Raw genomic sequence first — 72,089 nt, 5'->3', positions numbered from 1 at the left:
GATTACAGGGATTTGCATAATACAATAGCAATATTTGGCATACTACATCATTAAGAAGTCACTGTAAAATTGTTATGTAAATCAGATATTCACAAGCAGAAGCACGAAAAATAGAATAACCAGAGAATCAAATGGTGGCTGAGCTGTATCTTGATTGCTGCCAATTCCATACCAGTATATTTTTTGAATACGATTATATTTCAGAACAGAATATATTTTCAGCAGCTCCACTGGATATTGTTACGGTGGTTCCAGATTCCACATACAATCCTTTGTTAAAAAAATCCAAACTCCCATTGCACTTTCATGCTTCATGCTTTTGTATGAAATACACATTTGTTAGCCATTTTTTATAGTACTGCAGAGAATATTTACATGTAATAGCAGGAAAATAATGTACTTTAGGATATACATGGAGAGTGTGGAGAGTTTCAGCACAATAATATAGCTTGATATATTTGTTAGCCAGGTAATCAGTTCATTGTCATCACTTGATTTACACATGCTTCCCTTGTTTTCCTCACCCTCTGGTATTGCCGGAATAAAAAGATTTTTCCATGGTAAACCACTTTCGTTATTATACCCTGCCCTTTTCTTCAAGGTCCACACTCACACGGAATGTTTTGTGGACATTTATAATGTTATAGTGTGTGAAATGGGTACACACAGGCATCTCTTTTCCTTGTAAGAATCAAAACTGAAGCATACTGCACAAAGCTTTTGCTTATGTTCTTGCTGTTATAATCTATTTTGGCTTAACCACAAACCAAGAAGCAGGCTAAAAATGTGATTTAATTTTTAAACTAAATATATTCATTGATATTTAATTGCAGGCATCACCTTTTTCATGGCTGAGGCATAATGAGGAGGAAGTAATTTCCAAATGTGCTGAGAGGCCTTTTGCTGCTCCGAAGTGGAGCAGGTTGTCATAGCAACTGCCATACCACCCTCTAGTTGTTCCCAATAAATGGCATATCAGAGTGCAGCTGTAGTAGCAGCACCGTCTATTTCTGCTAACACAAAACACAACTACACACCTCAGCTTCTATTGTTACCATGTGGGCTAAAATTCAATGTAAAAAAAAAAATCCTTCAAGTAGGCCTCGTTAAAATACTCAAACTAGGGTGTATAAAGTTGCAGTTTCATTTTCTGCAAGGCACATGTTGTCTGTCAGGATGACCTTGACATTCAGTTCTATAATTTACCCTTGGGTGAGAGAATTTGCGAGGGCATAGTCTCTTTATGTTCAACTTCTTACATTGTAAATGAGATTTGTCTTTCCAAAGCAGCAGCAAATCAAATTCTGTGTTACATCAGAGCGGCTTGTGTGCATTTACAGGATTATTGATTTAGAAATCTAACATCTGCAAAATGCAAAACTAGCCAATTAAGCTTAGCAAAGGTTTTACACGTCAGCTGATCTCCCCTGCTATATGCAGGCTAATAGTACTTACCCACATGACTGTGAGCTAGTCTGGAAAAAATAAAAAAATGCCTGTGATCGTTAATAATGTCATTATCAGATATTAAAAGAATACAGTCTTGCTAACTTGATCATGAATCTACAGACGTTGGTGGTCATTTTGGAATTTATTTCCATGAAACAAAAGTAGGCACCATCTCTTCTCCTTTTACAGACCGTCTATTGTTAAAATCAACATCTAGAGAGAGAGATGACATTTTTTATTGGACCAAATGGTGCAGTCAGAAAAAAAGAAAAGATCAAGCTTTAGGGCACACAAGCACTTTCTCAAATCTAAAATGAGCTGAGCATGCATTGGAAAAAATAACTCTGGCTGCAATCTAGCTAAGGGAAAGAAACCCCCGAAACCCCATACTAAACTCTCAGGAGATGAGCTTGATTACTAATATGTATAACATTACAGGATAAGAGAAATCATGGGCTCAAACATATTTTTTGAATTTCCTTCATATCTTACATGCTGCATATTCCTCAGTATTTTTGCATAATACTTCTGGCTCAAATGTACAGGTACTAACACCTATCTTTCCCCCTACTAACACATTTTTAGAACGGACACATACATAGGCACTTCTTCCCTCTCTTTCTCCCTAGTTTCTTACTATTATTCTCAAAGTTCCTGATTTATTAACATAATTCAATAACATTCAAGGCAATTACTCTATTTAGTTTGAGGTTTGTTCTGTCTTCATCAGACTTTAAAAGGGGCTTGAGAGCTTCAAGCATCTACTCTTTTCAAACCATGTCAGGTTAGGCAAGGTCTCATACCTTTGGCTATTACAGCTCCACAATACTACTGTTAATTTTAGCATGTTATTTATATTACAAAAATGCATTTAGTGTGCTGTAGAGAATCCATTACTCAATTAAAAAAAGGAGATGATGTCCTCACTATTTACCTTATGCCAATGTTCAAAAAAGGAAAAAGAAAAGAATTATTGAGATAAACACAAATATAGATAATTTTCATTGCTATGCATTTTTTAAGATCCTTCCTTCCTTTCTGATTTTCAATGGTAGAAGGCAATTTTGAAATTCAGACATTTTCTATTCAGTTAGTACTATAAACACATTACAAATCGATATACTGTGCAAAATAATAAACATTAATAAACATATGAAATCTAGTATATTTTGATAAATTAATTTTAATTATCACATTTAATAGGAAAATTCTTATCAATTAGGGCAGATTATTCATTACTAATAGCCTTTGTCAAGGTGGCATTAGCTAGAAAGCTGCTATATTACCTACTCTGTATTACATAAAGATTCAATTACTTATTTCCATCTTTTGTGGTTCTGAGGATATTTGAGAGTAGTAAAATCATCAGTAGGTCCAAATTTATGTGACAGTCTTATCAATGTGATGATCAGTAAGCTGCTAACTAACAAAGTTATAGCAGATTGATTATTCAGAGACCAAGATACCGACATCCAATAAGTAGTACAGCTACCGATATTACATTATTGAAGACACAACACTTCTTGCAGGGCTTTAAACATACATGACTACACCTTTAGAAAGATTATTTTTCTGTTCACTAAAATCATTTTGAAAAGAATGAAGTATGAAATGCCTCCCACTCTGTATAAAGTCAAGAAACTTCTCAAAGATAGACATTGTTATTTCAAAATACTGAAAAATAAAAATAATCAGATCTGTTCTGAAATTCATTTCTGGAACATCCACAGGATGTCAGCAAAATGCATGAAAATTGGCAAAGACCAGCACACCACGTCAGATGTCTCTCTCTAAGACTTCTTTATATACTGTTGTGTATTGACAACTAAAACGCATGTAAACTGAAAGCTTATCATCCAGATGTGCAGCAAGATGTTCCCTTTTCTCTTAAGTGTCCCTGCCTTAAACTGACTCATTCTATAAAAGCTTTGGGGAATTACATTATGAATGTAATCGTAGAAGGAAAGGAGATCAAATTTCAACAATACTTGCAAGAAAGTTCCATTTTGACATTTTCAGAAAAGGCTACTTCAGTCCTTTTGCTTTAATAAGATTAAAAATATATTATACTAAAATAATAAAGCTTTTGTCCAGGAGAGAGAAAAAAAAAATCAAACAAACCCCACATAAAACAGGTACAAAAGCAGAAATATATCCTGGCATACTTGGAAGATTTTCCAGTTCTATTCTGAGCTATGGTCCTGTGTAGAGTCTTCAGCATTTCCTATTTTATGTAATGCCATTTTTCAGAAACAGTTAGAAATTCAGACTTAATTTGGTTGAATTAATTTACTAAGATTTATTAAGGCCTGTGTGAATTCAGGTCTCTAAACATAAAGTATAGGAGCCTTCTCTAAAATACAAACAGCTAGTTCAAACTATTTTTCATGGAATTGGGTGACATGAAAGCTTCATTTGTGGCATGATAATATAAGACAACAGAACTGTGAAAACCTGGATTAGAATCATTATTAATGTTACCCATTAAAAATTTGACACAATTTTTTGTAAATCTTATAGCTAAGAATATATAGTCAGCCTCTTTGTGTGGGTCCCATATGCCTTTCATGCCTTGCTGTCTCTCTGCCATGAGAGTCACAGCTTCCAATTAGATTTTCAACCATGTCTACAACTTTCTACTTCTTTACAGCTTTTCAGACTCATTAGTGTCTAAGGTTTCTTTTGAAAACTACTTGCCCTGCAGATTAATTTCATCTTCCATCTTCCATTAATTTCATCTTGCTCTTCCAAAGTAGTATGGTATAACTTTAGATTTCTTGAAGAGTGAGGAAGATGCCCCAGATGTACAGCTGCTTAAGGCTAGGCTCTGACAGACTCACAATATGCAGCTTATGAAAAAAACAGAGAACTGCAGAACTAAGACTCAGCCTGCCCTATCTTTATCATCAAAGCATGTGTCTTAAGACCAGTCAACACTGTAAGCCCAACTTGCATATCTTCCAGCTGCAGAAATCTGTCTTGGCTTCCCCTTCATTTTTAGTTACATTTTGCCTGAGGTTTATTTTCACTATTTTCTGGTACTTGCTATAGTTTCCTTTCTACCCTATTGTTTCCAAATTCTTCCTGTTCTTAGGAACAGACACCACAGAGTGTGAAAAATTAAGGTTGGGAGCACACATTTAATTTTTTTGCTTAAAGATGATTGTTGTTGCATATGAATACAAAAAAAAAAAAAAAAAAAAAAAAAAGCAGGCTTTGAAGGCTCTCATCCTGCTCATACAGAACATAACACACCTAGTCTCTAAAATATAAAGAATTACTTTGATAAGAGCAGCAAAAAGTCTGAGGAGAAAAAAAAAGAAGAGACAAACTAATGAATTAATATGGAATTCTAATACGTTAAAATATGAAGCATTACCTTGGGAAATCAACAGATGTCCTTAGAAATCAGGTGTCCTTACCAAATCCCAGGTAAGGGAGGGGGGGTGGACTTAATCTGAATCTCTCTCACATTTCTCATAAATGTATTTACAACCAAAATGACTATTTTCAAAGGCATGAATCTGTGAGACTCAGGCTTGAAAAACCTGCTCATCAGGAAGCAGATAACTAAAATCAGATCCCACTAAGGAATAAGATCTCTAGATGGAGAATGAAGACCACTCCAGAAATCTGTTCTTAATAGATATGGAAAACATCCTACGTAAATTTGCAGCTGAAAAATGGGCTCAAAGAGCTAACTAACAAGCCAGATTTCTTTAGTTGCAATAATTAAATAAAAATAACTTGGGTTAGCTTGATTCTGACCCTTCTCCATTTACTTCAGTGGGCAGATTAGCTAGTCTTTCCTGTTCTTAACAAAGATACATCTTAACAGGAAAAACAAGTATACTGTAATCCTGAGAGCCATCTGGCGCACCCTAGCCAAGGGCTGGAGGTTAAATCCAGGCTGGGTGAGGAATCTGGCCGCTCTGCCTGGACAACAAATGTGGTAGGATTCATACTCTGGTAGATTTGATCAGAGAGATTCAGGAAGGACTTGGAACAGTAGCCTTACCAAAAATCTACCTTGTTTTGCCTTTAAAAAACGAGCTTCAACATGAGAGAAAATGTTAGACAAGCATGTATTTTGTTTCCAAAGCAGCAACTTGGGAATGTTGTCTGAGTTGGAAAGTACCACAGGAAAAAACATAGCAGCTTCTCCCCAAGCCGGTGTAGGACAACGTACCCTGAATATATCACTGTGATTGTCTGAAATGAGCAATATCAGTTGTATCCTGAGCCCCAGGATACAGATATATACTCTTTACATGTTCGGAAGTCCAGAGATCTTCATCTGTGTCCTCCTCTGAGTTCACTCTCCAACTGCAAAAAGATGCATTTGATATCAGCCTTTTGGAAGGAGAAGTCTGAAGAATGTGGGAAATGATTGCAAACATGCACCAAATCTGGGACAGAAACCTGCATAAAAATGGAATAAATCTTTGGTCTGTAAATCAAGTGGAATCAAAATCCCTAATTCAAATATTACACCAGACATATTACACTAGAGGGACATATTACACCAGAGATTATAGCAGCAGTAATAATAAGTAAGACTGCAAACCATTTCAGTTATGCACTTGATAATTGTCTTATTAAGCACAAGAAGGAAAGGAAAAAAAAGGAAAGGAAAAGGGAAAGGATAGGAAAGGAAAAAAGAAAAATGACAAAACTATACACACTGTATGTGGGATTAGTAGGCTCTGGTTAATAACTTCACTAGCCTGGCTTCTGTTTGCAAGCCCAAGATATTTCCTCTAACTGGATCTATAGTTCTTCACCTCTCATCTTGCTTGTGCGCTCCCTCTCTTGTTTCTGGGTTTTTGCTTCTAAATTAAAACAGTATTAACATCTAGATGACTTATTTAAATGCCTTTGACGTGAAAGAAGTAAACTGTTTTCTGTCTACTGTTTTAACTTCTTTTCTGAAAAGATTTTAGTCATAATATCATTCACATCTTTGTTTAATAATGTCTCATCCACATTTACAGTATCTCGTCCAGATGGAATTTACATCTCTTCCTATTGGCCTGAGAAGGGAAAGAAAGGGAGAGAATGCAGTATATGACCTACTCATTTATGTAAAATGGTATCTACACACACAAAATGATGTTCTTCCATCACAGGAATGTGGTCCAAAGACACTCTTATGTCCTTACAGCTACTTATGCTTAGCCTGGAAGAAGGTGTGTGAAGGTTAAGCTGCAACATGCCCTACAATAATCTCTGACAATATATAACAGTTGGCTTGTTTGTCAGAGTAAGAAAAGAGAGAAGTCATGAAAGAGAAAAATCATGGGCTGCTACAGAAGACAATTGTATACCTATTAATTCAAATCCATTGCCCATTCACCAGCAATATTGTTAAAAATTCATCATGAGGCCCAAAGTCTACAGGATGTGTAGTCAGCATACAGGATAGAGTCACAGAGCTCTGTATTCTGAGCAACAAACTGTCCTTTAATGAGCCTGTCTATGTGGTAAGGACAATACATCAGTTAGGGCAAACACTCAGTCACAGAAAAATATTAAAATGCAGGACTTTTTGATAATAATAATCATTGGCCCATCTTGTTGGAAAGATACTTCCAATGTGAAAAATCTGCCCAAGGCATTTGCTATTGGAGCAACAGCATTGTCAGGAAAGCACCCTCTGAGCCTGAATTTTCAAAGGGAAATAGCGTCTTGAAGGTCTCCAACATTTATTTTTTTATATATGTGTAAAAAATAGTTGCCATAAAACTTCATTCCTCAAGGACAGGCTTTATGATCCCAGGCCTGCAACCAGCTTCAGACCAAAGCATATGCTTATGAAAGACATCCCAGAGAAAAGAGGAAGGACTAAGAAGTGTTATTCTCAAAAAATGGCCTGTATAGCACTAGGTATTCAAGGCATTGGTTATGACCTGAAACATTCTGCTACATTCAAACCAACTCCATAAAGGTACAATCAAGTTATTTCCTAAATTCTAGAGAAACAAACTCTGAAGATTTCAGGTAGAAAAGCAGTTTATTATATCCCCAAGTAATTTCTGATTCATAATTGTGGGGCAAACAAAAATTACTTACGTTCAACAAAATATCACTGTTCTTACAGTCCTTGATAGATGTGATTGTCTAGGCTATTTGCTGCTTTCTATGGCAGAAGCTGCAGCTGACAAAGAGTAGTTGGATTAATTAAAGATGACATTTGTTTCCCTTTCTGGGAATAAGCATGGTTTTTCTAATCTATTCTTTTAAATATTCAACAAACAGCTCAACAAAGAGCTGAATTTGGGAAGTTATTTAAGCTTTTCTCAGTAATAATGGATTGATCAAAATGGATGCATTCGAGGTAGAGAAATGGAAAAAGACGTCTACCAACATGCATGACTTCTGAAGAACAGGAATCTCCGTTTTGAGGGCTATTTATAATATGAGCTCCAGAAATGACACCAGATCATCTTTTTTTTTTCACACTGGGGAGTCACACAGTTCATGGACACTGAAAGGAAACTCTCTTGAAAGGACAGATCAAACTTCTAATGTCCTCTTTTCCCTTAAAAAGACTCTTTCCTCCAGCTCTATGTTAATAGGTGGTGAAATGGCACCATTTGGAGCTTGAAGGTCTTAGAGACTAACTGAAAGGAGAATGTTTATCTGAGACAAAGGCTTTGATGCTTTTTATTTATTTATTTATTTTTAAGGGAAAAAAAAGCCTTCTCATTTTATTCCAGTTTATGGTAACTAGATCATATATAAAAGTGAAAAAATTATCATAGTAAATAGTAGTTGTTCTTCCTTATTCTGAGTCTTAGATCTAATGTTCTTAATAAATAACAGCTGGAGAAACAAAAGAACTTGATTTATTTCAAGGTTTACTTCTGATTAATTTGTTAATTAGAACCTCTTTTTAGCACAAGCAGTAGTAGCCGTGTTATTAATATTCTGATTATCTGGCCATAGAAAGAGATTAAAAGACAAAGAACCTGGAAAGATCTGCAATTCACTGAGAGTTATTTGAATCCCTTAAAAAGAGCTGTCCATTCTTCTTCAGAATAGAGCTATCAAAGTGCCTCAGTTGAAAACTCACAAATTGTTAACTCTCACTATACAGATTTTCAAGGAAATCAGGATACATTCATACTTACAATAATTTTTTTTTTTTGCACATTATTAATGCTCATTTATGTGGCGGAAACTTGTGAAGTTATCTCAAGTTTTGAAATCAACGGTGTTTAAAAAATTTTGAGAAGAGGTTAGCTCATTGAATGGTTAATATAAATGTGATGGAACCAACTAACAATGCATAATCTGTTGATGATTTCAGTTGTTACAAAGGAAGGAAAATTAGGTTTCAAGAAATTTTCAGAAATATAAACATTGATTAATTAGTGATATTTTATGCAACATAAAAATAAACTAAGAGGCTGTTTTCTTCAAATAGGGATGCATAGTACACAAAAGAAATCAAGACATTTAATATTTTGTGTTATTCTTATGAACAGAATCATATTGTCACTAGGAAAAAAAATGCTTAAAATTATAACGAAGGTTTAAAAACACATTTTGCATAAATCTGGCAATCCTTATCAGAATCATTATTTTAAAACAATAATTAAATACAAAAATAAAATCATGTTATGTTAATGCTCTGCACTAACATTTCTCAGGGTGTTTTTTTCTTCAGAGGGTTCTTAACCATTTGTAGGCCACAGCGAAAAAATGAAGTGTAATTCTGAAATGCTGCTAACAAATAGAATTTGATTACACATTTAACATGCATAAAAATCATGCTTTAAGAGAAAAAAATCCCATACACCTTATCAAATGATCCAGAATAACTGTTTGGATACAAATGGATGAAGAAAATTAGCATTGCATTTGATAGGGCTGTTCATAATTGTTTTCTTTGAATCTTTCCAAACCTTTCTTCATCCCTTTCCTTACTTGCTTTATCAGACAGGCAAAATCAATCAAGAACAAGAAAGCAACATTCTTAGGAAATCAAAATGGAACAGGAGTTAAGCTGAAAGCACTCCACTGGCATAAGGCTGCCAATTTAAATTCAAGTGTTAAAACTAATTTTTGCAATTACTGAGGTGGTAGAAGGCAAGATAGAACAATAGCAGGACAGTCTTTTCCAATATTTCTCAGAAACACACTTACTCCATTAGCAATTTTGAAAGGGTGGTGTGGTTTGAATGATATCTCTGCGTGTAACCTATGTGTTAGCATATGACAGTCTACATTCCCATCTCATTAGAAGACCAAAGCAAAAGGACACTGATGACAGTTAATGGCTTAACAAGTCTAAATCCAGTATTACAAGGAAAAACTTTGGCTATACAATTGGCTATATTCCCAAATACTGTTTTTATTTCCCTGATAAACATGAACACATTTGTCCCAGGGTTAGTGTCCAATAATATGTTCTTTTACCACTGAGCCATATGTTTTCCTTCTATAAATTACTCATTATTGTTAGCAGTACAGACCTACTCTGCATTAGTCTAATCCAGCTTAAAGACATGCAGGACAGCAAGAGAAACAGAGAAATTTTGCAATGTCTGGATCATGTTAACTCACACTAAGAGTTAAAACTGCCCTCAGAGAGGCCAGTTTGTTTCCATCATCAGATTCCCCATATCTCCCATACTACCAAAGCTTACCAGTTATACCAAGATTTAAGAGCTTTTCTAGGATCATGGGAACTCGTTTTTTACTTCCAATGACATAGACATCCCATTTGGAGAATGTTCATGTTGCCAGCATTGCTTTTCTATTTGCAGTGTTTCTCTCATAGACAATAAAACTGGCTATTCTTTAAAGACCAAAGGAAAAAGAGAAAGGAGGTGATTACCACCACTCTGAAATTTGCTTAGGTCACACAGGAGCATAGAACCTCTGATGTAAGGGACACCAACCAGTACTACTACAATCTGCTTGAGGAGACAATAAAATTCCCTAACTGAAGGTCTTTCAGAATAGATTACACAGATATTTTGTCAAGAGTGGCATAGGTATATTTAACTCTTCCCAGAGGCAAAAAGACTGACTAGGTTATTTCTTCAGATTTCTTCCAGTCCTCTGGTTATACCCAATATGCTTCAATAGATAAAGAAGTCACATTCTGTAATTATGGAACTTGAAATAGAACTGCAGAATGCATAATACATAACTGTGTAAAGAGTACTCAATTGTCAGAAAATTCTTGTTACTAATATAAAATATTTCAGTCGAAGAAAAAAATGAATATTTTAAAAGAAAAAAAACGAAGGCAGGCTTTGTAAAATGGAGAGGTATCAATGGTGGACCCTATTTGTGTCTATTGGAACTATTCATATTAAAGATAGTGGTTTGCTTTTCAGGAACCCTACTAATAAGAACAAAAAAGAACAGCTGCTTTGTTAACATTTTTTGGATGTTTCAATATATTAATTTAATATCTCACATGGGTCTTGCATGGCTAAGAATGATCTGAGTGTGTTAACTCTGTCTGGTAAGCACAGAAACAGCAGGAGTCTTGTAGTAAGACGCCTTTCTATCAAATATTGCAGTTCTATTTACATGAACTGTTCAGTAAACAGCATTGAATACAGAAACATAAACCAATACACAGAAGTAGCAAAAATTGACTGTGCAAAGTAATATAAATTAGAAATTAAAATTTTGCATAGCTCAGATAAAAAAAGCAGAAAGTGTTAAAATGTTAGTACCACCTTCATATTAATGAGCATATTTGATTTGTTTGGACTACAAATTCTGATTCAGTTTACTCAGATTGCTACAGTAACATTATGCAGTCATTCTCTGAAATCTTGTTTAGAACATGACATTTGGGGATTGAGTCTTTTTTTTCTCGTTAAAACCACGACACAAAAAAAAAAAAAAAAAAAAAAAAAAGTGTGCATGTGTGTATTTTCTGTTCCTGTGTTTCTTCTGCATGATGTCTATGTGATTTAGCTAATAAATAAACAAATAAATATAAAAATACTGCGATATACACTGCTTTTAGAAATGTCAAACACAACCTCTGACAACTAGTGAAAGTCATTTAAAAAAAAAAAGAAAGATATCTGCAAGTAAGAATCTCGACACTTCTCTGAAATACTTGAAACTGTACCATGCCTTAGCTGTATATAACCCAGTCCACTTCATGGGCTGGTTAGCCTGGTGAGAAAAGCCACTAGTAAAAGAAGGGCTCTGTCCCCTCTGGTACACTCAGGAGCTTCAGCCCCCTGCACCTCCAAACAGCTGGCGGCCGGGCGAGCAGTGGTTTCGGGAGCCCACCAGTGCTCTGATGATCAGAGGAGCAAGGTTCTTCAACAGGCTGCCAGTGCAAACGATGCAGGAAAGAAACCAAATAGTTTCACGATGAGGGGTATCCTTGAAGTTTGGGGTTTTGGGATTTTTTTTTATTTTGTTTTGTTTTTTTAATGAGTTAGCTGCCTGCTGTGGTAGGGAACTAAAATTGATAGCCGAGATCCCTTCTAATCTTAACTTGCTAAAAGAAATACAGCACTCAAATCAGAGAAAAGCATATTCTAATATGAGGTATATTTACTCCAAGTATACTGAAAGCATCTTTAACTCCTTTATTAAGGAAATTCCTTTTTATTAAACTAGTTGAAACAATTAGCCTAATGTTATAGAACATTCCTTTATAATTGAAACAGTGTACTTATCTTCTCTGTTATTTCCATGAATGAAAAGTTTGGCTGAACACATTACTTTAGAAAATGCTCCATCACATAGTTTCATAAGGCTTCATCAAGATTTAAAAATAAACTACTTCTTCATAAAATGACTCAGCACTCGATACCAAAAATCTAACGCAAGTTTTCAACAAGAAACCAGTGAGATTATTTTAGCTTGACCAAGGAAGGACCTATGGATTTATCTATGCCCCAAGTGATTTTAAATTACAATAGCTGCTTGGAAAGCAAGATGCATAGAAAGAATTACAGATATTATGCTGCATTATTAGCATGTATAAAGACAAAATCTTTATTTTAATAGAATAAGGAGGAAAAAATGTTGTTTTAGTAAGGAAATGACAAAACGGGAAATCAGAATTCATAAGGAGATGACAATTTATTAAAAACAAAGAAGAAAGAAAACTAGATGCATGGTAGCGTGAAAGAAAGTAAAGTGAAAAATGAAAGACAATAGGTTTAAATAACTAGAAGAATTCTCATTTTTTATTGACTAGAATTCAGTACAAGATACATTTTTCTAGTATTGTGGAACATTATAGAATTTTGTTAACTATCAAAATACAGTACTTCCATATGTAGACAAGTTTTGGCAACACAGTTCAGTTGCTAAGCACTCTTCAAGAACAACTCTGATTTACTGAAATGCCCAATACCCGTTTTAAATTAGAGATAAAATTTGGAGGCACACACATACACACGATGTTTATTTTAATATGGACCTGGGACATTTCTATAGACTAAAATAAAAACAATCTTCCTGCCTCACTTAAAAAATAAAACAGACTTCTTCAGTAGCAGAATTGAGAGGCTGATGGAGAAGGGGATGTGACTGACTGCTAGATAGTTCTGGTTGCCTCAGAAGAATTGCTTGCCTCACTCCAACTAAGCAGCCTGTTGTACCCTGCACAGTTGTGCACAATGAATGCACATAAAGCACACTCAAAAAACCATCTGATCTGCAAAGCTTTCACTGGCAAAAGTGCCGTACAAGGACTCCTGCTGACTGTCACAATTCAGTCCGTGTTTGTAGTAAGATTAAATGCAAGCAACACTTCTGTTCTGTGCAGTGCATTTTCCTCCCTAGCGAAAAACTGCATTTCTTTACATTAAGCATGGCATACCCAAAATATTTTATTATACAGTACACTATGTTAGCATTTAAAATAATGCATGTTTGAGAATTTCCAAGTATTAAGAACTTCCAGGTTTGGAAGCTTTTGTTCTCATTGAGACTTAGCACTCCAATCTAATTCCAGAGTTTCTATATTTAAGGTAGTGCAATTATGAGAAGCTTAATTAACAAAATGCTAACATTTTATTCATCTTTGATTTTATAGGTACAAAGAGAATAATTTAAAAGAGATTTTTCTGGACTAACCATGAAAATCAGAAAAATTCCTCCTAAGAATTATTACACTTCAGTCCTCTAACCCCTAAGCACCAAAAGAAGAGGGAATGATTATTTCAATTAATAAATTTTAATATATTTTCTGTACCTTGGCAACAGCAATTCACTTTTTTATAGAATAATGGAAAAAAAAAAAAAAAAAAAAAAAACTCTGCTTCAACCTTTCATTGGTCTTTTTGGCAGTATGCATCATGGAGAAAGAGTAAGAGGAATGCAGAGTAGCAATAGCCTGCTCTCACACAAATTTCAGGTTTAGACACCTCCTTTCCACCACTTTTTCCTCTTCAGTCTAGATTGGGCCCCAGTCTGTGCTTTGGTTCTTCCCCTCCCCCCCCCTTTTTTTTCCAGGAGAAGGAGGAGAAGAGAGGAAAAGGCAGGAGGCAGACTTTGTTATCAGCTTAAAACTGAATTCTCAGGACTATCAGCTTTCCTGATAAAAGGGAAATGATCAAGACCCCGTGGGTCTTGACAAATGATCATCTACATAGATATTTTATAGGTAATAAACACCGAGGCTCACAGAAACACATAGACATTGAGATGTAGTGGTATTTTGACAGACAAGTTCAGTAGAAGCTGAGCAGCGATTAGGTGACAATTTTGCACTAGTTTACAGTAAGGACACGAGGGTTCCCATAGGCTAGATAGATATTCTTTTAATAAAGTTTCTGACTTGTGAGCCACTTCCTAAACTATCAGGCACTGCCTGCCCACACAGCAATTACAGCTTGGCCTCATTTACACAGCAGAGTTCCTTGCTAAGGGCATTTCAGCTCTCCACCAGAGGAAAAAGTAGTCTGCTATTTCTCAGAATTTGGACAGTAAAGATTAGGAGGAAAGCATGAAATACAGATCTGGCAAGTTCTGTTATTAATTTAATGCAGGGAGCAACTAGGAGAAAATAAAGCCCAGAGTTATAAAGTAATTGCCTGATTTTTAAATAGTGCCCTCGCTTTGCATTCTTCTCTTTAGTGCAGAGTTAGAATGACAGCTTAGGTTGGAAAAAGTAGTGGTGCAGAAATGAGCCAGGAACACCTTCACTGGGGAGCTTCAACACAAGTGTCTACTTAAGAGCAGGGAAAACTGATTTCTTGAACTTCCACTGAATTAAACAAAAGCATTTGTATAAACTGTTAAATGATTGATATGTAGAATTATTTCCACCACCTGCTTTAATGGCTAGTTTAGAAGCATATCAATTTCATTTCCCTCTTTTTTGTTCCCACAACTAATTAAACCTAATTCCTCCAAAAATTGCTTTCAGACAAAATATTAAATCTGAATCAAACAAATGAAAAAAAATCAAGTAATTTTTTATCCTATGACACTGAATTATTAAAAGAAAATCCAAGCCTTTGGACCACAGGCATGTATTAGGAAGGGACAATCCACAGTACACTTAAGTATCTTTACAGATTCTACATTGGACCCAACCATTTTTCTTCTTAAACTTGATAAAATAGTACTCATTTCTTCTCACTGATCAGAAAAAAAATTCTGCACATGTTTTCAGTAAATTCATTTTACTTCAGTTAAAAACATGGTAAAATAGGCATCATGGACCAGAGCAGCAGAATTTACTAAGGATTTTTTCAGTAACTCACTCGTGCTTTGTGTAGTCCATCCGGTTTCCAGAGCCGCTATTCATTTCAGGAGCCACTGGGAATATATTAACCATAACGGACTGCACAAAGCAAAGAAGTATCACAGAAAGCCCTTTCATCAAATGATGAAACATCAAAAGACCCTTAGCAATCTGGGAGGGTAAACCTAGTTTCTTATACAGGTAGAAATCTGTGCAAAAGGCAAACACTGTTCAAGCAATGGAGGGCTTCCATGGAAACTGCTTTCTTTAAAGTCTGTTTCCTTTCATCTATGCTGATGACGTCCATAAAAAGATTTAGTTTCCTTTTTGCAGTACCAGAACCTGTGAAAGAAGGGGCGTGCAAACTTGTATTGCCCTGCAGTTCATTGGAGCCACCTACATTTCAGTCACTTCTATCCAAAGGAAATTATGGAGATGATAGTCACTGGAGATGATGTTTTTTCCATTGATTTTCTAGAAGTGATCTTGATATTTTAAGATGCTTAAGCACGTGAACAGTTCTATTTATGAGAATAACACAATTGCATAGCTCTAGGATAAGAGTGTATTAGCTTACAGTACCTCAGTAAGCCTTGACATTATTTATTGCCCTTTTGAAAAACATCCTCCTCCCACCTGAAGTCACTAAATAATTGAGGAGGAACAGATATACAGCACCAATTACACAAAATGAGGATATAGTTGTTGGGTCCTCTTTTCAACACTGTATTGTTAGACATTTTTTAATAATGAAGCCAACTTATTCTTAAGGGCACAGACTAGATTCCTTAGCAGCCTCAATTTAGATTTAAGCATAAGCTTCTTGGCTTGAAATGCTGTCCACATGCACAAGCTTGAATTTCAAGCATATGAACAGCAAGGTAGAAGCAGAGAGATGTTATGAGCTCCAGGCCAAGTTCTCTGAAACAGAGGGCCTGCAGCTCTTAAAAAGACTCTTTAAAAAGAGCAACAGCACTACCAGCAAAACCCCTTTTCATAAGTGAGTTACACATCTGTGATACTTAACACTTTCTGTAAAGCCCTGAGGTGAATACCGTAGTATCTCTTCATTTACAGATAAAAAAATCTAAGATTCCCAGCTTCATCCCATGCAGAAAAAGCTGTAAGCAGGGACTAGACAGAGATTAATCATTACAAAATAACAGGGAACTTAGCTAATACTAAGTGCAGTCATCCAAACTGTAGGTATAACAGCCTCTCTGAGGTGTTTAACAGGGATCAGCTCTAACTAATTTCCAGCTGCTAGTTTTCCATTATGCACTACCCCATTAACATCCATGCTGACTATTGTTGTCTCTTGGCTTCTCCTCAAGGTGAGGTATAAGCTGGAATTTCCTCCATCAAATCCTGTCCCAGAGGCACATTCAAGGGACATTTTACTCCATTCAGCTCCTTCTTGATTTCTATATCCCTGATCCCACAACTCATTATGAAAAGTAAGAATAATGCCAGTACAGGACAGATCAGCTTAGGTTATCAACCCAGGAACCTGATTACTTATTGCCTCCATATTATTTAGTCAATAAAGTACTACCTAACCAAAATGCTGGCATTTCTCACCTCTGAAACCAACTTCCTAATATGCAAATTCCATATAAACAGGAAAATAAAACTGCAGTGATGTCAATTTATTGTGCATTTTGGGTGCATGGCAGGCTATGGAAAAGACAAAGGCAAAATTATTCTTGCATCATAGAACTTCAGATACTTGATTAAGGCTCAGCTACTCCTGCCATGAAAAAGTCAGGGAAAGGAACTGGGTCAGCTTAATCCAACTATGGGAAGGGTAGAAGTAGAAACTTAGTTCTCGGGTCATGGTGATTGTATCCTTAGCACCTTTTCCGTGTATATCAAACCACCTAGGAATGCAAATTTGATCAATATTGGGCATGAACAAACCATTGCATTTTTGATGAATGAAAGCACACCATGCAGCATGTGTACTGATTCTGGATGGACAGCAAAAGCCAATATGAGGCATCAAAAATCCAAATTGTCAGTGCAAATCTGAATTAGCAAAATGAATTTATACCAGAGTGGTGATTTGTGATGTGACCATAGCATTTTCGCTACAGGGGGCTGCCGCAGGCAACTGCTGCCTCTGCCTACAGCTAGAGCTAGCGTTAAGCAGGAGTTTTAGAGTCAGTCTGCAACACAGCACTCGCATTCGCAGTCCTCTCATCACAGTTGCAACAGCAGCAAAACCACGTACATTGTTGAAACTGCCTGTGTTCCTTCCTCTGCTGTGCTTTTTAAATCGAAAGTGTTGGAAACCAAGTCCAAGCACCGTAGTCATGTAAACAGTATTTGTTGCAGCCTGCTAAATCTGACATCCATATATTCAATGGAAGCCACAAACCGTATAATGGTAATTTCTTTGCAGCTTTGCCCCTGAAGGCCTAGATGCGTTTATCCTAATATAGGAAGTTTATCACAAAGACATATAGAGGCATATGCATGTTCAACATTTACTGTCATTACCTTTTGGGGTTTTTTTCTTCCAAAGGTGCAAACATTGAAAGATAGTGTGTTTTGTTATGAGAGAATCCATTTATAGTCACAGGGGTACTACAGAGGGTTAGAATTACACTGGATTACACTGATCCAGGCCAGTTTTTGTGAGAAATAGCAGCAGACTTGCAGAGAGTGATTCATCTCTGTCACTCACAGGTTCTCTGCTATGAAGTTGTTTAACCTTCTGAGAGATTCGTGGCAGCTTTAAGCTTAGTCGCGGACACTCTCGTTCCTGATCACCCGAGATCCTGCGTGTACGCTGCACACGTGCGTTTTGGCACGCAGTGCACTCAGCCCCTCTGCCCTCAAGACATTCCTCGCTCAGGTGAGGTTAGCACCTGACTTCTCAGATGGTGTTTCAGCGGGTGATGGCAAAATTCTGTATATTTCCATAATGCCCTGTTCTTATAACCTTGTCCCTTTCCTAATCAATATCAGTTCTTACCAGCCCGTCAGCAGATCTAAGACCTAATCTTTAATCCTTGGTTCGCATTTCTATAATAATTTGCCAAAGTATTAGGCTTCTCATGAAAGAAGAATGCACCCAAGAAAAACAGTGGATTTTCTCCCTTCTCTGAGGAACTTTGCTCAAGACTGTACAAGAAATTTTCTCTTCAGGCAGAAATATTTTCTACCTTTGAGTCTACAGGAGAAAATAGCAACTGAAACTTGGAAAACTTGGAAACTTGGAAAAGAAATGCGAGCCACATTAAGAGTCAACTTCCTCTTGACTGTCATTTAGGCAGTTAGGTAAATGAACTATCGAAATGAAGAAAGGTTTCTGTGTGACTTCAGCAGATCTGAATGATGGGTATGTACTTGCCTTTTGATGACTATAAGCTAGAGAGAGATGAGAACTTGTTTTTGACACAAAATGGCATTTATCCTTGGTGCGTATGGCATTAGACAATGAATCATTATTCAATTTACATTATGATTTTTTTTATATCCTTCAGTGTAACTTTTTCTTAAACAAAGTGTAATGAACAGTAGCTTTGCTTAACAAGTATTCTTTGCTTTTTTAATATTTCAAATGTCAGGGGAGTTTTTACAGGGAGAATTTCTATTTATCAAGTTTTCTTTATTAAAAGGGAGTTTATTTTAAAAAGATTTGCTCTTGATATGTTCTTGAATATATAATATACACTGGAGAATATACGGAAAAATATTTTTCAGTTGCATTGAGAAGGACACGAATAGATACTTGACTAGCCTGGAGCCAATCTTGCGTAATTCCTACTTCATTGCTGTACAAAATGAGCAAAGAGCACAAGGATAGGTGATGGTCTCTTAAATACAATGACTACAAAGCCCCTCAGATTACTCTGACCCCTCCCTTATCTTGATAAGTAACTGGAATTGGGTGTTCCTGTTCAAATACAGAGCCATAAGAACAGGGTCATTGTTGGTATTTGAATCCAAATCTCCATGTTTCAGAGGTCAGAGAGGGCCCAGTTTTGGAATATGCCTAAGTTTTCTGAAGAGCCATAAGTTATTCTCACAAATATTGCAGGCTTTTCATGTAGATATTTTACAGTAAATTCACCTCTATAGTGACACCTGCAAAGGACATCTCTTGGCAACTCGGTGATACTTCCTCCATGTGCCACAAGCCTACCTGTAAAGATTAAAGAGTTAATTAGCTGCTTATTAAAGTCTATTCTCAGTCATTGTAGCAAGCTTTTATTGCACATTTCTTTCCTGTCATCTAAGGGATCATAACACATTGTATAGAGGAATTACACAGCCTTTCAAATTCAATAACTAGTAGGTTAAGTGATATTCTCTCCCTAGTTTTTAATCAAATCCCAAAAGTTCTTTGAATCCTTCAGAGGCTAAATAATTTTTCATAGGAGCTTTAATGATACCTAGCGAGGGAGTCCAGTCAGACCTTGCTCTTTAGCTTAGGCTCACCTGGATTATTTTTTCCCTCCCCCTTACCCAGATCTTTCAGCTAGGAGCTAAAAAGCATCTTCTATTAGTGATCAAACTCAGCAAAGTATGATCAAGCCTTTCTATGCAATCACTCTCTCTCTTGCAAATTTGTTCTCCTTTTGCATATAGACTTGTTTTATAACCTAGTGTTTGGGGGTTATCACATGCTCTGTTTATGTTACTATGCATCCCTCCTCTTCACCTAATGCTACCTCTGATTCCAAGTGCAAATGTATAATCAAAATGTATTGATACCTATGCTAGCCAATAAGCATCAAAAAATCTCCAGAAAATCTGCATTCAGAATGAAACACCTTTCCCAGTGAAACTTGCATTACAGCGAAGTCTTTGTTCTTATTTGATATTAATTCATGCTGAATGTCTTGAACCTATTCCAACTACAGAGCAATACCAAATTTCTTTAATATAATGGTCCTTCGTAAGGCATCTATTACAAATAGCAGATGCAGTATTTAAAACAGCTTCTGTGTAAAAACAGAGAGAATCCAAATAAGTAACAGGTCCGGGTACCAAAACTGATGATCTAACCACCCACAGCACATCACACTGAGCTATACAAAATTACAAGCTCTCAACTTTTCCACTAGAGAGAATCTTTTTAGAAAATGCAAAGCTCTTCGCTTAAAACTAAACATTGCCTGTGGAAGACAGCTGTGCAGAAGTCAAACAGACTGACCTGACCACCCTCTCCTCCCTCAGGAAGAAGTAAAAGGAAAGGAAGGACAGACTCACCGTGCTCTCTGGGGGTTGCTACAGCTGCATGGTCCTGCTCCGTACCAAAGGAAAGAGGAAATAACTACCTGTGTCTCTACATTAGGGGTGGACACATTTCTGAGAAGCAGAAAGGAAAGAATATTTAATTAATTGGCAGCCCTTGAACAGATGAAGATTACTTATGTGAAACAGCAGTGAAAGAAAAGTGCTAACTACCCCTTCTCCCCTCTCTCCCTCCCCAGTAACCTCAGTAAGCTGAGGTTTAGGCACGGGGGTGTGAACTCTGACTTTGTATACCCTCCTCAGTTCTCAGATATTCTCCTCACATCACCTTTTAGGGATCTTCTCTAGTTCAATACTAAAATAAAAAAAAAAAAAAAGAAAAAAAAAAGAAATGTTATACCCAACAACTGCCAGTCTGGATAATTCCCAATCATAAAGAACAGAACAAAACTTCCTCCCCAAAACTTTAAGCAACAGTAACTAAGGCTTGGAAGGGAGGGAGGAGGGGAAACAAGGGAACACATTAATAAAACTGATGGATAAACAGATTAAGTTATTAAAAATTACAGTGAATATTTGCAAATTTTAATACATGTACCCCAGGAGAAACAAATAAAACAGATGCTTAACTGAAAATAAAATTAATGAAAAATAATTCCCTTTCCCCCCAAAGCACAAGACCCTATCATTAGCATTGTTAGCTTGTAATTATGAATCATTATTTTGATTAAAAGAAAAAAGAGCTGAAATGGAAATTTTTGTTTATTGTAAAACATTTGTACCGCATCACATCAGGGTAACACATTAGTTGTGTCATTATTTATCTTGTTCTACAATAAGCAAGCTCCATATATTTTCAGGCTCCAGTGGGTTTGGCTGGTATGCTGTAGTAAGCAGATATTTCAAAAAGTCATTCTGCCTTCCTTCACTTCTAAGTGCCTCCTCACGAGCCATGTTTTATGCTCATGCTTAAGTCAGACCTCATGCATGCTTGAAACATTTTCAGAGCAAATCCTGCAAAGGGGAGAGTAACTACATACCAAGGGTGCAGGAGGACAAATCAGACAGGCACAGGCACACGAAGCTGGCTAGCAAACTGCTGCTTGGCAGGTAGCCACAGTGGCACTCAGCCTGCAAGCTTCGAGCAAGGTAAGTCGTGTCAACGCAGACTCTGTCACCAAAGGCTAACGGGTTTTCCCTCTCAACTGCAGCAGGCGAAGTTCACGCACACAAGCAGAGAGAGTTAGTTCAGCCCCAGGGAGACAACTTTTTAAAACCTCTCTTACTCCATCGTGGTCAGCTGTGTGCCAATAACTGCAGGCAGTGTTTTCCAAACTGTTTTACAGCTCCTTTCCCAAATGCACACTACCACGTAGTCTTCCCATCTCCCTTCTCCCCGCCCCCAACTCACGACACACGTGATTATCATGTTCCAACACTGTCAACACAATTAATACACACAATCCTTTTTGCAGATCTCTTTCAGTGCTTTCTGACCCCAGGAGGCAGAGGCCTCCTGTCATTTCGGGAAATACTTTGGTTTTGTCCGCATTATGCAACGAGCCATGCTGTAGAGATCCCTGTGCTGCTGCCAAGTGAACGATCGCTGGGAATAAAAGCAGTATTACAACACTGGCATAGCATTGTGCACGAGGCAGTTAACCAGCCTGAAAAGACAGGGCTTGTGTTTGTCAGCTGGCAAATCAGCTTTTCACACACTGTGCTGCTTTGGGGACTATGCTGAACTCAGCCGTATAGATATTCTAGCTTGCTATAACCTAGTACAGACCTGAATAGCACTGAACAGATACACCCTATATGTTGATGCTCTATGGAGAGTGTCATGATACATTGAACATATAGCTCCAGGACCAATTTATTCTGTGTCTACAAAAATGGAGAGAGATGCAACCTGTTAATTAAAAGTAGAATCATACTTGGCTGCAAAGTCTCCCAGTTGGTCTCAACTAATAATTGTACCCTGTCGGATCTCTACAGCCTTCACCAGACATCTAGATGAGCACATATCTTTGAAGAAAGTGGCTAAACAAGTGACTCTTTCCTTTACAGTGATAAATTCCTATGAATGAGCCAACAGATTTTTTCCAAGATGACTTGCAGCACTTAGCAATTTTTCTCTTGTTCCCCTTGCTTAACAGTCTCAGAAAAGAGAGAGGAATACAAACATTCCCTGGAGATATCATACTAGCCCTGTAGTTCGTAAAATTATATGTTGTAGGGCTGATGATGTTTCACATAATTCCAGAAATAAGCCCAGGAGTAACCTGGATGGCCCTGAGCCGTCCTAGGCAGGACAGCAAAATTATAGGAACTCATTTTGCAACTTTGCCCCTCCGTTTACCAGCCCTAATCACCATCTGCCTCAGCACAAATCCAAACGCAGACTAGAGTCCTGCCCCAGGAACTGGCTCATTCTCTATTCCCCTTGTGTCTCTTTAGGGCTGGTTTCCAGGTGCCCTTACAATACTGGGGACAGTGCCAAACGAGCCCTTTCTCCTGCTGCAACATCTATTTGTCAGACAGCCAGTACCTGGATTCAATATTCCTTGACGAGCTGTGCTCTGGGGCTTATCAGCACGGCTGCAGGTGCTGATTTTGCTCAGCCCTAAGAAATGTCTGGCCTATCTGGCCAGATAGGGCCAGAAAAGGCGTGCACCCAGTTCTCCTTGCTCCCTTCGCTCACCAACCCAACAAAGCACCAGCCCCTGAGGTAACTACAAACGTCTCCTTGCTAAACGGAACAGGAGGGCACAGGGGATCGCACATCTCATCTCCCCAGCAGAACCAAAGGCACCAGCACTCAGCTCTCCGACCCTGTGCCACCTGACCACTAAGAGCAAAATCGTGGCCTGGAAGCTCCAGCTTGCTCAGCCCCGGCTCCAGGTCAGCAGCTCCCACTGATGCTTCCTCTTAGCCAGATGCCCCTGAGGAACCGCAGTAAGACCGTGGGGAACATGAGCTGCAGGGACATAGGAGGAGTATCGGCTTTATTGCAAGCCTCTGACACTACTGCAACCACCTTTTTCTCAAAGCCGTGCTATGATTTATCTTAAAAATTCTTTCATTGATACATACATAGACAATATTTTTTTTTTTTTAATCATTACTCAAAGTCTAACTGAGATTTACACAAGCTCAGTAATTTGGCCTTGTCTCTGCCCACAGTGTCTCATACTAAACAATCTGAGAGGCACCTATAGCCTCTAAGCTCAGCATGAAAAATTTGCCTCCACTCTCTTCTGATCAATTTTTAGTAAAATCATAAAATGGAGTGTTGTTAAAATGCATACTAGATAAATACTGCCTGAAGTACTATTATTCTTTCACTCTTTTCTTTTTTTCTTTTTTCTTTTTTCTTTTTTCTTTTAAAAAAAAAAACCCAGCTATTTGACTTCCAGGATGCTGTTTCCAGAGCATGTCTCTTTTGCCATATGTGGAATGGATATTCTGGTATTAGCCAGAAAAGAAAGATTTTACAGAAAACATTGTGAGCTTTCCCCCTGATAAAATCAGTAAATATTTTGAGTTGCTCACTTGTAATCATGCATCTGCAAAGAGTTATGAGAACAGCACATGCAAGTACTGTGCATGTCAGGCAGATCCCTATGTCAGGGACGTCAGGTATATCATTCTTCAACCGAGAAAATGGAATCGCTCTAAGAGCTGGATGCCTTTTAGTTGAAACCTAAACAGAACATAGTGTCCAACATAGTGCTTGTGGCAGAACGAACCTTTTGGGGCCAACCCGATTGGATGGGGTCATGGCACTCACTTACCAGCCAGGTGACCTCTACAAGAGAGCCGAAGCATAGCCATAAAAAACTCACCTGGAATATTTTTGAGGGGGGAAGTCACAAGGAGGAGGCATTGCTCTGAAGGTTACATCAAGGGCTCTTAAACCTGCTTGCAAGGTAGGCTTGAGCCTAGGGGAGAAGGCTATGAGGTTTTCATGTTAGGTTCTTTTGTTAAACCAAGTATATGCAAAGGACCTACTGTTTTATGGGATAGTCTGTGTCCATTTTGAGTGGAGTTACCACGAAAGAGGTAGAGTGAAAGACTGAACCAGTTGGAAGAAAAAATAATCTGCCCTCTTTAGAAGCAGGAGACAGATTTGAAGCATAAAATCTATTGATCATTTCATCTGAGTATCTTTGACTCAGAGTTTCTTTCCTACTCCACATATGTGATATACAGGGCTCTTCAAGTAGTTGAAGTACACTACTGTTTTCATTAAACATAAAAATAGTATATTCAATGGCAATTTCACCTGCAAGTCTGATTAATGTTATATCTAATATATAAAAAAAAGTCTTTGGCAATGTAAAATGGTCACTAAATACCAACTGTTCTTTCTAAGAGTTCTTAAATTGTATACAATCCCCCTCCGATGAAACACTAAAATATATATTTTACATCAGGTTTTCTAAGGAAAGATAAAAATCAACTATTTTATTAACAAAATAGTTAATACTTTTACTTTTCTTACGAAGTAACTGTAAAAGCCCATGAAGATACTTTTTCAGTCATTCTAAATTGTGCCCATCTCCACTTTCATGTTTCAGAAAAATGCATTTACATACTTGAAACTGATAAATGTATGAGCACCTATTTGATGCATATAATTTCTGATCTGTGTATTTCACTGAATTACAGCCTTTATAAACACGTATGCTGATGTGTGAACATCAATTGCATTCTGCAGATACCTAAGAAATATACATAGGAGCCAATGGAAACTTTTAATACAAGATTTCATAGACTTAGTAGTTACATTTTACAGAAATGGTATATTGCCCCTTATTCAAAATGCCAAGGACACAGTTAGGTAAAAAGCTTCATCCTGGAAAAACTTCACCCAGGAAAAATACACTGAGCATCAAACTGAGCAAACTACCATCTCAAATGTAATTATGAAACTAACTCCAAATATTGAAGCACTGTTTCTATCATGATAAGGAAACTAATAAAAAATTAAATAAAAGCACTCCCTTTTTAGCTCAAGTTCTCACAGTCTTTGAATCTAGACCAGAGAGATATCAGTTCTCAATACTGTAGGTATAAGATTGTATGCTGTGTTCACAGCCATCCCCAAATTCACTGTAAGCAGATTTCTAAATAAAAAAATATTTTGAATAGTACACTCACAATATTCTTAATATGATACATGTTTTAAATGAATGCAAGTAATGGACCTCAGAGTCTCATGTTCCTGTTATTCACAACCTGTTTCAGAGGCTGGCCTTGTATGTCAATTTTTCTGTTGTTCTGGAGTAACGTCACCACAGGATTATTTATAGTGAAGTGTGAAAATGGAATGCAATTGCTGTAATCATTAGTGTAATACTTAAACACATACAACTCAACATGGGTGCCTGCACAGCTGCTCTGAAAATTAGTTCCCTCCAGTGGTTCTGAAGTTTAGTTTGTCTTTTATTCCTTCTAGTGCTTTGTCATTCTAGAGTAAACCCTAAACAAGTGTCTTATGGTTTTGTCTCTTTCAAAGACATATCACCTGATTTCCTTAGGCTGTATGAACAAACATAATAAAACTGAAAATTTTTAAAGAAAAAAATTTATTAGTATAGAAATGAATAAAACCTCCAATCCATAAGCCATCTGGCCTAGCATCCCAAGAAATCTCACTTAAGAGACATTTTTGAATGCTCCTCCTGAGCATTTGTTGACAGATTACTTCTTTCTGAGGCAAGATTGGTCAATTTTTTATTTTGCTCCTATTTATTAGCACATTTGCAAGGTAAAGGCTGCGCTGAAAGTATTATGCTCATCATAGTGCACTGGATTGTAAAATGTACCAAACATTACCCAAACAATAAAATAGAATCAAGAAAATTGGAGACTCAACAAAAAAAAAAAAAAAAAAAAAAAAAAAGAGAGAAGATTTTTACTTGGCACACCACACGTAGTACTCAAATTCCAACAACAAGGCTATAAACAAATAAAAAGCTGCAGAATAAAACAGCATCTCAGGGGGTAGAATGGAAATGAGCACAGCCCAGAGCCAAATCTGTCCTAGAGTCAATACCAGGCAACCCCATGGAACGAGCCCAAAGTTATGCTTAATAGCACTAGAGCATTGTTGCAATCAAATTTTATATTAAACAGCTCAAGTCATTAGGAGGAGGAGAATAGAATGACCACTATCAGCTTCTCCCATTCCCTCAGAAAAAAATATAACAAGGAAGCTCAATTTAAAGAGTTTGTTTGGGAGAACTATATAATCTACCATAGCATGCATTGAAGATATGGAAATTTAGACAACTAATTCTTGCTTACAAGGCCATGTCATCTCCACAGAGGACAGAAATGCTCCAGAGCCAACGAGAGCACTGCTATCTCCTTAATGCCTGCACCACCCAAAGAAGAGTTTTTTGTGGGCTCGGAGCTACAATAGCACATGCTGTGAGAATTATGTTTAAGTCAAATCACCATTAACACACCTAAAATGCAAGTTCCCTTGATCAGATGATGCTGACTCAGGGATTTTGCCTGGTTTCTCTGCTTTACCACTGCTACTCAAGGTGTGAACTGGCCCTAGAGCTCAGCTTTCAGACTACCTAGGAGTGAAACCAGTATTGGTGCAATGAAAATTTCCAATTTTGACATCGGAAAGGTATCTTTCAAAATTTAAGTCAGATGAAATAAATGGGAACTAAGCAGTTAAATTACTCTGAATTTTACTAGGGAGGTATTGATATTTTGGTATGCAGTAGCTTTCAAATTTGCCCTGTCGTGCTGATTTATAACACAACAGGAAATTAAAACCCAAAAATCTAAAATATTAATGGAGGACAAGAGCTAGTTTTTGCTTGGGTGTTATGAAAAAGCAGCAGACACTGAACTAACATTAAAATGATATGGCCAAAGAGTGCTTTATTTTGATTATAGGCAAATATATTTTGCATAGCTTAAAACATGTATATATACACGCACATTCATATATATTCATATATACACAAATATATAGAGAGAGCTCATGAATTATATTTGTATGTTACTTGAAATATAATTTCCATTAAATATGTGTTAAGTACAAATACTCGATTCCTACAAGGAAACAAATATTTCAGGTATAAGATTTTGCTTATTGCCTCCACAAATATTAGTGGAATCCTGCCAAGCCCCAAAGACTCTCCACAGTGCCTGCAGCAGAAAAGCAGATAGTATCAAGAAAAGAGCTGATGTTCTGCCCCTTGGGCTGCTGTGTGACAATATTCATAGCTAGACGAGTGACATGGCCCTTGCCAGTAAAGGTTCATGACAGGTTGATGATGTGCCTGTGGTGACATGAGGCCCACCATCATGTGACAGTGCATGTTGGATATTTTTGTTGTTCTCAGCCTGCTGGAGCTGGTGATCCCTCCTCTGCTCCTGTTCTCAGTTATGGGAAGGAGAGGCCCCTGGTGCCCAACAACATGAGCACTTAAGCCATCTGGATGAGCACAAAAGGGCTTGGTTGCTCCAGAAGCGTGCAATGCAAGTGTGCTTGGAGCACCAACTGAGGCAGCACCTGGGTGGGCTGCTCCAGCAGCACCATCTTTGGTGCATTGCAGAGTCCCAGAGAGGATCTCAGGGTCTAGAAGCACACACAGCCCAGGGATTTGGTCTTGTGGGTCTGTCCAGGCTGTCTGAGCTCAGAACAGAGATCCAGGAAAGCAGATGAGAGCATTTCAGAGGTTCCTTCTCACACCATTCTTTTTTTTATTAGGAATGAACAAGATCTTCCCTTTTCTTTCTAATCTCCTTTCCCACTGATTCGCTCTTTCTTTCTCTCTAACACTATTAACTAGTTTTATCCACCAGGTTCACAGAAAAATGCCATCTGCAGGTTATTGCCAATGTCTGCCTGTTCTGGAAGTAATTTGAGTGAGTGTGACCTAGAAATTCACTTATCTTTACATTAGAACAAGTATTTTCCATCCTTACACTGCACTATTACAAACAAATACATGAAAAATACTAGGATACCCCATAGTGATTAATAAAGACAGAGAGAAGGGTGGAGAGCAATCTATTAGCTCACTTATGTCACAGTCTAGGCAGGTTTCTTCCCACCTGTATGATAAATATTTTCCATACCTGTTACAAAATGAAATGGCAAATGATAATTAATTGCGAGCACACTTCTGGAAATGCTTGGAAAGAAGCTGCACTTCTAGTGCCAAGTAATACAGGTAGAACTTCCTAAAGCGAGACCATTTTCCAAAGAATGGGGAAGAAAATTCAGTTCTCTGTAGGATACAGAAGGCACAGCAATCTTACAATATCTATTGATACCATAGATATGATACTGATATCATAGTTATGATATGATTTTTCACTCACTGTGGCCAATGGTCTTGCACTGTTGCATGGCAATGGCACGCGGAAGTGCCTGGTTCCTTCCCTTGCCATAGTGAAGGGCACTAGTGGGGTTCTGCAATGTTAAAGATGATATTTCTGACAAGATGTTTCTAGCTTGAACATTCAAGCTGACAAGGCTGTTGTCAGTTCAGAGCAGGCTCTCTTTCCTCTCAAGGCATTACATAACCACCGATTTTGTTTTCCACATTTACCAGAAACTGCCAGCACGCAAATAATTCACTGGAGGATATAGCAATTAAAATACCAGTCTACATTTCATTTATACCCTTTTTTTCAATCCCTCTTCTCTTTCTTTTCTTCCTCAGATACAGGTGACCAAAAAAGGAGATCTATCTTTAGATTTGTGATTATAACCCTCATATCTGACTCTCAAGTAGTGTAATGTAAAAAGCAATGGAGAAAGAAGAGAATTGATTTGGAAGAAGCGTGGAATCTCCTCATGAAAATATGCAAAAGCATCTCTTTGCTGAAAGGGCTGTATCACTTACCAACACACCAGATTAGCAACTAATACGCTGCTGTTTTATTTAATATTGTTACACATTCAGGATCATCTGGGGACATATTTGGTGCCTCACAAACACATTGCGAAGTAAATCTCTGCTCAGAAAAAAAAGGGAATTAAAGCCACTTTATCCTGCAATTGAGATAGTACTGTGGATATCACAGCTATGTAGAGCTTCACCAAACTCCTTTTGGAAAAGCAGAAGTTTGTAATGAGAAAAGATAAGAAGCTGCAGCTTTGCAGTATAATGCTGTTATCTTCTTTAGCCCTGCAAAATCTATACATATAGGAATTTAAAGGTGTTTAGATAGATATTTAGATAGACAGACAGATGTCCATGAGGATATTTCTCTGTATAAAAAATATTCAAGATAGTTGAAAGAATGTGTTATTACATTACTTGTTTTCCACCAAAGCCCATGGTAGCCCATAGAAAGCTTTGCAGGTGCAAGGGTTCAAAATGATCTAGGTCCATACAATCTAACATAGATATAGGAAAAAAAACAAAACAAAACAAACAAACAAACAAAAAGCCAGCAGTCTTCTAAACGCCCTTAACCTCCCGCTAATTTGAGCTTCCTCAGGTCCATATACAGGCCCGTTACGAGCGAGCTACAAGCAACTGCCGCCCTTCCACGCTTAGGGGGCTCCAAGCTCCTTAACGAAAAGGCAGAGCTTTCATGTCGGGGTCTCTCCTGCTGCAACTCTCCCAGGCAGAACATACTTCAGGCTCTAATAAAACGGGGCCCTGGAGGCTGCTGCAGAAAATACAGCCATTTTTAAACACGGGGCCAGAAAACCCCTCCACGGGCAGAGTCCCGCTGACAGCCAAGCGCCGCCCTTAGCTGCGGCCCGCGGCACACCGCACCGCCTGCCTTACGCCGGATGTCACTGCGCCATGCGCCGTGAACGTCGTCTCTCCGTTACGGCCTTGCCCTGCTAAAACCCGCACGGGCGACGCCCGCGCTCTTCGCTGTGGCACCACCTGAGCGTTCGGTGACCGCACGTGTCTGAGTCGCGAAGTAGGTTGTCTTTGACCTGCAGGAGCCGCTAGCAACCTTCTTTCCTCCCAGCTGCGCAAAATCTTACTGCTCTTTAAAACAGAATGCAAAAGAAAAATAACAAGCTGCTTATGTCAAGCTGGTGTCTATTTCTACTTAAACAAAGCAAAATTTGCATCCTCCTCTGTTTCACTTCTCCTCTCCCTTCGACACAGGGAAAGCCATATGCGTGCAGATGTGAAAATGGACACACGTTCCCCGTTTGCCACAGGTTTAACTTAGCCCTCGAGCCCGCACAGAAATCCTGCCTGCAGCACAGTGATGTCAGACCATCCGCGCGTCCCTGCGGTATATGGAAATCCTGGTTGCCATGAGAACCCGGCTGTCGGCCGGGAGAGTTTTCCGCCCTGCCGCGCTGCAGACATGCCTCCATTTTGGCACGCCGGGCAGCTGCAGGGTGCAATCGTGCCGGCACGGCACGGCACGGCACAACACGGCAGCCGCCCTGCCCGCTGCGCTCGCCTGGGCCCGCTTCGGCCCCCCCGAGCCGGCCCACCTCCTCACTGGGGTGGCGTTTTCCCCATCCCCTATTTCTTGCTCTTCTCTCACCCGTGCAGCTCTGCAAAATGGCCCAAGGTGGCGAGCTGCTTGGACCGAGGGAGCATTAGAGCGCAGCACTGTATTGCATTAGGAAAGAAAACAGAGCTCCACCATGCCGGCGAGGTCTCAGGGGAGGTGGTGGCTCCATTTTCCAAAGGCTGCTGCCTACGCTCACTGCCTCCCTCCGTGCCACTACAGCAGATACTGCTGTGGTGCGGCAACTCTGAGCTCCCCTGCTTAAGGGAAAGGTGGGTTCCCTTTGCATTCCCTTTTCACCCTTCTGCCGGCAATGCAAAACCCGCTGCTGCAGGTATGGGGTGGTTACAGCTTGTCAGAGATAAAGGAAAACGCTACAATTTTCCCCTCCGAGCGTGTGCTCTAGAAAAATTCCTTGTGGCAAGACACTGAACTACATAATAGACTTAGCTGCAATAAATGAGAAGCCTTTATCATGGCTGATAATTCACAGGAATATAACATAACAACAGGTAAGCTAAAAAGTGCTGTAAGAGAAACCGGTGTCTTCCTGCTGGCTAACACAGAATTAACCAGCTAGACAACCAAAACTGAATCAAAACATAATGCCCCAAAGGTGCTGTGTACCAACCCAGACCCTCAAAGACAAGGCTTAAACAGCCTAAATTCAACTTGTGATTTTTCCCCTTAGTCTTTTGGGAGCCATGCAGACTCGCTCTGCATTTGGGGGCAGCTGGGGCTCTACCCTGCCTCTGCAGCCTGTGACACAGGGGTAGCCGCTCTCTTCTTCCCACGGAGGCCAATTAATTAGCAGCCAGGTTAAACTCAGGTCACCCGTTTTTAACATGTGCTCGCCTTTAGAAACCTGGTATCTGATTCCGAGAAGCTTCATTTATTTCAACGCTATGGGAAAACTAACACAAAATAGCTGTAAGCATGGCTGACTTGAGAGCGGTTTCCAAATCTGAATGAACGGCAGAGCAAAAAGTCTCCCCTATTCACTCAGTATTGTTCAACATAGAGCTGCACAAGCCAAATTGAACCAGCAGAGGACAGTGGTGAATACACACACCGTCTAGCCTGTTACTCGTATTTTGTACACATAAATCAGCTTTTCTGTATGGTGCTGTATTTCTTACGGCCTCAGAAGTCAAATCACGTTAATGAAAGCTGTGCACGTCTAAGGAATGCAGACTACAAGGGGTCTGCAGAACAAACATAAATCATCATGCAGCTTCACGTATACATACATATATATGGAATGTATTTCTTACTTATGCAAAACACAGTTTGGGTCTAACTCAAAGCTCTTGACTTGGTCCTTGTTCAACAGGCTTCAATGGTTTTCCTAAACAAAAGACAGACCTACCCTGTAAATCCAATAAGCATTTTGCTTATGTTAGGAATGCAGGACAGGCCCCTCTGTGTAATTATTTCTGTTCCTTAATACAATCCAGAGTCAAGAGAAGGCAGCAAAGTTGCAGAAAACTTCACAGAGGCTTAGCCTGCCTCAGGAACAGGGACACTACCCATCCTTTCTGAAACAAGTTAAAGAAGAGCACAGATCTAATCAGCTTTTAGTTTTTCAGATAAACTCTCTAGTTGCTTTGCCTAGCTATCTGGATCCAGTTTGTGAATACTTCTGATGAGAGCTGTTGGAATTTTTTGTGCAAGTAACAGCACACCTGTATCTAATGCCTCTGGACTGCTAGCTTCTAAGGTGAAGACTATGCTTTATTTTATTGTGTAGAAAACATTCCTACTAAAAGAAAAATTGTCCTGTGAACAATGACAGAGCTGTAAAATTTTATTGGTTGTTGCAATGCATCTATCTTGGCCTTGCGGCCTGAGGTTTTTTTACTGTGGTTTTGTTTTTGCTAGTTTAGTGCCAAATTAAGTAATATATGACTAAGTTAACAACTTTGTACAATTTCACAACATAGGCAAAACATTTTATGTTTTCCCTCATTTAAAGAATAGTAGCTTGAGGACAGCGCTCATAGAAGCTACAGGCTATATCAACCAGAAACAACATTGCAATGTTTACGTAAACTCCATTGCTTGAGAGAGCACAGCTCACCAATTTCCATCATGCTGCATTTGCAAAGTGACATTCTGCAAAGCCCAGAAGAGATTAGCACATAGCAAAGTGCCTCTCCAGGTCCTGGCTCTTCTGAGGCAACTGCAACAGTACAAAACACCTATTAATGGAAGGTGGAAAGAGTGCTTGTTTACTAGGAGCATGATCAGGAAGCAATTTCCTAAGGATCTCAAAATAAAGGGACAAGACTTCACTCATGGGAGAATTCAATTGGAAAAAAAAAGTGTTCTATGCAAATATCTAACTCATATTCTAAATTCAATTAACACATGAAGCATTAAGAGATGTAATCCTCTTTTTTTTTTTGGGGGGGGGGGGGGCAAATGGTGTATTTACCAGGTACAGATGAAAATGACTCTCCAGTTTGCTTCAATTTCTGCTTGCATTGAGTTTTGAATTAGGTTGCAGCTTGAATCTTTCCAAATATGGGACAGTAAGAATTATAGGATCATGTGTTATACTTGCAAGAACGGAGACGCATCAACAAGTACGGATCAAAGACTAGGTGTTACAGAGTCTACAGAGTGCCTAAAGTCCCAGAGGCCTTGGAATTATGTCAGAATCTGGAACTGCATTTTTAAGAATTACATCTCTAGACTTTATTACTGCAAAGGTAAAGAGAGTGCAGCCAGTTCAGGAGCACTACGCAAGCCCGAAGGAAGCAGCCCGAGTGATGACTTTCCACCAGGATCACCCATCGAAGCCCACTTGCTCCGAGCTGCGGCAGGCTCTCTGAACACCAGGGTGGACTCTTCCTACAAAAGAGCATTGCACCTAGCTATGTTAATCTGGTCCCAGTGGAGTTTGCAATAGCAGTGAGTTTAGATGTGCCCATATGACCTCCAGATTAATCTGTATTCTTGGCAGGTTTGAGTCATTTCCAATAATTTGATATGTGCATCTAAAACACGGGGAAACCATAAAATGGCTGAAATCTCTTCCTTATTCATATGTTTTTCCTCATCCTCTAACTGGCAGTATAACAGACAATAGTCATTAATATATAAGCTGCACAGAAGTTTTATTTATACCTATATGAACTATCTATATTTCTATGTGCAAACTAAGCATTTATGCTTTCAGATTATCAATGTAGAAACAAACACAAACTTTGATATTGATACAAAAGCCCCAGAATGGTTGCACTTGCTCTTTCCCTGGTTTGGGGTCTGTTACCACATTACTCTCCTATACAGTAAAGCTGTACCAAATGCGGATTATTTATCTATCAGCCCAAAGGAGTGGAAGAAATAGCTTAAAACTCATCCCCCTTTTCAGTTGCTTGATCTGTGAAAGGAGGGGAAAAAAATGGAAAGAAAAATCAGCCCTTCAGATTTTCCCCTCTTTCCTCTTTTACCCCCCAAAGAACAAGTGTGGTTATTTTCTGGAGTGGAAAGAAGAAGGTTTAGTATTTTTGTGCTACGAAGAAAATTCGCAGAGACTGCTTGCGAGGAGCAGGAGGCGAGAAGGGGACTGCCGAAGCGCAAAGAAAGAGCCACTTGCTCGGCCATCTGTCGTGGCGCGCCGTCACCAGGCTGCTCTGCTGCTTCGGAGGCAGCTGCGCCCTCTTCCAAGCGCTAACGCGAGATACGGGGAAGGGAGCACCCAGCCTTCGACCCCGGCCGCAAGGCATCGCGGGGAGCGAGTTTGCGGTACCCTGCGCCTGCCGCGCGGCCCCAGCCCTGCAGCTCTGCCCGGCTGCGTTTCCCAATGCTTGTGAGCTGCATTTCCCTTTCAGGAAAGGATGCGAGCGGATTAGCTCTATCCAAGTCTCTCTGGCCGTCTTTTCTTTGCTTACATTCCCCTCACCGTGTTTTATGGCAGAGATGATTCAGCAGTTCGGTCCTAAATCCAGGAACAAACAAAGCTTGCTTGCTTGGAGGAAGGAAATGAACAAAAGCCCCATTTGTTAAAAGGGAAAATAAATAACAGGCTGGCTGCTAAATGAAAGGAAGCGAGACCAATGAGGGACACAAAACTGGGGATACCAGCTGCTGGGGGAAGAACTGGGGCTCAGCTTTGCCTTTGCCATCTGCAGAGCGTGTTTCCTTGGCATACTAACTGGCTCTTTGCTTTGCTAAACTTCATGTCATCAGAGGATAAGCATAGCTTTTTGTTTCTTTGTTTTTTTTCCATAAAAAACAAATTGAAGACAATCCTTTTAAATCTATTTATTTAGAGGTCTTTGGCCCTTTCACTTTCCACCAGCTTTCCTGCCTCTTTGTTTATAACATCTCAGATTTCTACCAGTAGTAACTGAGATTTATAGGTATCACAAGCCAAGACTTCAGTATCCTGCCACAGGGGTATTTCTATCCTGCTTTATTTTATTTCTGTTCTTAGTTGTGTTTTGTTCCTCTAAGCAGAGAGGATGAGATGGTGCTTCTTGAGAGAAAGGGGCAATTGCTCCTTCTCCTAGAGGGCAGCTGAGCTTGCCCAGAGGAAAGGCAGCTTCAAAGACCACATGCTACAGGAGCCCAGAAAATATTGCAAGTAGCCAGGAGCTTGAAGCTCAAGCAAGTAATCCACAGCAATGGTCCATGTGCACACATGCAACGTGCACACATGCAAGCAGGAGCCTTTTCTGCTGCTGCTGAGGCCTATGGTCTGGAGGAGACTGTACAGAGGTGGCAGCAATTCAGAAGTCACAGAATTACTTGTAACCAAGCCTTGGAACAAGGATCTAGCTGCAAGGCGACAGGAGGAAACTAAATTCTGTCTTCCCTCACTGCTTTGAGTTTTCCATGTCTAAAAAAGGTAACTATCCTGATTCTCATTCTAGTAAGTCTGACAAGAGGTTGTTTATTTTAAAAATCTTGTAGGGAGCTCACTACAGGAGGAGACCTTGCCAGATCTCAAAGCTTTGAGTAATAAGACCTATTACACCCCTCCAACTCTGCTCACCCAACTCAGCTCTGGACATCACATGACTTTGCTGCATGGTTCTGCTTGTAGCTTGGAACTGCACTTCCCTTTCCATCCTTAATACTTTAAAACTAGATGGCTGAGACACCTAAACATTTGTACTTTGTTTTCACGGTTTACTTTTCTAATCATATGACATCAATTGAAGTTTCACACAAGCTACTTTCAAAACATGACTGACCCCAAATCCAAGCTACACATCAACTTTGTACTATTTTCTCACAGGAAAATAGACTGTAAGGCATTTCTCAGATAATCAGAGCGGGACTGTATGACCTCCCACTTTGCATCATTCTAGTCCTTCACCTAGAGACCTTCAGGAGTCTATTATGCAGTGGAAGCACTAGCCCAAGTGTGTCCATCAGAATATTGAAGGCTGAAAGCAAGCGCTTTTAAACAAAACAGAGAAACCCTTCTCTCTTCCTTTGGGTATGCAGGACTTGACAGAGCCTGCTATTTAAATTGAAAAAGATTTTTTTTTGCCCTTGCTGATGCATGCATAGCTGATTATTTGAAATTTTTATTGCTACGATTTGTAGCAAGAGCTCACTGAAATTGCCAAACAGCAATACTCATCAACTAAAAAGTCTCTGTTAAGAAATAGCAATGACTTCATTTCTCATCCAACAAAGCACATAAGCATATGATCAAAAACACACATTCTCATATGAATCATAGACTGGAGATGCTTTCTCTCACAGGAGGTGATTAGAGGATAGATTTATTACATTCACTTAAATCAGGATGTCATCCATGCCACCAAGATGGAATCTATGGGGTTTTCTCCTTTTTCTAACAATGAGGAAATGCTCATATTTTGTTTGCACAGCCTTGATTCCAGAAGGCAGTAATATCCACCTTTAGCTATATGCTATGCATTGCAGTGGGAGATGCACACATACATTAGTATTCACTCCATGTGGATGTTCTAGTCTGAATGGAGATGTCTGAGGTTTTAAGCATCTATGCAAATGCCAAAGTAATTATACTAATATAGATCTGTGAAAATAATTAATGTGAACTTTGGTCCCATTTTCAGGCCATAAGAAGTCATGTTTCTCATGGAAGTTACAAATTCAGGGATGACAACACTTTGTTTTTAGTGCAAACCTTGCAAATATATATAGACACAAGCGGCTTGTCTTCATGTTGGATTTGCCAACAGATGTTGAAAAAAAACAAACATATATCTAATATGTTTTTCTTTTACAGTATTTTCAAGAGAATATTTGCAATTGTTCCTGGAATCTTGTGCATCCAAAAGCCTGATCAAATTTATAGTTTTGTGTGTGCATGTGTGTGTATGTGTGTATTATTTCTCCCTACAAATATTAGCTTTCTTCCAGTGTCAAACCATTAGCCTACAACACCAAATCACACATCTGAATCTGGTTTTTTTTGCTTGGCAAAACCTAATTCAAGTGATTATTTGTTTCCAAAAACACATTGTCTTTGTCTGGCAGTTGTTCCATACCACTGCAATTTATATTAATCTTTTTGTTACACACATTGGCAGCATGGCATTAGAACTTATAACACTTGTCTCAGCAATGTACGTTAACTTACGCCTATAAACATTTTTTTTTTATGGCCTATTTCACACCCCCATTTCTTTCCAAGTGAAAGCATAAGGAAACAAAGCACTTTTCTGCAGAATTGTTGATACTTAGTAAATTAATGACATATTCCAGGAAGAAAAACAATGTAAAAATGTGATGAGATGCTTAATTAGAAAGTTATTAAAGTTACTTTATTAACAGACAAAGCATCTTTTTTTTCCTGCGTATGGGTCATACTGCAGATGTCTAAATAATTCAGAACAAGATTGCATGCCTGTCTGATGTGAAGATGCTGAACCTGCTTAAATACATCTTGTGAAAACATTATTTTACCTCTCCTCAACCCATCTAAGTTTCTGTATATTCTCATTTACATCAGCAGTATGTTACCTGTCCTTTATCTTACATTCTGCTAGAATTTACTTTGTGAACTATAGCCAACACCACCCCCAAGCTTTGGCTGTTTATACAGATATCATTATTTTAGTCAGACTGTTGTAATAATGACATTTTTTTCTGTGTGGTCCGTACCTTAAAATTCTATCATCTCAGATTTCTTCTTTCCAGTTACGTTGTCATTCACATCACAATAAATTCAAGAATGCATTTTTTCATTTTCAGTTGTCTGACTCCATGGATGCTTTATCCTAAATGAGTAACATTGATGCTATTATATATTTCTGCTTTTCACTTAACCTCACTCTCTTTCCCATCTGTACCATTGCTATTTCATTTTGGTATGACTTATGTCCGCTTTATTTCACCTGTTCTAGAAACTTTCATTTTCCCTTCCTCTGCACATCTTTTCTTATCTAACTGTTTAATCATAGACTACATGCCTACCCTAGTCCCAAAGAAAAGTTCCTTTTCATCCCTCGTTCTTTTATGAAGGCTGTGTTCTTCCTTGTGTCTTACAAAGGGCAGGGCCCAGCCTTTCAAAACAGGTGTTCGGGCTCCTTCAATGAAGCTTAAAAGAACAAAGGTCAAAGCAGATGAGGAACTGCTCATCTCAAAGGAATTATACAAGAAAAGAATTTATTCCCAAATACTTTTAAGGAGGGGAAAGAAAAAAGAGAGAAAAAAAAAGGGGGGGGGGAGGGAAAGCAGCTGAAGAAAAATATCTCCAGATAAAATATTTGCCTCTGCAGACAGCTTCTTGTTGAAAGAGAACATTACGAGCTGGAGACTATAACATAGCGCAGTGGGCAGTGACCATGTTACTCTTAAAAGGTAAAGTTTATGGACTTTCTTTAAGGCTGCGTCTGAAAGACAGATAAGAAGAAGAAATTGTGTTACTAAATAAAGTGCTTGTCCTTTCCTTTTGTATAGGTACAAAACTATTCATGAAGTAGAGAATCTGCATCCTTAGGGATAAGAGAGTCCCTAGAACAGGAAACAGGGAAGAGGAGCAACTTCCTTCTGCTTCAGAGCTATGACTTCTTTCAGAGTTATATGCCTCCAGTGGAGAGGCTCCTGCAAGATGTTTAGAAGACTAGCAGATCAAAAGACAACCCTTCCACTACACCGTATCTCCTTTGCTGCTTTACAACTTGTGAGGGTCATTGGTTTCATTACTTTCTTAGTATCTGTGCTAGCAAGTTGCAATCCAATATTAGGTAGGAAAACCACCCAGTAACTGCTGTCGTGTTCTGCCTAGCCTGGGACAAACACATACATAACAAAAATATTATGAACTCATTTTGAAAAGACAGCCAGATTTTGAATTATTTTAGATGTTATCCAAGGAAGAGAACTCAGAGAGGTAACGGAAACATGGGGACAGGAGGGACTTTCTTCTCGTATAAGTACATGTAGTTCAGCTCTACGTGAGAGCTATAGTTCCAGTTTTAAACAGAATCATAGAATGGTTGAGGTTGGGAGAGACCTCTGGAGATCATCTAGTCCAACCTTCCTGCTCAGCAGGGTCACCTAGAGCATGTTAGACCAGGTTGCATCCAGGCAGGCCTTGAAGATCTCCAGAGAAGGAGACTCCACAGCCTCTCTGGGCAACCTGGTCCAGTGCTCCGTCACTCTCACAGGAAAGAAATTCCCCCTCACGTGCAGGCGGAACTTCCTGTGGTTGAGTTTGTGCCCATTGCCTCTTGTCCTGACACACGGGGCAACTGAAAAGAGTTTGTCCCCATCCCCTTGACACCCCCCCCTTCAGGTACTTGTACACATTGGTAAGATCCCCCCTCAGCCTTCTATTCCCCAGGCTGAAGAGGCCCAGCTCTCGCAGCCGTTCCTCATAGGGCAGATGCTCCAGCCCTCTGATCATCTTAGTAGCCGTATGCTGGACTCTCTCCAGTAGCTCTATGTCTCTCTTGTCCTGGGGATCCCAGAACTGGACACAGTACTCGAGATGAGGCCTCCCCAGGGCTGAGTAGAGGGGCAGGATCACCTCCCTCCACCTGCTGGCAACAGTCTTCCATTTAGAAGCCAACCTTTGCAGATCAACGCCCTCTTTAATTTAAAACACTATATTCCCATCAGCTGCTGTTGATAAATTAAGACATAACTGTGCTGTGAGTTCCTAGGTCATTGTAAGACCTTAAGGAAAGTAAAAACAAACCCTCAGACAGTAATAGTATTCATTCAAACTATTAAGCTACCCTTTCTCAATGGAGTTAAGTCCAAAGCAGGATAACATACAATGGCCTTGATTAAGTTATTGTACTACTATATAATCATATATTGTTGGAGTAACACCTTGAAAGAATTTCTGATCTTTAAAGTGCACTTCTTATCAGGAAATACAAATGGAGAAAGTGCTGTTTTGTGTTATTCCCTTCAAACCCTGAAGTGTGACTGAAGGGACTAGATCTTGAAATCTACCTTTTAGTTCAGCTGCTGCTTAATAATATATCTGCTGCTTCAATTACAACTGCCAGCTGAGGTTCTGCAATATCCTACATAACATTTAGAACATTAAACGAGTGTTTCTACAATATATGGAATAAATTTTAATAACGATCTTGATCAGGACTCTATCAAAGTCCAATGAAGTCTCACATTAACTGCAGTGGTCTCTCAGCCACTTTCATGCAGAGCAAGTCCTGAGAGACTACATATCAAATAAATTAATTATATCTTTGGTAATTACCTTTGGTAATTAATTACATGTTAATCACACCTTTTCCCTCTGCCATCTAAATTATAATACGGCACACTTATGCAAGTCACAACCACTAAGCAGAATTATAAAAATGAGATTTGTAGAAAATATAAAATAACTGTATAATTTTATTACCAATAAAATTTACTGCAGAAAAACAGGTTTTCTTTGCTAAATTTGGTATCACATCAACTGCTTAACCTGAAGATGAGGTAGGAATTTCCCCTATATATTCAAATAAAGATATAACATATTTGACAAGCAAGAAAACTGTTCTCATAGCAGAACATGAAGCAGCCTAAAGCAAGGGAATACAAATTAAAAATGTAATGCCATTCATTTCTTGGGATTGCAGAAGGAAGAAAAACTGACATTTTCCACCATGTTTATAATACTTCCTTTGTGTAAATCTTATGCCTATAAATGCTTTCCTTGAGCTTCACATTCGATTTAAAAAATTGTAGAGAGACTAGTCAAAATCTTGATCAGATGGGTTTCACTTGGAACCAGTAATTTCAAATGGTTTTGAAGCCTGCGCTTCCTCTGAGCCTGGGAACACTAGTAATGCAGCTAAATTTCTGGTTTCTGCTTATGAATCTAAATGATCAAAACAAAGAAATAAAAGGCTCCAAATATCTACTCCATTGTATTAAAAAATATAACATTTAAAAAATGTTACAAACAAAACTATGTAACATTTCCCTCTCTATAAAATTTGATTCTCAAGAAAAAAAATCCTTGTCACAACCTGCATAATGCCTGAATTTTGCAGCGTGTCCTAATGTCACTAGGTAAATCAATGGGATATCTCAGCTTTTAAATCAGAGGAAATCCAGCTCAATTGCCTTTGCTGTATTTATACACATAGTAGTCCTACAAGGACAAAGTAACAGTAAACATAATCAAGGAGATAACCTAGATCTCAAGGACTAATGCCAAGCACAACAGCAGATACATACTGCAAAGGAGTGCCTAATGCAGAGTTAGACCTTGGAACCGTATAACAAAGTGAAGGAGGTCTTTGTGCTGCACACACAGCATGACAATAATCCTATAGCAAAATACACAGTGATTGGTGGATGAAACATTATCTGTGAGACTGAATACTCACAGTTCTTAAAAATTTCTCTATAGACGGAAAACTGCAAGAATTTTACCTAATATGAATATTCAACTGAAAGCTAAGACCCAAACCAAAAATCTTAGTTGTTCATTATTCATCTGTCCTCACAAAAGGAGAACAGAAGCTGTAACCCTTGATGCCATTTGGGTGCTAACATTAAACTGAGGAGAATAAAACTCGTGACTCTGAAAACACAACACAACTAAACATGCCCAGGAAGGGAAACATATTAACATCATTTGAAAAATAATTGATATCTATCTTATGAGCAAATACATTCACAAGACTGGCTAATGAACAAGCTTTGGCAGTATATAAAAGATTATGTGTTCCAGTTACATTAACTATCATCAGTTGCAACATTTCTAGTCTGTATTACATAAAATAAGAATTGTTTTATTTTAAGCACACAAGTAAAACAGTTTCTGTTATGAGCACACCCCTTGGCATGTTTTTTGCCCATGGCAATTAGTATTTCTCAGACTACGCTCAGACAGATGATCTTTGTGTGACCTTTATTTCTACCCACTTATATGCAATATATGTATGACATGTAACCTATGATGAACATCAAAAAAAATCCTTCAAAATCACCCACATATATTTTAATCTTTATCAAATCTGAATGGTCTTTATAAATAGTATTTGACAAGCTGAATAAATGAATGAATAAAGATTTAACACAATCAGATAGCCTAACCTATTAAAAGCCATATATGGCATTGATTATTGTAATATACTGCATTTGAAATTAATTTGTTTGCTATAAATAGAAGGACCAATTTTGCAACCTCTACATATTTGTACTGGCACTAGTGCATGCTAAATGGACCAATATGAATCGGTTATGCTCTGTATACAGATAAGTATCTTGATGGGCCTGGAGGACAATTATCTGAATCCACAGAGCTCATTCTTGTACCTCTGGTTACCCAGAGTTACCCAAAGTTATGGAAATTCTACAGATTTACATCTATCTCTAGGGAAAAGATAAAACTATCTCTAGGGAAAAATTTAAGTGGTTAACTTGGCCAGACAACATTTTTCATCTGTTTTATTTTATCAGTTCAGTTTTTAAGGATTAACTTTTTCTAAGTATTTGTGTATAGAGTTTAAAAAGCTAAACCAACTTAAAATACATCTTTGCCATAAATATTTCTTCAGCTTAAAGCTATCAACATATTTACATGGTAATCATGGATAGAGTTGGAGGAAAGTTTTGTAAAGAATAGAGGAATCTAAATAAAATAAATTAAATTTCGTGATTCTACTAAATACTTACATTGCTACTATCTATGCAGCACATTTATTAGTATGTTATCCACATAAGGACGAAAACATTTGGACCACAGACATTTTTTAACTTCATTGAGAGATGGAGTTAAGTAACTTTTCAAGCAGTTAACATTTCTGATAAGGTAGAAATTCAGTTGTATAACAGGCCATACAAAGGAAATATGTAATAGAGCTTAATAGTACTAGAATAAACAATTTTAAATGGCTTAAACATTAAATAAAACCAATACGCTATATTTGAAAAACAGAAAGAAGTATTACATGCATGATTATATATTCTTTGAATGTACAGAATTTTGCATTTTGCATTTTGCATCTTTATTAGAAGGATTCCACACTGTATAAGAACATAGTTTCACAATTTATGCTGGCTTTGACTAAACATACATTCAACTTCTGGGTCACTGGGAATAACATTGAAGAGATGTAGTATGTATACATCCAAGATCATGTTTTTTTCTAAAACTTGCTTATATTATCTTAAAATGTTTGTATCAATTTACAAGGTTATTTGTTCTCATGTACTTAAACATTTACATTTCTCATTGTGGTTTTGCTGGCAGAGAAACTGGAATTATGCACAATTGCCATTTATCAAAATACTGATGTAGTATAGAAAATTTGCATTGACTGCTTAAGCAGGTCTGACTTTCAAGAATCTTGTGTGCTGTCTCTTTTTAAAGACAGAGTAGAAAGAACAGAACATATTGAAAACAATTTTAAAGAAAACTTACTTTTGTTTAAAAATATGATTACATCTGCTATTTGTAACAAATATACAGCAGCTCAGCAACAAAGAAAGAGAAGATATGCTTACATATAGACATAGCTGTGTGGTTTATATATATATATATACACACACACACACACACATATACATATACATACATATATTTATATTGCTGAGATCAAGGAGACATCAGTCTATTGACCTATCTGTTAACAAGGGCTCTATTGAAGTCTTAAGGCTTTACAGAGGGATTCTTTCTTGCTGTCAGAATATTTGCGTTAACTCAAGTTTTACTGGATATGAACGTTTCTTGCCGGATTTTGTAAGATTTTGTAACTGACAAAACTCAACAACTGTCCAAATTGCTATAACAAGTGCCATCACTTGTAAATTGGCAATTTTTTTGGTCACAAGTGATGATAACAACATGACAACAAATATGAGCGCTGCTTAGCTCTGGATAGTGGGGCATTACTTTAAAAATAAAAATGAAACCAACAGAAACCACTAATTTTTTTTTTTTTTTTCTTTTCTAGCTACTTTACAGTAGAGACGAATTTCTACTACGGTTTATCATTAGGATCTGTTGTCTTCTGCTCACTGTTAAGGTCACTGTTTCCTTGGAAGTGGTACCATGGTCATCACTTGCACATCCAGAATACCTACAGCCTAGCTGAGGCTGCCTGAAAATGTGTACTTAGCTTGGAAAGACACGTAGAGGAAAATTAATTGGTTGAGTGGAACCAGCTGAAGAACTGCAGCCTCTTCAGTTGGTTTCCTTTGAAAACAAAAAGTAAAAACTTTGGACAAATACTTCTAAGGGGGGCCATGGCACAGAACAGAGCATTAATGGGATACCATTATTTAACAGGAAGCTCAAGGAAGAGACTAATATTATCATAAAGGCAAGGAAATAAGTTTATGGAGATTTTGGAAGATGCTTCATTAAGAGTAGAATTGAAAGGGAAAAACAAGAGAATTTGAACCCTCTGGATGTTCACACAGGAGCAAGGACTACATTTGAGTTCTAGCCTGGCAAATTCTGCAACAACCTTTAATCACATGTGTAACCACTCAAAATGCCATTTCTCCAGTGTGGAAGTTCCAGAAACCAGAACATAACACCTGCTCACCTGCCACTTTCTGCACAGCCGTTCGACTGCAAAGACAACACAGCATTCATCACCATATGAAAAGCAGAAAACGCGAAGCAATATCTGCCTTAGGTGCACACAATCTGGTTAAAATACCTTGAGTGATTTCTCCTAGGGTTATTTTTAGATCTGACTGAAAGATGATAACCAACACTCTTTCCCCCAGTTCTGTCACTTCACTAAAAACGGCATAAAACTTTCATGATAAGGAGTTAGGAATAATTATGTAGTAACACTATTACACAGAATATTGGTGAAGTTCTTTCAAGAGTTTAAAAGGTAGGATTTTTCCGTCTCATTTTTCTTCAGTAGAACTCATGCCTGGTGTGGGAAGTTCCACTGTGCATGGCTAGTTGAATAAGAAGATAATTGTCACAGTTTTTGTGTTAAACTGATACTACTGCAAGTCCTGGGCAGGGATGGGGGGGGGCTAAAAAGGGCAAAATTAGAGAAAGAAATGGCTTTCACATCCCACAGATATTTTCAAAATATGTTCACTACATTTGCTATTATAAAATACTTATTAATTTCCAAACAGTTTTATAACATTTATCAATTATTTCTCAGGGAATTTAAAATTTGAGGAGAAATTATAAAGAAAATTGCTTATTTTAGAATACTTAAGTAATTTGGGGGGGTTTGTAGTTGACAAATTTCATCCAGTTCTAAAATGCTTGGAGAGAAAAGATAGTCTAGTGTTTTTAGATGAAAAACTTTATCACGTATTTCAGACTAGTTTCACAGAAGGTCCTAAGCAAAATCTGCTAAAAATACTACTTGAAGTTTTCTGTATCTTTATTCTTTCTATAGCCTAAGGTACAGTAAGAAAATAAGGACAAGGCTCCTTCTTGAGCCTAATAAAATTTGCCTAGATTTGAAGTAATTTAACATGAGCAAATGGTTTCTGTTGCTTTCAGTGAAGTTACCCTGCATAGAGATTTTTGGAACAGTGTCTGCAAGACATCTACCATGTCTTCAAAGAATTGATTGTTTCAGCTGATTCTACTTCTGAACAATGAGTTCTGCAAGGCACTCACGACTCCATGGGGGGAGGGGGGGGGCATAAGATAGCTTGACCCATAACAAAAAAGGGAAATTACATGAGAATGAAATCCATCACATTAAAATGGAAAAGAAATCCTTAACAATAACAAAGGATCCTCACCTGAGTTATGGAACATTTTGAACTTTGTATAGTGAAGTTCTGCTCTAGAAAATCTTATCATAAGAAAATTAAGCTTCCCAGCCTTTCCACAATACTCACAAAAAGTTGGGAAGATGATAAATAAGTCAAGCTGGTGGCCTGGTCAGCCTTCTTGGGCAGAATTTCTTTTCCTGTTTATAGGAACTTTAAGCTCTCAAGGGCTCCCTTAGAGTCCAGTTTTGTGACTCACAATGACAAACCTCACCTTTCTAGCTAATTCTGTAATTTTATTTTCACAAATAAAATATCAAAATAAACCCCACAATAATAACAATTGTTTGGAGGTTGTGGTGTTTTAAGATTCCTTAGCCAGGATCAGCCCCTGAGTACTGAGAAAAATGTCCAACTGGATAACTACAAAATGGGTTGAATCAGCTCACAAAGATGCTACATTGGAAGAAGTGCTGACTTTGGTTATTTCACAGCTGCTAGAGTTGTCATTATGAACTGGAAGTTAATCAATTCTGAAAGTAATTGTGGAGCACAGCTGAGAAAGAAAAGCTGACCTGGGGAGAGGGGGCGGAGGAAAGCATGTTCTCAAGTGTTGAAAGATGGACTCAGCAGCATTATATAAATGATTTCTATTTAAACAAAGCAGTTATTCACATAACATTCTGATATAAAGCATTAATTCCTGGTTTACTGATGATCTAAGTGGAAATACATACCCTGAAGTTGGAGTCGATAGTAGCAGACCATAACCTAGGTATGAAAAATGCAAGTAAATAAATTCTGTAACTTTTAAAAGTGCACTTAGCAGATATGAAAGTATTATTATTTTAAATATTCTATAATTGTGATCTTGGAATTGGAAAGTACAATGGAATTTGCCAATTTACTATGTAGCAGTTTTCTCAGATCACATGGAAGGTGATTCTCTAAAACAAACATGACAAAAAAAGATCAGCAACCATTTATCCACAAAATTCAAATAGTTCTAAGACTCCAATTCTTATGCTATCAGATGTCTTACAATCTCATATTTACTTTCATAGACCATATGCAATTCATTTTCCCATGTGGAAAGTAGAAGCGATAAACATAGTACACAAAATTACACAAGCTTGTGGCAGAGAGAAAAGCCTGGAAATTACATCTTCCAGCTAGCCTTATTTGCTAGCTTCCAGCAAAATGGAGGAACAAATGGAGTTTAATTTCAAAGAAATCTTTTAAACCAAGCTAATTGATTTCCTTGGTGGATATACCAAATTATTGATGAAAACATTTGTTTCTAAGAAGAGGACTGAGATCAATATGCAATTCAATAATTATTGGTGTAGAGTGGAGGTTGTGCAGTCTCCACTCTTGGAGATTTTCAATACTAGACTGAGCAACCTGATCTGATCTCATAGATAAGCCTGCCTTGAGCAGGAGCTCGGATTAGATACCTCTGCAGTTCCTTTCTAAATGATTTTATGAATTACCTGCAACCAGCTTTCCAAATCAAGCGCAAGAGCTTTTAAACAGTATCTAAATGCAAAGATTTCTTTTTCCTGTCTGAGAAGGTGCAGCAGCAAGTCAAGAAACATATGCATATATAAATCAAGTGCAATTTCTAACAGTCTGTGAAGTTCAGATGTAGTATCACCAACAGATTGCTCATTCCTGACAAGGATGAGGTTAGGCAGTATATTATTCTGCAAATAGCCCCATTCATTTAAACAGAATGATGTATGAAGTTAAATATTGCTCCATGTGAGGAAGGATACTGAAACCCAGTCATTGTGGGCTCTGCCAACTGATGTCCAACCATCAGCTGTAATGAAAAGTCAAGGAGCCAAGTCTCTACCTGTATTTATAAACACAGAGCAGTGGTGTCCATGGCTCTCAGTGATGCTGCTTACAAATACAAATCAGGCTCCCAGGTCCGGTGGGTAGTGCTTCTTATCAAAAGTGAGAGAGAGCAGTAGCTTTCCTAGTGATACTGGGAATATTGCATTGATTTTAATGCAGCTGCAAAGGTATGAAATACCACTCAATGTGACTGAGTCTATTAAACAGCATTAGCGAACTCAACGAGCAAAGTCATGGCATGGTCTTTTGGAGAGAAGAGGGATGCGGGAAGCCATCAGTTGGTTCATGTAGAGTGTAATTCTACTCTTCAGACTGAATTCCTGACCTACTCCTTTCATAAAGGAACCAGCTAGCACCTCATAAGCTGCTGGCTGAAAATTTCCTCTCTCATTACAGCCAAAAAGCGTATTTTAGCACTAATGCCAAAGCCATTGACTTTTGTGGTTTTGGATCAAAGTTTGGCTTTCCCCTTGTGTTCCCCCCAAATATGCCATCAATGTGTTATTTATTATCCTAGGAAGAACTTCAATGCAAAATGCCATTAATCACTTTGGTTTAAATTAAAGAACAGCAGAAAAGTTTTTGTTGCTTACTTTCTGCATAAGGTAGGTTGGTATTTATCTGTTTTACGCCAGTAATTCTGATTATTAAGCCAAGATACCTGTATAAACTCACAGAAAGAAATTTCTAATCTGTGAATTTTTAGTGTTAAAAAAGGCAGATAATTCCCCAGGCTTATTCCACATTTGAAGGTTTCGGATAATACAGTGCATTGGTTAAAGCCTTGAAGAAATCATACTCTAGTTAAAACAGCTATACTGGCAAAAGAACTTTTGGCAGTGCAGCTTACTCTGTGTGAGAAACTTGCTTAACTTATTCAACAGAATTATTTGGATATTATAAGCTATATCAACTAAGCTATATATATCTATTGGGAGTCGGGAAAGGTAAGTATACCTCAAGCTGCAATATTTTTTAAGTGTAGAAAACCTTACTCACAGTCTGAAATTTCCATTAACACATAAAGACATTAGCTCAAATTCTTTTCTATGAAAGAGTGGAATTTCTTTTACTTGACTGAGGTGCTGGAAAATACGGAGAAAAATTACAAAATATTGTAAGTGAAATGATTGTAACAATTCAGTCATTCATATATATTTCACAATCCCTAATAACTGAGCTGAGAGTCACTAATTAAAATGCCAAGGGTTTTCTCACTAAAGGATAAAATATAAGTAGAGCTAATGATAATTTTCTGAATTCATTCCCCCTATTAAGATTAGACAAAAATATGCTCTTGTGGGAATCACCATTTTTGACAGCTCCCATTCTGGCCACTCTGACAAAGCAGAGCAATGAATTAAAGGAAAGGAAGGCTCCTCCATCTCAAACTCCTCACAGTCACATTAGGAAAATCTCTACCATATCTCCTGCACAAATGAAGATGCTCCTCTAAGCCCCTGAGCATAGAAATACAGAGAGCACCAAAAAAATCACAGAATCACAGAATAATTGGGGTTGGAAGGTACCTCTGCAGATCACCTGGTCAAGCACCCTGCTGCAAAGTGGGGCACTTCAAAGTCATATCTTCACCCAGATACACACTGACTGGGCTGCAAAGAAAGGGCTGACATTTGGCAGCTTTACCCAAATAAGGGCTTACCACCTTCTACCAGGAAAAAAACCTGAAAAAGAATGATGCTGCTCCAACTATGGAAGTGGGTATCAGCCCTACTGTAAGAAGAAAGCTCCTCAGACACTGTCACAGACACTTAAGTGAATGAGTCCTACACACACTGACAGAAGCTAATGGACAAATGAAACATCAAAACATTATGAATTTTAGTTTTAGCCTAGCTGGAGACCTTTGGCAGTCCTAACAAAAGGACACTTACTGTGTTTATTAACATCTATCTCAACCAGATATCATTTAGTTCAAATATATAGGTAAATTATTTGCAACTGTTAAAGATCTGTTTTTACTCATAGTCCTGTAAAAAGTATCAAGACCTTTTTCTTTAGTACTCCTAAAAGTTAAAAACAGATTTTTTTTTAAGTTTTCTTCTGAGTTGACACATTATGTGCCAATTTTCCACTTACATTTTTTTATTAATTAACCACATCATCCCTTCAAATAGATTTCTATTGGAGACCGTAACAGCTCCTGACAATGGTGCCCACTCTACGGGATTGCAGGCTCTGCATCAATTAATGTTCATAAAACACGAAAGCCCATCAGAGAGACTATGAGTAGCAAAATTCAGAATACTGGTGTTTAGGCTATTCTGACAAATAAGCTTTGAGAGCTCAAATTTCTTCAGGCAAAGACATTTGATCCCCCATGCTCTGGGTAAGTGCTCTAACCACTGGCAAGTGGGTCAGTCTTCCCATGTCACTTTATTAAAAGCATTTACAAAACAAAAGTTCACTTGAGAAATGATTCTTTCATGCTCTCTAAGGAAAATCAAACAGTTAAATTCAGTACAGTTTGAACTAAAGTTTGTTTCCTGAGAAGGAATCAAATTCAGGGCCTCTACCTCTGCAAGTAGGAGGAGCCACAAACCTATTGAATTTTGTAAATTTAGCCAATGAAAGTGAAATATAACTGACAATGCTGAAGTCTTCTTCATTAACATAAGGCAATTTTAGAGAACTAGTGCAACTGAAAGGATGATACATGCAATAATCAGTGTTTAGCTCTTCTAAAGTAGAGGTAATAGAAAGCCATACTATAAAATATGGAAAAAAATAGAAATATAAAACTTTATTTTCTATTTAATTCTTCTCATGTCCTGTCTTTCTGAGCTCCCTTTATCAAACTGTTTTTATCAGATATGTTTCTCTTTGTTCTTCTTATGTGTCATCTGATCTTAAACTCCCATGACTCTGTCCAGTTTTTTCCAGTAATTAGAGAAGAAGAGTTTTCAGATTAAAACAACTAAGTCAAAAATAGACCTTCAGAAATGGTATTTGCAAATTTGCACCTTTGCAAGTTTTCATTTTGTTTTCCTCATTACTGCAATGACCTCCTAATTAGTCCACACAATACAAGCATATATATCAGTTCAAAGAGAACTCGAGAGAAATTTAAATAAATCTAAAATCTGCATTTGCCAAACACTTTCCTTGCAAATAGCATTTTGGGGAATTTAACCTTTGGAGGAAAGCATTGGCCATAGCAACGTTTATTGGCAAGTATTCTGTGTTCTAACAAAACTTAAAATTTAAGCAAGTTTCATATGTGTCTATCTCCTTCTAACATCTTACAACAATAACAAATGAAATTTGTCATTGCTCAGGTGGCCTTTATTTTGAGTGATACTCTTTTTAGCTGTAACTGGACTATGAGCTACGAGCAACACAAATTAGTATCTTCCTTTATTGTAATATCAACCCCAGAGAAACATTAACTGTAAATTAAATAATGCACATTAGGACAACCGTACTGTTTTAAGCATACAAAGGGTATGCATGCAAAACATACTTGTTTTGGACCTTTTTCTGTATTGCTTATTTGTTTAATTAAAAAAAATGAACAGTCTTTGAATTTCTGCATTAATTTAATGAAGAACTGATGATTTTTAATATTGTTGTCAAAGTTCAATGTAAAATTCCAAACAAACATTGGGAAAACAGTGAAGCAAGGTGCTTTTGTCTTTTGTTCATAGATGCCAGATGCTATGGGCAATGAGTGCTCTGTTGCTTTTGTTTTGTTAGTATCTCAAAAACTTCTGCCACATCCTGTGGCAAAGCCAGCTGACTGGTCCTGAGCACCATGTCTGCTTCTTTGGACAGCAGTGGAATCCATGGGGTGGGGATAGATGCTCTATGTTAAAGGAAATATGCTATTTATACCATTCTATTATAAAGCATACAAACTGTAAGATTAGTGACGGGATTTTTAGCGAAGGTAGTACTGTTAGCCGCAAGATACTTGTGGAAAAACAACTGTCTGCCAGTGACTTTTGAAGCAGTTAGGCAACTGCTTATGACTATTTTCTCTATGTTCACTTCTTAATTCAGTCACTGTCATTTTTTTTCCTTTTGTTTCATTTGACTTTTGACAAAATGCTGAAAAGTAGAATAGATATTTCCTCATCCCACTGGTTCTTTAGATACATATTAGTGTATCTCTTCCAATGCTGATGTTCACCAGCAATCTCAGACTTTTACAGCAACACTCTTCCAAAGCTGAACAAACTTTGAAGGAGAGGTCTATTTTTAAAGTAATTACAAGAAGGAAATCAGCTCTAATCCTGCTCACACTTAAGTACCTGCAGAACTTGATGATGTGAATACACAGTCTGAGAACAGTAACAAACATTTGGCATACCATAAACGCATTCTGCAGAAACTGCAATGTCAAACTCATGTCACCTTACTTGGGTAGTAGCAAGACCTTAAAGACATGAGATATAATTTATTCTATTGTATCTCGTGGGCATTATTGTAGTGTACATGGTAATTTCTGAGCACTCCTGAGGAAAAGGTTGGTACTTCTTTATCAGTTTTATCATTAGATTAGATATCACTTAATGAAGGCACTTACAGTTGCAAATCGGTTGGCATCAATGCAAAACGTTTTAAAATTGTTCTGATATGTACCCACATTTCTATATAAGACTGTAAATCAAGCTCTCAGACTGGCTGTATTCCTAGCCCAAAAAACAATTTACAATTTTTTTTGCTGCTTTTCTTTTTCACATTCGAAATACTGGTGTAGTACTTCCTGTAACACATGTGCAATAATCACTTTTCAACATTAAATAATATTCTTATCTCAAGCCATAAGCCACTCATGCAGCCAACAGCCAAATTGGAAGATAATTCATAGCATGTGGAGAATTCTATCTACTTCTATTATAAGCTTGTGCAATTGAAAAAACATGTGTGTGTGTATTGGAGGAGATATTTAGAGAAAAAAATAATACCATCTTTAATTTTTGCTTATATCCCCAGACGTATTATGAAAGTCCAGAACATAGAACCATATTTTCCCATTCTGAACAAAAGATAAAAAAAGGAAGTCACTGATTTTTGTCTCTGGATGATGCTAGGAATCAAATGAAAAAGAAAACATTAAAGAACAAAGCAGGAAGTTGACTTGTATATGACATCTTGGTAGAGAAGAAAAATGGCACCATGCTGATTTTTGTTCTAGGAAGGTTGAGAGTTGGCAAACTTTTCTTGCACTCAGCAGGATATAATTACAACATAGCAGAGAAAATGAACAGCCCACCCACAAGTGACTTCAAGAACATATCATATTATTAGTTTTAGTGTAAGCATTCTTTTACTTGGCAGCTCTGTATACTTGGATTAAATATATTCAGCTCTTTCACTCTCATTTCCTTTTTCCATTGTAGAATTGGAATTAAAACATCAACTTGTCCTTCATTGTTTGCCAATATTCAAGACAGAAATATTGCACTGAAGGCATGGGGGAAAGAGAATTCATTTGCAAAAAACATTAAAGTATTTTTAGGATATTAAAAGCCTAATCAAAAGGTAGAAATGAAATCTAATCAGAAAGCAGAATGAGCTTTATATGGCTGTGTTAACGGTATAAACAAATATATGCTTAGCAGAGGAATATATCTTAATTACATGTGGTTTTATATATACATATATACACACACACTGTGTTAATTTAGAAATCATCAGAAGATTCATTGTGAAGTCACAAAAAACATCAGGGCATAGTTAGTTGCTGCAGAGTGAAATACAAGACAGATGACAACAATGTAGACCTGACTTTTGTATTAATTTCAGACTTGAGCAGAGGATTTATGCAACTAGGGCTGCAAGAATGGGGGAAGATAGGTACTCATGGAGCCATAACATTCAAAATTAAGTCACATACCTTATCAAAATTAGGAATGTTTATATGCTGATAGGCCTGATTACATATATAATATCAAGGAAAAAAAACACTCTAAAGTCATATCATTCTCGTGACAGAAATCATGCCAGTTCAGAGGAAATGTTGTACAGGTCAGCAGAAATAAGAAGTGAATCTTTATTTATGTGAGAAGTACAGTTTTAAAGTTGAATAAAGCTAATCTCAAGAGAGGAAATGGTGACAGAAAGACAGCATTATCCAAGATTTAAACAAAATAAATGGAAATGATATTACATGCTATTACACTAATAGTTGCCTCAGATGCATATACAAAAATGAGTAATGCAGTTGCCAAGAAACATCCAGCAGAAGCACCCTCCCCAAACTCATTCTTTCTGCATCTTCACCAAGAAGTTGCTTGGACAAGCGAGAAAGTATGACTTCTCTTTCCCACAGAAATCACTGCAACAGGCTAGGTCAAAATGATCGAAAGCAAACATTGCTTTTTTTTATTATTTTACAAATCATCACTTATGTAAAACCACAGAAAAGCATTTATCACTCAGTCATTTCATCTAGATGTACTCATACCCCCAAAAAGTCTAAGAGAGATTAAAATATACAAGCAATGATGTCCAAACTGAACACATTCCAAAAGATAATGTTGTAGCTAGAGCATTTTGATTTTTTTTTCCCTTTTACTTCCAAAGCAAGCTGTCTCTGGGCCTAAGCCTGGCATATAAAAGGGAACAGACAAAAAGGAAAATCCTACACTACTTTAAAGAGAATTTTCACACTAGGAAATGTTGTATGATGCTTATTTCAAGCCAAGCCTGTTTTAGACTTGAGGCGAACATGGAGAAGTTCACCATTCTGGTCTGTCTCCTTCAGAAAACCAATATAGTTGCCTCCCCCGCACTCCCCTTTCTTCAGGGTTCCTGTGGTTTGGGAACTGAGGAGAAGAGGCTGAACCATTCTGCACCCAAGAGGTCTTTCACTCTTCAATACTCACTTCGGGAGATACATGGGAGAACTTCAACTCAGCCATTGTTCTCAGTGTTAGCAGAGGGACCCTTCATCTCATTAATTCCTACATCTCATCTTTTTTTTCTCCCATTTCAGAGTTTCTTTTCCACATCTGCACAATTGATTCTTAAAAATCAGTTACTCGGGGGCTTCTCCTCAATAGTTTCCTAGATCTTAACTGCTTCTCTAGAAGTACCATTGAGCCATTTCGTTGTCCGATCTGCTTTGCCAGCCTCTTCCAGAGGAAATCCTCTGGCAGTACAGGCTCTGAAGATAGCAAATCTCCAACTCACCAAAGGAAATGCAGAAATGAACCTTTCCACCCCCCATACTGTGTCGTTCTTCTCTTTATATTTGTCAGACAGAACAGGAATGGGTAACTGAGTAGAGTTGTCCCTTTCCCTTCTTCTGGGTGCCAGAGGAAAACCTACCATACTATAAAATGTTTCCAGGCATCTCTAGTCATAGAGGAAGTTTCCTCCTGCTCCCAGTAGGTCCACTATAGCAAGTAGTTACATTTCCAAACGATTCATTTTGTGCATTCTTCCAGCTGCCCATCAGACTTGAGAGGACTTTACCATTAACATCTGAAGGTAAAACAGTATTTCCCTTCAAAATCTGTTTTAAAATTCTCCTATCCAGGAGATTTAAAAAACAATAACAAAGTAACTTAAATACTGTTTAGTACCATCTACCTTATCTGACCACTATAACCTTAATATATTTTATTTTCCATCCATTTTTGCTTCATTTACATTACAAACTCTAAGATCAGTCTGGTTCTTTGTTCTGCATTTGTATAGGACCCAGGATAATTATATTTTAGGCCAGAAGAAGGCTTTCTAGGTGATACAGAAAAACAAAAGTCCAATGGAATAATTTGCTAGAAAAGCCAGCAGAGCAATCAGCACCTAGCCACCACAGGGATGAAGCCCTGGTGGGGGAAGCGTTGCAGTGGAGGGGCTCACATCTGACACCGGCTACCACAACTGCTCATGGGTAGCTTATGAGAAAAGGCACTTGAGGGCATATTCTAGCTCAAAAAATTGTTTCAAGCAGACTGTCTGTCAAATTATATTGTAAAAACTGACTTTATTGCACGTTACAGTGCTTGTGAGCTCCCCTGAGAAACTATAAAGCAACAATGTTAATAAAGAGAAATCGAATAACTCCACCATCTCTGCAATTTATCTGTTAATTCTGTTGTGTGCTTCAGCTTCCAAAAGCACATTATTCAGTTCTGATTTTAGTAACAGTAACGGTGTTGTTTCTCTGCTTGACGAATAACATGCTCTCGTTACTTTTGCTCGTGTACCTCAAGCCTGGGCAGTTCTCGGCCTTCTCTCCCACCTTAATTTCCCCCAAGATGTCCAGGCACTTTTCTAACGTTCCCAGCTCTCCCAGCATAGCAAAAGTTGGCGTTTTGTGTGTTTCTATAGTAGGGGCAGAGAGAGATTAGAGGGATAAATTGCAAGATTTAAAATTAGCATATTAGGTAGAGCACAAACATGTAACTATTACCTTTGCGCTGAGGTGATTAATATGCTCACGGAACAGACTGGAGAGTGAAGCAGGAGAGACCAACAGCAACCTGACTCTCTGCCTTACATTTTACCTTGTGTGAAATGAAAAGTAAGCAGAGAATTTGTGAGCAGAAACTGGAGTGAATGAAAGCAACGGTAACATTTAATAAACTGAACGATGTTTTTTCTTGTGAACAGTTCTTCTAGTCCAAGAATTTCATTCCTGAAAATGTAGCAGTACCATCTACTACATAAAGGATTAAGTGGGCCTTATGCTAGCCTTCTGTATCAGCTAACATTAAATTAATATGTTGTGAGACCAAAAAAAAATGCTGTTGACATTTTTGGTGATAAATCTAAATTATATAGAGCCAAAAACTCTGGAATTGTGCACAGCATTCAGTTGAAGAAAATTAACAATGAATTTGCCTATTTTTAAATCTATAAAACCTCCTTACCGGTTTCCAACATAGAACATTATGCTAGAAAGTTTTCTTCAGAGCTAACAAAACATTATTCAAAAGGCTAAACTGAATATTTACCCATTATGCATTTATTGTATCAAAAAAAGAACCAGAATTAATAAAATGATTTAATTCAGTTCCACATCTAGACTGTGGTTGGGAACTACAAGAACTTCTATTTTGAAAAGGCCTGAAGGCTATTTTTCATCTGCTTGAATTTATTGTCCTTCATACAGATCATCATCAGTACTCTGAGTGCAATATAAAGATCACTGGATCATGCTTCCTTGAATAATCATGAATAATTACTGTTGGTATAAAAGGGAGGCATGGTAGAAAATAGCCACCCTGCTGCCACCACCTATCTTTTGACTGTTTCAGTTCTTCTGATTAGGGGTATCTGCTGAATAAATGATGTTCTGGATCCCTTATCTTTGCATGTCTCAGAAAGTCATTTAGGCCAATAAAAATTAGTGCTAAATGCTACCACATCAGAATCTCCCAAACTTTTGTTTCACACACAAATCTCCATTTGAAATGATGTTAATGTAATAATTTGTAGAACCACCTGCCAAATCATTTTGGTCAAACATCTTTTACGGACTGAATTATACTCTATCTACCAGTTTTCATCCCTCTGCATACTTCAGGTATTGAGATCTCTTAATAGCTTCAAAGAATCATAATCAAAGTCTGATCACAAGTCAGATAAGATCATCATTACCAAACACAGAATTTCTCTCGAGCATTGCACAAACAGGGGACTAGAAGAGTGTAAAAACATGGTTACAACTTTACTTCTGCATTTGTTATTAATATTGAAATATCAAAACAAACTATTGAGAAAGAAAACAGAAAAAGACTATGAAAAAATGATTCACAATAATGCTAGGATGTTTAGAGACAACACAGAAAAGGCTTCATCTATTTAAAAAGCTTTAAAAAAGGTGCAACAAATGATTTGGCTGTGTTCTAAAAATCCTTACAAAACATTATGCCAGGGAATGACAAAGTCCTTAATCTAGTTGAGAGAGGTATAACAAAAACCAAAGGGTTTTTGAAATGAAAGGCAAATAAAACACATTAGGAAAAAAAAAAGAGGTTTTGATTATTAAGATCATTCATTAGTCACTAGTGAAAGAAATAGCAGATGTTTTCAGTATTTTAGGTTATATATACTTGCATTAAATGCAAATTATCAGTAGAGGAATAACACAGCAAAATGTGGCATTTAATCTACATGATTTAATGATTCCTGGCTCTAGGATCTAAGAAGATACAAGAAAAAAGATCAGTGATGAAATGTTCATAAAGTCTTTTCAATAGAAGAATCTCTCTATAAAGAGTCCAGATGTAATGGCACTTTTGGGCCAGGTATTGGACTTCATATTAAAAAGACAGAGATCTCTAGAGATCTAAAGCAACAGACTTCTGGCTCTGGATCATGGCACTAGAAGTTCCCAAGATACTTTAAAAAAATAGAAAAATGTTAGTTTTATTTTTTATTTTTAAACCAAGTTTTAATAGTATTTGTCCTCTGAAATGAACTGGAAGGGAGATACAGACCTGGAGTCTAAGCCAGGTAGAATTGTTATCATTGTAGCCAAGGTTTTGAAGAAACTTGTAACATTTGTAAAATAATTTTTAAATCACTTGTCAAGTGGAATCTCTATATACTGTAAGCAAAATACAAAGAATTTAAAGCATTTATAAAAGCCAAAACATTTACCAGCAGTCATTTTAGATTACCTGCATGTATGAATATACATTGCTGTGTGAGCAATGAAGCCAGGTTTTATTCATGATAAAGCAGCTTTTACACATACCATACATAACAATAGTCTTATATACACACCAATCAGTATCTTTCATATTTGGACTCTAGTGTTTTCACATTACCATGTTTATTCTATTTTATCTTTCAAAAAAGAGAAGATGTTGGTATAGGGATACATATTTAAAGAATATGTATAAAAACATATGAAAAAATGAAATAACTCAGAGGATTCTTACAGATACTATCTTTGATTTAATATTCTCATAGCAATTAAATGTTCTCTTCTCTAGTTTGTGCCAAAACCTGGTTTCTGCTTTATAAAGCATAGATCAATCACTTGTAAATGATGAAATTCCTCTGTAAAGCCAGCCAATGTTCTGTTGGTTAAAATAATGTTTTTTTCATTTTAGTTTTGAATTACAGTATGTGTTTAAAAGCCTGTAAGAACAACTAACAACTCACAGCTATACGTCATATTCCAGGAAGTGCAGCCTAAAATTGAAATATCTTACAAAGCTCAAAATTCAGCAAAGCATTTTAGCATTTGATCTAACACAAAAATAATCCTATTGTGATGATTTCTTTATCTTCTCACCTATTTTAGTTCTTCACCTGGAGACCTTCTTTGCAATCTCCTGAAATATTTTCTTCTAGGACCTGATTGGCAGCAACAAGGACCAGCTTCAAATTTTAGGGTCAATAATGAACAAGTTGAGCTCCCATCCAGACAGACACCTGGGAATACTAAACAAAGCAGACTAATACACCATGAACTTGTTTCCTTCCTTCACATGCATCAACTGGCTTAACAAAGTCTCACTTAATTTGAAAGGGACAGAGAGAACCAAAAAGTAGAATAGAGTTACAAACAGGGTAACATGTGATGTCTTTTTACTGTTTCCCCAAAGTATAACCACTTCTAGTCTTTTTCTTTGGTTTCTTTGTAAGACACTTGAACAGCCCAGGAGATCAATAAACACCATACAATAACCAAAACATTTTAGGGTTACCTATCTGTCCTTTTCATCCACCTCCATTCACGAGTTGTCAGCAAAGAAGTCCTACACTGAGCTTTTCCTATCCAACAGCTCTCTTAGGACAGGTGGGCTGATTTTTTTGGATTTAGGCTTCAAGTTTACTTATTTAATATGGTGCTATGTCTTATTACCCATTAAAACAAATTAAAGCAGAAAAACAGCTTACAACATATACTGGCCCATCAACAATTAGGGGCCCTCTCTCTACTCCTATCATTTTAGGAGTTGTTCCTATTCAGGAGCATCAGATACCTTTAAATCTTTCATAGCTGAAAAGGCAAGGGGGCACTGCAAGGTTTACACATCTTTTGAACATGAGTCAAATACCCTCCATGAGAAGAGATTCTTTCTCACTTCAGCACATTTCAGGAAAATTAGACATTCTTAGTTCTGGTTCCGCAAGATATTAGAAGACCTGAGAATTTGAGATCACATTTGAACACTGGACCGTTGCTCCATCCGTTCCTCACGACTCATTGATATGAACGTACACAAGCACAAAGTTTAAGTTGCTCTAAAAATTTCACCTTTGTATTTTCTAAAGTTCAGAACTATCATTTAAGCTATATATATATGTATGTGTGTGTTATAAACTATCAAGCTCATCCGTGTTTTAACTCACCCAACCAGAAACAAAAATTAAGTATCTTCCTCCCCAGAATCCAGTCTTATTTCATATACATTGAAGGGGAAGGGAAGTGCAGGCAGATTTATAGCACAGAACTTGTTCCCAAAGCTTTCCACCGATGTAGCTATGGCTGTTTACCACTCTCTCACTTCCATCTATCTATCGCCCCTGCCTGCCGGCTATCAGCTTTCACCTGGGCTGGAGGCTTCTTTGTTCAGTTTCCCCTCAAGATCAGCTCCTTCGTGGTTCACTCTCTCTGATCTCAGTCTGGATAAAGAGTTCCTTTCTCCTCGGCTTCCTATTTTACTTCTCACACCTGAGTCTGCTTTCATTTGCTTTCTTAGTGTTGCCTGGTTTAATGCTGCCCGTTCCAAGAGTGGGTAATAAATCCCACAGTATGGTTGGGGAAAAGAGTGATTGTTAAAAATTCTCTCTCTTTACACATCTCTCTTTTCATCCTGTCAGATCCTGTTCTTTCTGAGAAAATTTGTGTTACTACTCCCAGATGGGTTTCCAAGGTGTGCTCTCTGCCAGTGAGCTGATGTCTGTATCACTTCTTTTGGTTTCAGGGATTTAAGACTGCAGAAATCCAAATCTAATGTCTCTGCTTTCCTGTCAGTTAGTTGTTTCAAGTATGATCTTGCTCAGATTTCCATTTGTCTGCAGGTGCTGCTTTAATTAGACATCATGAATAATCTTTACCCATTAACACTGTAATGATAGGACTGCTACATTCCCTTCTATATCATTTTGATGAAAGAATTTAGGAAAAAATAAAACTAATATTTACTTCTTCATTCATTTGAGCCTGTCAAAAAATCACAAATAGCTTCACTCAGCTGAAAATGATTGCATAATCAATAAAAAACAACAAAAATCAGCTTAAACAATAGTTTCTTCTCTGTTCCCAGTTCCCAGGTAAACCATTTTTCATTAATATGACTCAGTCACTTCCAGCATTTTATTTAACCCATCTTCTAACCCAGATACTCACTTTTATAGTCCAGAGAAACTTTCAAAAGTACAGTCAGCTGCTTCTCCATTCCACACTGCTTTTCTTTTTAGATGTTTCATGAACAAACCTCAATGAAATAGCTTTTTTTTTTAACTGCACATACCCATCCTACCTAAATAATCATCTTTCTACAAATGCCTCACAAAGGATCAGATGCTTCTAATTAGATCTGAATTTACCGTAGGCCTAAAATATCTGATGCCCTTTTCAGTGATAGTGGGTGCAGGCCACACACTGTATGAATTAGTGACATCTCTCCCATTCCTTTAGAATAAGGCTGTCTTTGCCCCTTAAATTTAACCCCTAACATATTACAGTTGTGGGTATGCCAATTAGACATGTTCCACAAAGTTAAAGCTTTATTTTTGCTTTGGAAATCACAAAACGGTTGAGGTTGGAAGAGACCTCTGGAGATCATCTAGTCCACCCCCCTGCTCAAGCAGGGTCACCCAGGGCACGTTAGACAGGATCACGTCCAGGCAGGTTTTGAATATCTCCGGAGAAGGAGACTCCACAACCTCTCTGGGCAACCTGGTCCAGTGCTCTGTCACTGTCATTGGAAAGAAATTCCTCCTCACATTAAGGCGGAACTTCCTGTGATTCAATTTCTGCCCATAGCCTCTTGTCCTATCACTGGGCGCCACTGAAGAGAGTTTGTCCCCATCCCCTTGACACCCTCCCTTCAGGTACTTGTACACATTGATAAGATCCCCCCTCAGTCTTCTCTTCCCCAGGCTGAACAGTCCCAGCTCTTGCAGCTGTTCCTCATAGGGCAGATGCTCCAACCCTCTCATCATCTTCGTAGCCCTACACTGCTCTCTCTCTCCAGTGGTTCCATGTCTCTCTTGTAGTGGGTAGCCCAGAACTGGACACAGTACTCTGGACATGGCCTCACCAGGGCTGAGTAGAGGGGCAGGATCACCTACCTCTTCACTGAAGGACATGACAACACTTTTCCTGATGCACCATTGGTCTTCTTGGCCACAAGGGCACATTGCTGGCTCATGGTCCAGGATTAGAGATAGGGTTAATATGCACAGTCTAAGTAACATAATTGAGAAACAAGTTGATAAAGATACATTCTTTTATGTTTTTCTCCCTTTCATATTGGATTAGTAGAAAGACAGCTGATGTCTACTGCCTGTGTTTATTTCTATTGCCTCATTTTTCCCGCTATGGTGGAAATTATAATTCTAAGTGTTTTGGTGAAGGGAAATGGACCTCAGCATGTGCTAAAAGATAAACTGCATACTTAGGGGATAATTCTACAGTAGGAAGGTTAACTTTGTGGTTGAGTCACTCATCCAGTGCTTAAAAGATCTTGATTCAGCTCCTAGCCCTGCCACAGGCTTAACGTATAATGATGTAGTGTGTAGCTCTGAGCTAGTTATTTATGCTCCAATTCTACATGCAAGTTTAGCTGCAAGCTTGAATAATTTCCCTTAGTTTTCTAGAAGTATATATGCATATAAAATCAAGCAAATACATTTTTGAGAGGTCTGGATCAGACTCTGCTTGGCATGTGCGCATTGCAGCCTGTATACACTAACATCTTTTCTAAAAAAGTGTACTACTTTGATCTCAATGCTGTGTTTATTAAAGTTGGCTTTTTGCTTATTGTCAGTTGTAAAAGTTCATATTTAATATTTTAAATGAGATACCAAATTTAAAGAGAAAAAAAGTCTGAGGACCCCACATTTCTCCTCGCTACCCTCATAATCGGTGCTTTTCTTCACGTTTGTCTTGATGTCATTTCAGCACCCTACCTTTTGTCCGGCCAATTATGTACACAGAGAGCCATTTATTTTTGTCCTCTACCACATCCTCTCACATTTGTCTTCCTTAAAACCTTAAGTATGTTCACAGCTTTATCCACTTATAACCGACTAGCTGGCAAGGCACATATTTAATACTTCACAACACTCAGCTTGTAATTTCAAATCAAATGCATTCTTAGGGAGAGCAGGAGAAAAAGACAAGCTGAAAAGCTCTTCAGATCTATTAATCTATTTCTAATCGCTATTAAAATATAAATATATAATTATTTATACTGTTATAAGCAATTAAATTTTGGATACAATTGTAACCTAGATGAAGTTTCTGTTCATACTCTGCAATAAAGGCCTCAAAATGAATCTCCGCTCTCATTTTAGGCTTGCCTTGTCAATACGCATTTTGGGATTTACTTTTATTTTTCCAGTATTACACTTGTTTGAAAGACAGACAATCGGCACATAGAGGTTGTGATTTAGCAAACACTCAAATTTAGGATAAGCTATAAGTTGTTCCAGTGAACTGTAAAATGACAAGTAATACAGGGGATTACGCTTGTGCTTAAAATTAAGCTCTTTCATAAGCATTTTACAAGGCCTAACCTATTTGTCTTTGCCTTGGTTTCTGTGTTTAATATCTCAACACAGATTTTTAGAAGTCAGCTATTCTGGAGAATTCCTCTCAGTTACAATGTAGTCACAATACATAAGCCTAAGGACAACTCTGTGGTCTTTCAAAAAACGTACACACTTAAGAATTATTTTTTCAATGAAGTCTCAATTCTATTTGTCAAAATAATTTAATAAGTGCATTTATCAGCCCAACTTCCTGCAACTGAGAAGTTTCATGTGTTATATGTATATTTAAAGTTGCGGTGATATATACACCTGCAGGATCAAATCTTACAAGCTTAAAAACTATTCTGACCATAGGAAGATTTTAACATCTCCATTATAGTAATAATATAGTATTTATTATGGTAATAACACATTTATTTTATGCTCACATTACACATTATGTGGGTGTAGGAGAGGTTGCAGCACAAAGATGTTTATCGCTCAACTAAATTTAACTAATGAAAGTAGTATGCGTAAACCTCTCAGCCAATAAACTTCTCCAAGATTTCTGTAATAGGAAATGCAAAGACAATTCAACAACTAGATGTGATATTGAGTTATCACGGCAGTAGCTGGAACAGAATGCCTCTGTGGACTTTCCCCAAAGTATTACAGAATGGTATAATTATGAAAATGCAGTATGGCATCAATAGTGGGGAGCCAAATTCAATTTATGCAAGACGTTATTGGGTTTGAATTCAATATGCAATTATGAAGTATCAAACCTCCAATATTTATCCACAAGTCTTGATTAGTTGAAAAATTACTCCTGATGAACTGTACATGACTCTTTGCCTAATACAGACCAATTTTGCCCGTCATCTGCCAGTTTTTCCCACTACCTGATTTATGTGATGAACTTGAAATATCTAAAGGAATATGATTCCACTCCTGCTCTAGCTGTTCCAGCATAAAGTGATCCAATCAGTAGGGTGATGGAGAAACACAATACAGCCAGTCACATCCTCAGCAGAACAAGTTAGTAAAGCTTAAAATCATGCTCTTAAAACATGGGTGTATAAAGTTAGACTCCTAAAGTTGTGTGATACTCTATGTATCACACTACATATGCAGTTGTGTGATGCACTGCACATACAGCCTGAATTTCGACTGTAATGAGAAGTTACTGTTTCTGCAGATTTCAATAGGATTTTCAGAAGGAAATCTATTGATTTTGAACCTGCAGCTATTTATAAGTTTACAAACAGAAGTAAAGACAATGCCTAGCAGAAAGAGTGGTTGCCTGATCTGAAATATATAAATATAGATTCAGAAGCTTACTGTGGAGAGCAAGCTTAATTAACTTACATACTGAGGATAAAAGCAAACCAGTACATGTTTTGAAAAATATTTGTGAGCCAGTAACAAGAGGAACATATGATTAAAAAATACATATAAAGGGAAAGAAATCAAATTCTTTGCATTGTTCTTTTACTTTCTTATTCTTACTGAAAGACTAAAATCTGCAATTAATATACTGTGCCTGCTGTTTTAATAGTGTTATGTGTTATCTTGCAATTAGCAAAGTTAAGCCAAATTTAGACATTGATAAGGCAGAGTATGTTATATATGCCACAGGCTCTGCTGTACTGAACTTATTTGCTTTGTAGAGATACAGAGGTGTGCGATCAAGGAAATCGCCACAGTTTGGCGAGTTTTATATATATATAAAATATATTTTTATATATGTTATTTATATGCATTATCCTGGCCTCAGCTTTCAAAGCCATTCTCGTCCAGTGAAGTCCTTTGGGGTTTGACCAGGACAGCCAAGTCATCTCTGAGGTTGAATGCAACAAAATATCCGAGATCATAGTGTAGTAGTGTGTCATCAAAACTGTGGAAAAAACAGTCATTAAAAAAGTTAAAATACTAACTTATTATCAAGACTAAAAGGAAAAAAAAGCAGTAGAAAAAGATAATAGCAATGAGATAGCCTACAAAATGGGGTCTCAGGACAGGCAAAGTTTGCCCATTCAGACAATAAATTAAAACTATTAGCAACTAACTCTTTTTGCCATGTTAAAAAAAAAAAGAGGGGGGTGACTAAAGCTTGATGGGAAAGACAGGAACCTGATACAAAGAGTGGAAGTGTCTGTGATGGGACTACAAAAATATTCCTGCATATTGTAGCTATTTGCTGAAATAAGTACATGAAAGTTTATGAAAAATAATTTCAGATATTTTAAAAAGGTGATTAGCAGTATTTCCTATCATAAAAAAATCTTAGTTCTTACAGAGAAACTTTTTATTTCTTTACTTTTATTCAGTAGTAGAACAGATAATATCTGACATAGTCATATGCTTACAGTTCATATATTTAACGCAGCTCTACTAATATCTCCAGAAAACCCCAAAGAAAGGCATGATACCAGGACTCTTAACTGCCTTGTTCACTCATACTAGCAAATTATCAGTCATTAACACAGGGATTTTTAATAGTAGAGATCCAGTTGTACCAACTTCTCTCATTTTTAATGCATAGGGAAAATATTTGGAAATAAAATATTGATACTACTACATGCAAGGGCAAATTTGAATGGAGTCTACTTTTACCTACTCCTTCCATAGCTGCCACTCTGCTGCTTCCCCCTCCTCTCATTCACAGCATGGCTTGATCTACCTTGGCTGCTTTCTTCTATTCTAAGTATCAGTGAAACAGATAAGTCCACAGCTTTTCTTTAAATGATTTATAAATAAATAAATAAAATTCAGCTTTACCTACCTGTCTGGGAACTGATACTGCCAACCTGATTTTAGAGGAACTGCTGAATCTAACTGCTGGAGTTTCAGTGATGATGTACCAAGTTATAGCATTATGAAATCTGTTTTTATGAATGTTTTATCTATGTTTAACTGACCTAAAAACATTCTGGTGCACAGCCTCCATTTTCTGATATATAATCAGTAAATAGGGGAATTCCTGCTGATAAATATCAAATGTCATCATAAGATGACAGCAGGAGTCAAGCTGCTGTTCTCTTTCAGGAACAACAACAGCCTGTGATTATGTTGCACAAGATTTGCTTTGCAAGTATGGACACCATCAGCTTGTGTTCCCCAGAGTGACGAAAACTGTTCTGATGCCATTAAACCTCATCAGGCTTCAGCAGATATTTATATCTCTATGTTTCAGATTTAGAGGGTAGTCGATAAACAAGGGGAAACATTCTTTCTGCATGCTCTTTTTAACAAGTATAAATGCTTACTAAATTTTCGTGGTACTATTAGCTATAAACAAGAAAAAAATGCAGAAATCAGGTCTGATAAGTCTAAGGCAATAGATAGGAGACTTACTTCACTAAATCTTTAGTATTAGATCCCATCTGGCAGAAAAAAAAACCACACTGAATAAAAAAAAATACAGACTAGATTTCACAATGTTTTGTGCTGCATCTCATTTAGCATGTTTATTTGTGACATGCTGGGTGTTTTGTCTCAGTAAGCAGAGCTTCCTGAAGGCAACGCGTTGGCTTGTGCTTGGACCAGAAAGGCAGAATCACGGTGCCACTGATGTAATCTGTTCCATGGATGTTTGGCTTTGAAACAACTTTGTTTTCAAAAAGTTATTTTCACAAAGCTTCTCCTGCTGATAAAGAGCATTCTGCTGTCTTCGTTTTGCAGATGAAGATGTCTAAATAGCAAGCATTGACTGTAAATGACATAATAAAGGTAAAAATATAAATAACTTGCCAGTTTCTGCTACATTATTGATGCTCATGGTGTAGTATCTGCAGGTAATGCCTGCTCATGTTAGGCATTCATTGAAGTCCTACTTAGAATGTGGTTTAGAATCTGTTTTTAGATATTTCAATATATTAATTTGTATGGATATAAAAATAGTGTGTAATATGTATGATAGTTATTTATCTACATATATATTTGTAGGATACAAGAACTGCCACATGGTTTTCCGGTGGGGATGGCAGGAGTATACTACTAAATCCATAGAGAGCAGAGGCACAGGGCAGACGCCCTCACAGATGTCTCCAGACAGGCACTGTGGTACGAATGTGAAGCTGAAATGAGGGATGTAGTGCAGAGCATCAGCCAGGGAGGGCACTGGGGACGGCACTGAGGATAGCCGTGTGGGTACTCAGAAGCTCAGGTCATCACCCCTACTGGGCAGCTGGGGGTGGAAAAAACAACCACTTTAGTGCAGAGTCACCAGGAGTCCTGGCATCCCTGCACTAGACAGCAACGTGTTGGCTGAGAATCAGATGTCATCATGGCACAGAGTTTTTTCCAAGCGTGGCAAAGCTGAATAACCACAGACAGGGGTTTAGGGACAGGGAAGGCCAAAACTACACTTCTACACACACTTGTGTCCATACTTAAACCCCAGCCCTGTTTTTAAACAAATAATCTCTTCTAAGCTTTGTTTTTTTCTTTTTCACTAAGCCAGGTGGCTTTGCTCCAAGTACAGATTATAAATCTCACAACATTTCACAGTTGCCCTAACCTCCAGGTCCTTCAACCTGGAGATGGAGAGCAGAGAACAGCCCATTGCTCATGGCAAGTATAATGTGCCAGAAGAACCCAAACTATTTTAACTCCCTTAAATGCAGGTCGATTGCCTGCTCTGTTAATAGAACTTTTTGATCTTACGTATTAATACACATCACAAGAATATTGAATTACTCCAAATTTATATAGAAAGGAAAAACCTTCTGTAATTCTAATGAGTATTTCTAATCTAATATCCAGTTAGACCTAACATCCAGTAAACTCTAACAGTACATTCAAATGCACTCGTGGCAACAGCTTCCCCTCAACACACACACATTTTTTTTCTTTTATTGATTGAAACTAAAAGATTTGGGCTGTCTATTTGTGATTCATGCACTGATATTTTTTTCTCTTTCAGAAATTAGAGGAATCATTATTTCAATAATATTTCCCTCAGTAATTAGCAGTACATTAGATTAGGCATCAGTAAATGATGCTGACCAAAGAGACTGTGCAGGGAAAGGGCTAGTAAATAAAATCTTATTTGAGCATGGAATCATTGTTATGTTTTTATAAGAAAAAATATCCCTGCCCTTCGCACAACATCAAGGCATTAAGTACTAATTTCAATAGAAAGACTTAAACTGACTTCAGTCATCCTAGATCATGTTCATAATTTCTTACCTACTTCTGAGTGGACCAAAAAGCAGCAGGACATCCATCTTTTTGACAGAAAAAAAAACAACTTAAATTAGAATATGATTTTCTTTCAATTTTCCATTTCTTTTTCAAAGGGTGACTTTCAATATGGAGGATACAGAAGAAATCCGGGTACTGAATTTTTTCATTTTACATGTTTAAATTTGGCATCAATTCAGTGACAACTGCTTGAAAACTAGTTAAGAACAAATAAATAAATAAATGTGACTCTAGATCTCCTGAAACGGTTACAGGAAGGAAAGAGGGGGAAAAATCCTCATATTAAATTAATTAATGTTAAATTAATACATCAATGTTGTCTATAATTTATGCAGCAATTCAGTAAATAATTTCAGAGAAAAAAAGATGTTTCCAGATAATCATACAATTTTGCCTAGTGTCTACACAAACAGTTACAAAGCTTATTGCTCTCATTGCTGTATTAACATAGCGAGGATGGCAGATGAAAATTGGCCCTGGTGAGCTCTGTCTGGGCAGAGTGGACATAGAGTGATCAACACCTGCACAAACTAAGTCACCCAGCTGTTAATTTACCTAGATATCACCTGGTTAATAGCTTCTTCAGGGCCATTTGCTACAAGTGCTCAGCATTTGATATCTGAACTGCTTCCACACTCAATGTGCTGCATGTTTCAGTTCCTTCAGCCCAAGCTCTTTGGCTGAGGTGCTCACACACGTTCAGCTGTGGATTACCCTAGAATGATGAAGTAACCATCAGCCATGGCCATCTTCCTTCTCCCTTGAGAAGTTTGCCTGGCCACAAGGATGGCCAAATGGCCCAAGAACCCATCCTAAATGAACAGCTGCACCTGTAGATAATAGTGGTAAATATTTTAGCCAACACAGCTTACTCTGCTGAAGAACATATTGTATTACAATATATTGAAATATATTTTAGTCCTAAAATTACCACTTTAGAATCATCTTTTTAAAATTAATTCATTCTTGCTCCATGTTCATTTTATAAAGAGTGAGTAAATATTCACACCAATAATAATTTACTGAAACTGTAATGGAAATCAAACATAAAAGAATGAAGTTAAAAAAAAAAAAGTTAAAGGAAAGTTAATTAACCAAAGAAGAATATTTAATCTAATATAATTTCATTCACCTATTTCTGTACCGCAGCTTTCAACTGTGATAACTAGATAAAGCTGGATTACTTGAGTTTATGCATTTGGGAACAATGTTCTAATTCCCTTATAGATGTTTGTATCCCTTCTTCATGTGGCACAAACCTGTAGATTATTTGCATCAGATCCGTTTTTGTTTTGCACTTTTTCTTATCTGCAAATTTTCTTCATATGCTATTCCATGGAAGCATGTTTTCTCCAAGGCCTGTCACACGGAAGCTGAATTCCCTTATTCCTGATCACAGTGATTCCTAAACTGTCAAGATCTGATCCAGCGGAATAGTGCTGTGTACATGCTACATCCCTTCTCACTAGCCTTCAAAGAAATGTACAACTCATCCTAGTTTAAAACAAAAATCAAAAAGCAATATATTCTGAATCCACTTCAAAGAACTGCACGGAAAAATTTTAAGACAAAGTGGGATTAAAACCTACCGCTTCTATAAAACCTTCTTTGACTCTAGTCTCACATTCCCATTTACTCAACGAATTAAGAATACTCAGCCCCTTCCAGGTCTGGATTTTAATGCATCAGACAGTCTTGAATCTTTCTTAGAATTTATTCCTTTGGTCTTTACTTAGTTCATGAAGTTCTACACTAAACAATTATTTATTGCATTTTTGTTGATGATATATGTAGCAATTTGTCCTCTGTGACCTTTATAGAGAGCTATGCGTAAACCAGACTATGATCAACAATCATCTTATTTCTGCAGCTCAAAATTCTCTGTAGATTTTGTTCTAGATTTAAAATATGAAAAAAATCTGGATTTAAGTCAGTTAGATCTGTACCACATAAAATATATCCCTTAAAGTTATTGACAGTTTAAAGTGTTGCTCCCTGGGTTCCCACCCAGGAGCAAGGGAAGAGGGTGGCATGAGAAATATTTACGAGCAGTTACTCATTACATATTTCATTATGTCCAAGAGGTAATAATCCATGCTAGCTACAGGAAATTAAAAATATGTATAGCTAGTCAAACCCTTATTTGAACACTGCATAAATATGGTTGCAACAAGCTCAGTAAAAATGCATTTTACATTCAATAGATTTTAATGTATTGTACATTGTGTTTCAAATATTTTAAAGTAGTCATGAAACATGTTATGAAACATCTTTCCAAGCTGGATTTTAATGGTTGTCCAGAGAAGCCACCAGAAAAACTTAAATAGCAAATATATATGCATTTTAATTTCAACAACACAACCATTTTGAATCATAAGAAAGGCAACTCCATTTCAACCTGATTTTCAGTGCCTGAACATTTTCATCTTAGAGAAGTTTGTTTCAATTTATATACCTTAGTTTGTATTTAGAAGCTTAACTTCCGAATACCACATATGAAAATATCAATAAAAATTTCTGTCTCTATGTTCTACCAGAGAGCAGAAGTCTAATTCTTATTCAAGAAAATAGCCCTGGGATGATTCCCAGAAAATTATTTAAATCTCAGTATTAAAAAGGTACTTTTCATTTCTTTTATTAAAACCCAATGTAGGAAGTAGAAAATGTTAGTATGTCTGACGGGCCCTTGTCACCAAGATACCTTTTAAGGTTTTCATCAGTTTGGATCCGAGAAAAGCCAATACACATCCAAAGTTATTAGACGGCATTTCAGCAGCCTTACTGAAATCTGTAACAGCATATTTCAGTATTTGAACAACAGTCTGATTCCTCACAGGCAGATGAATTAATTGTTTGAACACGGATGGTCAGCACACTTGTTCTTCGGTCTCTTTGTGGAGGACTTGAAAAGTCTTAGCTACCTAGTGTCATTAAATATACCTTTTCAAGGCACAGTGACTCATGAACACCTGTCTCATCTACCAATAAAAATGAATTAATGTCTAGCTCAAATTCAAATACCACGAAAATACGTATCTGCAAATGGCACTTTATTAATTAATCCCAATTCTTTTACTACCAGTATGTATTCAGTGTAATGACTTTTATTTCACAGTACTGAATAGAGTGAGCATACCTTTAAGCATTACACTGTAATGGATACAAATATTAAGCACTAGATAACTAATAGAGTTTGTTAATTGAAAGTCTGGTGAGTCTTTTTAATGACTTCTTAAATCACATTGAAAGAAAATGACATACACAAAAGTCACATTAAGATTGCTTTGTCATGTACTTTCATCATACACTACTGAAGACAGCAACAGAAACAAGCAGGTAAGGTACATCACTGTTATTTGCACAGATTTAGCAGAATATATGTTCCTCATCTCTAACAATG

This window comes from Rhea pennata, chromosome 2, assembly GCF_028389875.1.
Source record: "Rhea pennata isolate bPtePen1 chromosome 2, bPtePen1.pri, whole genome shotgun sequence".
Classification (NCBI taxonomy): Eukaryota; Metazoa; Chordata; class Aves; order Rheiformes; family Rheidae; genus Rhea; species Rhea pennata.
The sequence above is the reverse complement of the archived record's forward strand: the minus strand, read 5'-3'. Positions refer to the sequence as shown.